Source organism: Enoplosus armatus, chromosome 13, assembly GCF_043641665.1.
Source record: "Enoplosus armatus isolate fEnoArm2 chromosome 13, fEnoArm2.hap1, whole genome shotgun sequence".
NCBI lineage: Eukaryota > Metazoa > Chordata > Actinopteri > Centrarchiformes > Enoplosidae > Enoplosus > Enoplosus armatus.
This window is the reverse complement of record NC_092192.1, coordinates 14787887-14840312: the sequence shown is the minus strand read 5'-3', so window position 1 is coordinate 14840312 and position 52426 is coordinate 14787887. Positions and strand designations below refer to the sequence as shown.

At 40.6% G+C, this 52426-nt stretch overlaps 2 protein-coding genes across 2 annotated transcripts; one reads left to right on the top strand and one right to left on the bottom strand.

Annotated features, from left to right (window-relative positions):
- Positions 1-252: 252 nt before the first annotated feature.
- Positions 253-10835, top strand: LOC139295176 (calpain-5-like). Its single transcript, XM_070917303.1, has 13 exons — positions 253-433; positions 2555-2743; positions 2984-3115; positions 4221-4429; positions 4864-5056; positions 5147-5337; positions 5922-5999; positions 6095-6290; positions 6404-6526; positions 8635-8837; positions 9353-9474; positions 9589-9725; positions 10054-10835. Exons 2-13 carry the CDS (start codon positions 2579-2581, stop codon positions 10234-10236), a joined length of 1932 nt encoding a protein of 643 aa, XP_070773404.1. The 5' UTR covers positions 253-433; positions 2555-2578; the 3' UTR covers positions 10237-10835.
- A 3538-nt stretch (positions 10836-14373) lies between these two features.
- Positions 14374-39977, bottom strand: LOC139294783 (serine/threonine-protein kinase PAK 3). Its single transcript, XM_070916703.1, has 15 exons — positions 39834-39977; positions 26324-26517; positions 26096-26196; positions 24167-24320; positions 23995-24032; positions 19654-19809; positions 19395-19566; positions 18706-18769; positions 17551-17599; positions 17316-17428; positions 16099-16216; positions 15791-15890; positions 15357-15553; positions 15095-15232; positions 14374-14508 (listed from the first exon to the last, which is right to left on the bottom strand). The coding sequence occupies exons 2-15, from the start codon at positions 26493-26495 to the stop codon at positions 14419-14421; spliced, it is 1662 nt and encodes a 553-aa protein (XP_070772804.1). The 5' UTR covers positions 26496-26517; positions 39834-39977; the 3' UTR covers positions 14374-14418.
- Positions 39978-52426: the final 12449 nt, after the last annotated feature.

Sequence of the window (52426 nt, the reverse complement as noted above, 5' to 3'; positions counted from 1 at the left end):
ACATCCAGCACATATGGTGAGACAGTGATTGCATTAAATGGGAGTTTTCTGTTGCTATTGTAACAGTCACTGAACAGGACAAGTTTTAGCTTGTTTCACCTATGAGTTTCTGTGTGGTGGGAGTTGTTCAGTTTCAGCCTACCCTTCCCTCCCTTCTTGCAATCACCATATCAGCTTTTGCATAACACCTCCTGCGGCAGAGAGGAGCTTGTCAGACCAGTTTTCAGCCAATGTTAGTGTGCAAATGAATGTATTTGGGGAAGCCCTCACAGCCAGAAGTTCCAACTCAAGAAACTGGATTTTGGACTATTGTTTTATGTAACAGATCTTGTAACAGAAATGTGGCATTGATTTAAACACATCTTACAGGAGCTTAAGAGGACATTGAATGTGTTTAAGCTCATCACTGCAAGGATAAGACAGCTCACCACAGGTGAGTGTTGCTTTTAACTTTTTGAGCGCTAAAAGTGTACATTTGTTGTAAGTTTAAACATTCTTATATGTTTTCCTTCACTATGGTTTCATGGTATTAACTATATGTTATCTATTGTGTTTTATTTGAGTAATTACCATCATGTCAATATTTTTTAAGAGAATTATTCAGTTCCTTTCTTGCCTCAAACCCTTACACTTGCGCTGACTTGTTGTTTACACTTCTCTGTGGCCATTTAATGCTTTACTAACAGGTTTTCTCAGCTACAAGTCAATACCAACTCCTCATTAATATGTGAAATATTTAAACATGAGGCCGATGATATCTGTTGTCTTGTCTGATCTGATGTGTTCATGTTCTTGCTGTGACAGTACTGAAAAAAAAACCTGTGTACCGGCACGTTTGATGGAAATGTCTGGAATGTGACCTGCCGTCACCTTCACGCACCTTATAAAGTTTCAACAGAGAATATGAGACCAAATACTGTAAATGGAGGTTCACGATGTAAGAAACAAACTTTTTACAGACCTGTACCACACTTAACCACACACATAACCAACCAAAAATAACCTGCCTGACCACATTAGCCAAGAACTCTCAAACAGATAACACTCAAGCACAAACAGACTCCCAACCTTGTCTGCCCCTTTACCCCGAACCACAGAAAGATTTATTTTCCCAGTCAAAAGATGTGGTAGCTGTGACATCTGAAGGTATTTCAGTCTTCCCAATAATATAATATATGTAGTCATATTCCAGAGTAAAGCAATAACACCGGTAGGTAATAAAATCCAGAACAAACGCAGCCTGGGTGTGGCTCTTACAATGCACGTGCATAAATAGGTTACTTGTGTGTGGGAGGACGATACAGGCAGGTACAACACCTGGAGACTTCCTTATTGTGGAGCAGGAAGGAATAAGTGTCCTACTGCTGACCAGGAGCTACGGTGGGCTTTTATTGTTTCTTTTCTCTTCTCAGGGATTATCTTTAGTATCTTTACAAATTTACATCCAAGACGTTACGGACATTATAGTTTTGAGTTGCTGCCATTCCAGTTCCAGACATTTTGTTTCTCTCTGCCTGCCGATCTGGTTTGTTGCCCTCTCTCTACACTGTTGATTTAAGTTACATTCTTAAATTGATCTTTACTTATGTTTTTACTACTAAATTATTTGACTTACACAGACATACAGTACACATATTTTCGGGGGCTTCTTGTGAAGAACAAACCTTCTCTCAGTTTAGAGCTTGTAGCTCCCAGTAAATTAAATTTGGTATGCTGTAATGTGTTATTCTTGGCAAAAAGTAAAATATCAAGACACATCCAAAATAATTATTATTGGCAAATGTTGTCCAAATGCAGCCCTGAGCGGTCAGTGAGAGGGTCGAAAAGACCAAGAGTTAAAACATCATCATTCTCCAGAGAATCCAGCTGTGTTGTTCTTCACGTCTTCTGTCATGAAAACTATGTTATAAACTAGTTATTCTCTTCGAGGCAGAATCCGGCCTTAAACACAATTCATGTTATTCCTACAATAAATTGACAGTTTAGGTCAAAATGGACCCATGAAGTGCCAATCACACACACTGGCAGCCTTTGTTGGCTGTTGTTAATGTGTGAAGGACGTGTAATTATTTTGCTTTTCTGTCAGTCTTGATGGATAAAAGAAGTCAAGTTTTAAAGACATTTGTAAATTCCCTTTGTTCACTTGGAGCACACCAGGCTATTAAAAATAAGTTCACAACACATGTTAGCTTTGGTGAGATGCCTTTAGAAATGTAGCTTTCCATCTGTGGGCCCTTATAAACCAAATAATATACTGTATTCACTGCCCAATTTTAGTGAAGATGAACATTTTAGAATGCTGTAAATAACATTTTATATCATGTCATGCAAGCATGGTATGCTCATCAGAGAACGTAGACTGTCCAGAGGGACTCTGGGTCACAGGGCAGTCTGCTGGTAATGTGGGAATGAAGTAGTGCAGAAAATTATAGAATGCACTTCTTTACCCAAAAATGCTAAGAGTCACATATTACGGGCAGATCCAGCCCTCATAAAGCACTTGTAAACACTTTATATAGTCAGAAAACGTCTGGTGTCTGTCATCAATCTGCAGCTGTGAGGCTTCAGCGTCTGGATCATGTTCTCCTCTGCTGTGCCGTACAAAAACCAGCACTACGCTGAGCTGAAGAGGGACTGTGTCAAGGACAAGACACTGTTTGAGGATCCAGAGTTCCCCACCACCAATGCATCGCTGTATTTTAGAAAACCGCTTCCCGGTATGGTGGAGTGGAAACGACCAGGGGTGAGTGGCATAGGGCGTACATCACTAACACCCATCAGGGAATGCCGGAAATTTACATATTCACATTTTACTGAAGGAGGTGGCATGTAAATGTAATTTACTTGACGTGTTTTGAAGATCAATAACAATGACACTGAGACAAGACAAACTATACTCAGAACCTACTTAAACTTTTCTATGTTCTTTTCTGTTTTTGGAATAAAGTGTGTCAAGTCCATCACGTTACCTTTTCTGTTGTAGGACATAAGCAATGATCCCCATCTGTTTGTGGAGGGCATCAGCTCCCACGACCTGAACCAGGGACTCGTGGGGAACTGCTGGTTTGTAGCTGCCTGCTCCTGTCTGGCTTTGAAGCCAAACCTCTGGAAGAAGGTGAGTTTATTTGGTAACTTTATTCTGAATGTGTGAGCTGAGGGGGCTGGCGTATCTAATGTTGGTAACCAAGTATTAGTAAGACTTAGGGTTGAAACACGTGACCAGCTGACATTGAAATCAGGACATCAGGGGGAGGGGGAGAGCAAAACCAAATTCCTTTGTCAAAATGACTTAGAACTACGATGTTTTTGTAGTCAAATTGTCTTTGCTGGTAGATGATATCATCTAAGCTACAAACATAATATATCAAACAGAATTTGGGAGAAGAGGGTTATTTGGCAATAATGGAAGAGAAACTGGAGAACAATTTTTAATGAAATGTTTGTCACTTTAATTAACAAGTGTAACTTTATGTTCAGCTTTCTGTAGAAAGTTTTGTCCGAAAAATCTCACGGGGTTTTCCCCACCTCTGTTCAGAGAACTGACAAGATGTAACAGATAGAGCCTGTGTGCGTCTTTGGAAGCCATCCAGTCTCACATATTTTGGTTTTATCTATTAATATGTTCTTTCTGGTTGAAAGTTCACAAAAAGCCTTATTCACTAGAAAACAATGAACCTAAGTGTTCAATACTTTTTTTTTTTTTTTTTTCTTTTACGATATTGAAGTATGAGCTTTAAGCTTTAAGCAAGGAGGCAATCAATACTAAGTTGTTAAAGCCAGAAATTCCTTCTGGATGATTGGATTAACTAACATTTTAATTCTGAAAAGGAAATTATTCTTCACAAAACACTGCAACAGGGAGTTTGTGAAAATAGATAATGTATATTGCACCCTTATGTAATATTACATTTTTTGTGAAATAAACATCTACATAGGTTCTGGTTGTACTTTAAAAATATATTTATTTATTGTCTAAAAAATGCAGATCTCCAGAGCTTTTCTATTTACTTCCAAATGCTGTATTTTACACTCAATGCATTGTTATGTGCAATTGATCTGACTGTTGTCAGATCTGCCATTTTGTTAAAATCTGTCAATTACATTACACATTACATGTGCCATTTTATTCAGCTGCAGAACTCCCAGCGTCAGCTGAAAATGACTCATTAGTCACACTGATGCTTATTGCATTGTGTTTATGTGTGTTTGTGTGTTTCCAGGTAATTCCTGACCATAAGGAGCAGGAGTGGGATCCAAAACACCCGGAGTACTACGCTGGAATCTTTCACTTTCAGTTCTGGGTGTTTGGAAAGTGGCTGGATGTGGTGGTGGACGACCGGCTGCCAACCATCAACGGAGAACTCATCTACTGTCACTCGAAAGACAGCAACGAATTCTGGAGTGCTCTGCTGGAGAAGGCCTACGCCAAGTCAGTAACCTCAAACCAGATTGTCCCTTTGCAGAAATAGATTTGTATTTATATATAGTTCATAAAAAATAACCATACATTGTTAATGATTATCATTATGTTAAAATATAATAAATTACTACTACTACTGCTTATTAGCATAACAAGTACTACTACTTATACTACTAATGATAACAATATATTTGCAATGCATAATATAATAGAATAACTATTGTTACTTTCTATACATTGTACAAAGCATGAAGAATTTTGAAAACAAGTGTCGTATCATGTAATATTGTGTATTGGCAATTTGTTGGTATGTATAACAAAATGCAAATATGTAGAGTCCATTCTTGTGTTCAACTGTATTCTTAAATTCTACATTTTCACATTACTGCAACACTTCCAACTTGTAACTAAATTTCAGATTCTTCTGCTCTCTCTGTGTCCAGGCTCTCTGGCTGCTACGAGTCCCTGGATGGGGGAAACACTGGAGACGCTGTGGTGGACTTCAGTGGAGCTGTGGCTGAAGCCATCAACCTGGAGACAGAAGCTTACTACAAGGACCAGAAAAAACAAGACCAGCTGTTTGAGGACTTAATAAAGGTCTATGACCGTGGAGGAATCATAAGCTGCTCCATTAAGGTCTGCGTTCTTCCTGAGTGTTTGTTTATTTGTCTCTTTACTTGAGAGAGACTGGCCATGATACACCAGTTGTTTTTATAATTCCATCAGGCACAGCCACATGAAATTGAGGCCAGGATGGCGAACGGGCTGGTGAAAGGCCATGCATACTCAGTGACCGCAGTGAAGAATGTGCGTTTGGGTCACGGGCTGCTGGCCTACTTCAAGAACGAAACCATTCCTCTGATCCGCATGAGGAACCCCTGGGGCAAGACTGAGTGGAAAGGAGCCTGGAGTGACAGGTGAGAAGTGGTTAAAGTTAGTTTCTTCTTTTTTTCCATTAAAGTTGATACTCCATGCAAGTTATTTCAAAAGGTTTCAAAATGGAACACACTCCCTGCCTGTAGATTTCAAGGGTGACTGAAGTGGGTAGTTTGCTCTTTTAATGGAGAACAGAGGCTGTGGTCAACTTGAATTCATAGTGGGTACAGTGGATTCCAATAATGACCAGAAGAAATACAAGAATGCAAAAAAAAGTATGAAAAAAGTATGGAACTGTGGTCTTATCCACTGCCATCTACTGTCCATCTGTATGCTCAGTATGCCCCCCAAAAGTCTGATCTTTACAAAAATGTGGGTCTGACCAGAGGAGGAGCAGGAAGCAGGAGCTCTAAGGTGCAAACCAACGCACACTCTGACTCACAAGCTCACCAGGGTGGTGCATAATGATAGAGGTGGAAGTATTTTGCCATAAATGGTGAGAATAATGACTATGTGGAACATGCTGAGTGAACTTGACTACTTCTTTGTGAAAAAACAAAATACAAACTGTTTGTAGGCACATTTTATGACTCAAAAGGTGGATTTTGTGTTGATTCTTCGTCAGCTCTGAAGAATGGTCGAAGGTTGGTGATATGGAGAGGACCAACCTTGGCATCACAGTAGAGGATGATGGGGAGTTCTGGTGAGTGATTAAGCTCCTCTTATAACGACAGTCCACCTGTGGAGTTTAGCTCTTCTTTCAGAGAGGAATAATGCATTTTCTGTTCACATCCACAGGATGTCATTCACAGACTGGTGCAAGTTCTTCACAGATGCAGATGTTTGCCGTCTCATCAACACTTCGCTGATCAGTATCCAGAAGACATGGCATGAGGTTGTGCACTTTGGGAGCTGGACCAAGCACTCAGAGCCACTGTTAAACCGCTGCGGTGGCTGTGCCAACCACAAGCCGACGTTCCTACAGAACCCACAGGTACTACAGGCTGTGGGCGGACTCTCTCTTCACATCGCCTATGTTCATGCACTATATATATATATATATATATATATATATACACATTCACACCTTTTCAACTTCTTTTACAGTACCTGTTTGATGTTACAAAGGAGGTTGATGAGGTCCTGATCTCCTTGCAACAGAAAGACATGAAGATCCACAGAAAAGTTGGTCAAGGAGAAAATATAACCATTGGCTTCAGTGTCTTCAAGGTAACATATAGTGTAACACTTCCACCATACTTTAACGGTTGATAATTGATCTATAAGTGTGTGTTGCATATTAAGCGGCAAAAGACTTATAAACCAAGGGTAAATAACAGTAAAAGATTTGAAGGGTTCGTGAAACATTGCACAAACATCATGGTGAGACTGGGACGAGGTCAGTTTGTTTTGGGGCAGAAACAGGGTCATTTCATCACATTTTGGCTTTTGGTTTTTAATGACAGGCAGACATTACTTGATGGGTTTATCAGAACAAAAACAAACCAGTTCAACAAAACGCTAAATTGTACATGATTAAACACAACAAATGCACATACTTTTGGTGATTGTTTCAAGCTGGAAAACAGAGTAGAACCAAACACATTTAGTGACAATTTCTTCTAAATTCCCAGACAGGTGCCAAGAGTTCAGTCGCCTGTGTTCTAATCCAGTGCTTCTGCAGACATTATAGAAATGTTGTGCATTGTGGGATCATTTGATGGTTGCTGGAAGGAAAAAAAATCCTTGCATTTATATTCCTTCTGAGTTACAATAAACTGTACACATGTGAAACCACAACCTCACTTTTGTATATAGCGTTATATAGTAGAGATGATTATGTCTAGCATAATTTATAAAGACAAGTCAGTACACCTCAGTAATGTGGTTCAGTTGGGGTCTTAACTGATTATTAAATTGCAATGTCCTCTCATGCAGCTGTAAAACTTGCCAAACTAGATTTTATCCTACTTGCTGGGATTAGATTGTCACATTCGAATGAGGCCATCTAACCTTAAGCGACAAAACTGACGTCACATTTCCCGTAATGTGATTTTCTTGTCAGAGATCTGGCTAAGTTCAAACACACACACTATACGCTCTTATCATGCCAACAGAAGTGCTGCCAAAGGGGGCAGATTCTGGACAGCAATAAAACGCTGGTGCCACAAGGAGCATGTGATTAAAACAGCAACTGTGTGCACATGGCCCGTTGAACTGCTGTGAGCCTGAACCTGGATTTAACCCTTGTCATCTATGGTCATCATGCAAGTGATGTGTCGTCCTCCTTCATCTGACGGACTCCAGACACTGTGTCCACATTCTCTGTTTTTTATGGTGCCATCCATTATACTTTGTATTGTCCTGTTTGAGAAGTAGATCAGTAGAAACTACAGTAGTATTTCTTATGTTAGTTATGAGCCTTTCAATCAAAATACACATATTAAAAACATGCAACTCAGTGAAAAGCCTATGTTATAAGACTATGATTATTATGTTAACCAAAGGCTGGCTGTTAACTGCTCAAACAAGAAGAATGTGCAGTATAACCCTGAAGCCGGTCCAACAGGATTATTTTTTCTTCTTGCTTAGCTGACAAACAGCTCATCTTACCAGTGCAAGAATTATATTACTCTGTACTTTCAATGACACTGTAATAAAATACACACTTCTTCTTCTGCCACCAGGAGGCAGAAGACTCTGTGAAGGCAGCAAACAGTAAATTATTTCTCCTCTAGATGCTGTTTTACCTTAAAATGTTTCATTATCACATTGATCTGTTTTACATTGGATTATATGTATTATAAGTTTATTTACGTATGTACATACATTTGGGGAGTGTTTATTTAGGATGCCAATGGGCTTATAAAAGTCAAAAAAGTAAGCTTTGTTTCTTGTCATAAGATACCACACGGTCCATCAAACCTAAGCTAGTCTAACCACAATGGGTGCATTTACATGTGCATTAGAGTCCTGGTTATTCATATAACTCTGTTTACATGATTCTATCCAAACTTCTGATCATCTCTGTGCTGCTGTATATTGATTTCTAAAGCCACTATGTTCTGCACCAACAGAGAATATTCAGACACCTGAATACGGTGTTTACATGCCACAGTATCCTGGTTTCTACTGGGGTACTCCAGGTAGCTTATCCAGGGATAAAATGTGCAAATACATAACAAGGATACTGCAAAAACCCAATCATAACCAGGTTACTAGAGCATACGTAAATGCACTCTTTGTTGAAATCACCTTCCAGACTTTATACCTGAAGAGTAAAGTCAGTGGTTTTTAAATGAACACTAAATGAAGCCCTCATGGTTTTCCTTTTCCAGGTGGAGCTGAACAGGAAGTATCGGATGCATGACATCCTGACCCAACAGTGTGTGGAGACGTCCACCTTCATCAACGCTCGGACAGTGTTTAGGAGATGCATGCTCCAACAGGGCCGCTACGTCATCATCCCCACCACCTTCAAGCCCCAGACGCTGGGGGACTACATGATCCGAGTTTTCACTGATATGGACTCAGGCTGCAGGTACGACTGTCATGGAGGTGTGGCGTCAAACCAGTGACAGTGCTTAGTGGAGCGAGTGCAAATCAGCAGCACGGCTGTGTTTCATGCTGTCAGACAATAACGTAATGTTCACATATCAACAATTATCAGGTCTTCAGAGACGCTGCAGGGAAAGCAAGAACACATCTGTTTCAACCACTGATGGATGGATGACGTCCAAGAAAAGCACTCAAATGTTCTGGAGAATGGAGACTATAAAATGATGTTCACTCATAAAGTGACGTCCCTCTCCTACTGCTTTTCTTGGCTAAAGATTTTGTTTTACCAGATTTTTAGTTTCTGACGTTCTTGTTGGCAGACCTAAACACAGAACCAAATCATGTTGGCTCACATACAGGTCATCCAAGCTGGCTACAGAAGTCCAACCAGTGTTGTGTCTAGGAGACATAATGTCACTTCCCAAGTCTTCCAATTTGCTGATAGACCAGAGTACAAAGATATAGAAACTCTATTTCCCTTCTCCTCTACTCTCACAGGGAGTTGACGGAGGATAAGCCAAGGGTAAGATGCTGGAGTTCATTCCTTGGATATCCACAAGCTGTGAGTCATGTCTATGTGCACGATGCTGAGGGGCTGCAGAACCAGGACAGCGCAGGAGGTGAGAGGACTTCACACAAACCAGACTTAACTCCAAATCTACTAATCAGTGTGATCAGCCTGTAGTCAACCAATGTTCTCTGCTGAGATTGGATCTTTACATGTTTTCATGCAGGTGCAGACCCCTATGTGATCATATCCTGTGAGGGCCGGTCAGTAAAATCCACCATCAAGAAGGACACCTTGCAACCAGAGTTTGCAACCAGCGGCATTTTCTACAGGAAGAAGCCCAGAAAGCCCATAACTGTGGAGGTAAGATGACATCTCTCTGGTCCTGATGACTGTAATTAATCCAAGGTGTTTTGAAATGGTTTTGGGAGCATAAGAGGGAGCCTATTGGGGAACATAATCCTTCAATTTATCTAAAAAATTGAAAATCATGAAAGTCAGAGATTACTACCAAGTCACACTGACACATGTAATTGCAGCTTGTAACTGGCTGTCTTCTTTGCCTGATGACATCATTGCTCAACATAATCAAATCAGAGTCACCAACTCTGTGAAAGCCCTGCAGATGTTATCATTTAGTGATGTGTGATAGCAGACGTCTTACATATGTCTCAAACTGACTGGTCCTCAGGTGTGGAACAGTAACGCAGTGAAGGACGAGTTCATGGGCCAAGTGGTGTTGTCTGGGTCGGTGAAGGACACCTTTGACCCTCAGAGGCTTCAGCTGAGGAAGCAAGGACAGCGGATGGCGGACGAGATGCCCGGTAGCATCGGCCTGAGGATCATCACTTCTACTCAGCTGACTGCCATGTGACCTCGTCGGTGACCTGAGAGAGGGCTGGATGTTCTTGTGAAACTTGACATGTGCTATCATCAAAGCACCAACACTAGCAGTGGTTTGACCTGTTGTCTACCGCTGGATGTCCATGTCCCGATGTGTGATTACACTGAGAATATCGGGAATTGTACACTATTAACTGCATGTTGGTGAATTATTTGCAAAGTTGAGAGGTGAGCAGGGCACTATTGGACAGACTGAATGTTAATTCCTGTTTTTTTTGTCCAACTGTTTAATACTTTTTTTTTCTTTTTCATTTTTGTGTAACTTATAAAATATTTTTATATTGACGTTTTGCAAGTTGCTTGTAAAGATTTCATTCCTTTTTACACTATAGATACTGTGAGTGATATGGCAGTAATTTGTCATTCAAGTCTTACCTTACATTCGTTGTAATTTTGTCCTCAGTCACTTTAATACAGAAAAACGTACCACATGTACAACACATAATTCACGTATCATCTATTTCTGTAATGCATCTTCTGTTCCTCTCTTCCATCATGTTTTATTCTCATGATTATTCAGAACATGCATAACCCTGAACGGCATAAAGAATTAAAAGAAATTCAACCTAAGATCGCGACAGCCTCCAAGCATTGCCACCACTATGGTTTTCTTCCTCTTTTTATTTCAGTCCAGTTCCCAAACTGCAATATTTAGTTTTTTTTACACTCAAGACACAGCCATGCACAATTCAAAGTTCAAAAAGTCTATTGCTTCAACCACAATTAAAAATAGTTTATCCAAAACCTAATTTCCCCGTCACTCATGTGTCCTTTTTCAAAGATGGGGAAAGGCCTGCTGAGGTATGCCAGATGGATCAGCAGTTTTACAAAGCTAGACAATAATAAGAGTAATAATAATAATAATGATAATAATAATTTAAAAAGTAACATTTTTTGTCTTTGTTCCATTCTCTTGATACACATTAATAGAGGAATTTTCACACCACGTGTACAGGTTTACACATTCAGAAGATAGGAATGTACAGGAGCAACCACAGAAAAGGGGCACGTCAGCGGCGTCTCTTGTCCCGAAATTCACCTTTTGTGCTCATAGTTCAGACCTGTACATGGGGCAGAGGCCAAACGTCCCAGGGCCGGTCGAAGCTTCCTGACAGGCCACCCACACCTACCGCACACACACATACATGTACTAACACCCAGCAGTGGTACTCAGGACAGACTGTGTGGGCCCGCACACAGAGTGCTGCATTCATCCGCTCTCTGTCCGGATGAAGGAGTGTCCGATAAAGCCCAAACAGGAGAGCTGGATCCAGGAGTGCAGAGACAGCATGTGTGTGTTCGTTTTTCACTTTTTTGATTTTCCAGGGTGCAAAACATTTATTGATACATACCATAGAGCAACCTGAATATTGTCATTTTAAGTTACATAATTCTGAAAAAAGGGGGGCTTTTCCCATCATATTTACATACATACATACATATCCTAACAATCTTAACCTATTTGAAGATGAGATACAGTGTATAGTTTGTTTTACATGCATGAATTCTGTTGCACCCTCCTGTCTAACATCACTCCTTCATCTTCTGTACACTTGATGTACAATGGAGGTACAATGTGACTAAGCAGCTACCCTGCACCTCAAAGTCAAGGTGGACAACACGAGTGAGGCATCTTCTAGTGCAGATTGAGGTAGCCCCCTAACACACACAAACACACACGCTCACACACAGAGGGACGCTACGTGGGAAATGCCTGACGAAGCTACCAAATACCGACACAAAGTAGAGAACTTCTATACAGGAATGAGATTAAACGCTAACCAGGTATGGAAGGAATGTTAGCAAACAATATGAACCTCTACTACAGTTTCTGTTTTCAGTGCTCATTCGGACAAGGTACAATCAAAAAATGGCACTCGGTACTTCGCTCAGTGGGTAACATCCCCCTCTCTAATCTGCCACACGTCCAACAATTCACTACAAAACGTACACATCATACGAAATAAAAAGTCACATAAGACACCATTAAAAGACAAAAGGACACTGAAGCGATAATGAGCAGCATCTTAAATACCAAAGGAGAAGGCGGGAAGGAGGGTGAAGAGGACAGTTGGTGCCCAGTGCCTCATGAGATACGACAGTTGTCGTATATTCAGTATTTTCACCTGAACAGGTAGGCCAGGTCTTTGTTGGCATTCAATCCAAACAAACACAGTCATATAATGTATTCTGCAATATAAGAAGATTTAGTAATGAAAAAAAGAAGAATTTTCCAGATTGGAGAATAATTTCTTTTATCTGCATTTCTGTTCATACTTTAACGTTTAGATGTCACAAATAACTGATTCAATTACATGATGAAGACAATGTCTTTCTCCCTCTATGTCTTGTTGCAGTTTGTTGTTCTGACTGACCATTTTGGATTAAATAAATATTTAGTTGCATTATGTTTTTTTTTGTCAAAGGGGCACCTTTCCTGCTTAAGGTTTAAGGTCACAGGGATGCGTGGGGCACTGTGGGAAACTGTGTGGCACAAGACCTCCAACTCTCTATAGGTAAATAATTACATGACCTTCTGTTTGCCACTGTCGTAGAAAAAAAAAGTTTATTTGAAAGGCTGACACGTTGGTCCACTGTGTGCCGGCATGGACAATCCATCACCAAATATAGATATTTAAATGAAAACATTGATCTGTTGAGTCTCTAATTTAGTATTTGTCTTTCCTTCTATATCAAACTCAATTGTCAGATGTAATAAAAAAGAAGGGCTTGACATTAATTTAGATAGATGTTGAATTGTCTACCCAATTCTGATTAATGTACAACATGAAGATAAAGAAAAGCCACACATTCTGAGTATCTTTGGATAATCCTGTTTGAGATGCTTGTGCACAATGAATGCTACAGTTTACGTACGCATGCATTCTAGATTGATTTGTCGAATGTGCAGACAAATTGCATGCATTAGCAACGAAGCTGACACTATTTTATAGTCATTCTAAGAGTGTTCAGTACGAAGTGTCTTTAACTACGTCACAACAATGACAAACCCAAACACTTTCCACACTTTCCTCTTGAAACTGATAATGTATAGCATATATTTAAGATTAAATATCTGCATGTGTGATCTACAGTTGAGTCACATTATAGCTGCTGCATGACAGTTCTGCTTAAGTTCAATGTTTTTTTTGCAAATTGTGCACCAACAGCGTTTTAATATTTTAAATAATCAGAACATTAAATCTGATAATATGAAGCCAATTTTAGGGAGAAAATGAAATGCAGGTAACTTGAACTCCGTGACTCTGTGACAGAGACTGTCTCAAAGAGTTGTCTCAAATGAAATACGGGACCCGTATCTTTTCATGAAGGATGAAGGATGTTTAAAGCTGGCGTAGGTCATGTGAAATTATACCTGACTGTTTCCCCTGTAGCTGAACCCCTACACACATTCACACACACACACACACACACACACACACACACACACACACACACACACACACACACACACACACACAAATATGCCACCTTGAGATGTGACAATCTGCAGAGGAGTAGCAATATTTCTCCACAGAGCCATAGTCATGCAGGCAAAGGTTGGGTCCAGAGTCACTCTCTTACATCAGCTGGTCACTGCAGGTGCAATGTGTGGCCTGATTGTGCTCCATGGAGGGACTAGAGGGAAAGGAAACCAAGCCTAAAGCTGGACAGGGAAGGAATCACGGGCTCTTTAGTTTTATCAGTTTTGCCTCTTCACTCCTGAAGGTTCTTCTTGAACATTTTCTTTTTCTCTGTATTTTCTTGGTTTGGGGAGCGAGCGACTGCTGCCAAACAAGACATATGACACAAAGAGATGTGCACAGTTGGTACACACACACACACACACACGCCCACACACGCACACACACTTGTGATGGACTGCTCTACATGTACAGAGTGCTGGAGAAGTAAACGAGGAGGCAAGGTCTTTTCAGCAGCATGGGCCGAGAGGCTGCAAGGCCAGATGTCCGTCCTGCATATGAGGCCTGGGGGTCTTTTGTCCTTGTGCTGTCACTGTAAGTCACACAAACCCCCCTCCTTGTGCTGTCACTGTCACGTCACCCACCACCCATACACCCAAGCCCCTGCCCCCATGAACGCACACATCACAGGCAGGGCTCCAGCCTCGGGTGGGGACAGAGGGCACACCCTAGCGACTGCTGTTCTTTATGGCTTCCTTCGCGGCTACAATCAGAGGCGTCAGGCTGGATAGAGGCTTCGCCAGCTTGAGGAAGGAATGCTGCGGAGGACAGACACGATAAAAATATGTAGATATGGAACCAAAGAGAGATGTATACAGATTTAGATTTATACATAATTGACATTTAGTGATTTGGTGACATCTGCAGGACATGAAGAGAGCAGGAGGCAAAGCTGGGACACTAAATCTTGATAAGCCCCCTGTATCTTTATTGTTATTAACAAGCAATTCAAGGAGCAAAGTTTATATTACATTACACACAATTAAATTATAACATTAACATACATTTATATAGGATAAAGTTTTCAGTTTTATGGACATTTGTCTTCTGCAAGATGGTTGAAACAACCTACTTTCAATACCACACTTTGAACTTTGATCCAAAAAAATGAATTAAGTAATAATATGGAATCAGAGCTACGAGTGTACAGTTTTCTTTTGATATCTACCTGCAAGCCAGCATCTAACTAAAGTGTTTGTCCATGTTTTTCAGTTCTACGTTTGGTTTTAAGTTATAATACTGCCTTGTTGTAACATATGTCTTCATTTAGATGTACATGATATTACATATTGCAAAAGCGTGTGTATGCATGTATGTTTACTGAGGATTGACTATCGATTTTACCTGGAGCAGCTCCTTGGCGGAGCCTCTGCGGTCCACGTCCATTTCCAGACAGCGGTTGAGGAAGTCTCTGAACACAGATGACAGCCTCTCTGGGTTCTGCAGCTCCGGAGTCCCGTTGGTAGCTATCAGGTACAGCGCCTGGAGAAGAGGATGAGGTCAAACAAATGAGGGCATGATAGAAAACAAATCTACGTGAATACTGTGTGGCCAGTAGGGAGCTAACAGCATGAGTCCTGTGTTGTGGCTGCACTTTGTGTCTTACCCTGAGTGGGTTCTCATTCAGGTAGGGCGGTTCTCCCTCCACCATCTCTATCGCCATGATTCCCAGAGACCAGATATCCACTTTTGGGCCGTAAGCCTTCCGAGTCACCACCTCTGGTGCCATCCAGTAGGGCGTTCCCACCATCGTGCTGCGCTTGTTCTGCTCTGGAGTGATCTGGGCACAGAAGCCAAAGTCGGCTGCAGAGGGAGACGGAGGGAGAGGGATGCAGTGGTGTGTTATGTTCTTGTTTGCGTTCTGCTTTATCACAAAAAACATACAGTTTTTACTTTGCATTCACCCAAATTTTTATATATATTTAAGTCGGCTTCCACTTAATACATTACCATCTCTCTAAATCTAAAACACTTTGTGCTTTTTGCATTAATTCTACCACACTAAAGCTGATGGCAAATGTATATGAGCTTGCAACTTACTGAGCTTGACGGATCCGTCCATACCCAAGAGGATGTTGTCACTTTTTATATCTCTATGGATCACCTGGTTGGAGTGGAGGAAGTCCAGGGCTTGAAGACACTGAAGAGAGAGAGAGAATATATATCTGATAGACACCCATACATACAAAGGGAAGCCTGTACTAAACACACATTTGGACAGTCTTTTCCTCTTGGCGGGGCGAAATGTTCAATTTTTTGTTTAAATGTTTGCATGAATGTAAAGGTCAGCTCGTCATAGCCACAGAAGTGGTGGGTGGTATTGCTGATGTCTAAACTTGGCTCCTTACCTCTCTGCAGACTGCAGCAATCTGGCCTTCGTCCATGCAGGTCTCAGTCACTACATCCGTCAACGAGCCACCGGCCAAATACTCCATCACCACCCATAGCTCGTCTCCTACCAAGTAACTAAATAAAACGAGGAAGAAGAAAAAAATGCAAAGTGTGACATGCATCTCATACTGGGGTTTCCAGTTCAGTCGCTGCTTTGACAAATCAATAATCTAGGCATACTGGTTCACACTTGCACATTTGCAGAAAATGAGAACAAAACCTCCCAAGAAGAAGAGCACAGAGAAGCATCTTTACAGTCTAAGATGTACTCTGTGCTTCATGATGCAGAGTCAATTACAACACACAGTAGGTGCTCAAGCATCTTACTGCCAGCTGTGAACATTAACACAAAGACCAATGTAATGAAATCAGCGCTGAGTGGAACAGATGCTAAAAATTTAATAGAAACTGAGTGGTTGTGCACTTAAATTCTTCTCTACGTTTTGAAACAGTAGGTGGCAGTAATGTACCTTAAGATGAATGCTGACCACCATTAAAAGGAAAACGGAGGAAGAAGGAGATGAAGAAGAAGAAAAAGGACCTGAAAACCACTCTCAGAGGATCCCTCAACGTCATTATGGTAACATGGTCAGATTGTATTGACTTTGTCCAAGTTCTGACCACAAATCAGTTGCTATTGACAAATCAGATACATTCATACTCCTGCGTGAGTTCATTTGTTTTTGAACCTTCAATCATATAACAAAAACATATTTTCATATGCTACAACAGCTACAATAACTGTGCCATATATCTGTTAATAGAGTAATAAAGTTTTTCCATATCATGTAAATACTTGCAAGGGCAAGATAATGTACGAATCTGTTAATGCTGAAACGATTTGTCAATGAACCGATTAGAAAATGAATTGAGAACAACTTTAATGTTGAATGAATTGTCCTTTATCAGTCCTTTATCAAGCAAAAAAACATTTCCACCTTCTCAAACGTGAGGAATTGCAGCTATTCTTATAACTATACATTTTTAGGTTTTGGGCTGTTAGTTGGACAAAACAAGTACCTGGAAGATGTCACCTTGAGCTCCCAGAAAATGTGATGGCCTTAAAATTCTATTTGGAGGTGATCCAAAATGTAACAATCTCTTCACAAAATTGACCATAAATAGGCCTCGATCTCAAGTTCGTACAGTGCAAATCTGAAAACTGACAACTGACCTGTCCAGGTAGTTCACTATGTTGGAGTTTTTGTTTTCCCTCATCACCAGGATCTCATTGATGATCAGCTCTTTCTTGGGCTGCTGTTGCAGGTTCATCTGCTTGATGGCCACCTGAGAAAACAGAGCAGGAATTTGTGGCTCAGAACGAGAGCAAGTCTGATGGCTTAGTAAGGAAAAAAGAAATAATATACAGGATGTGAATGTTGTACAATCAGCATTACAATCTGACTTACCTCTTGGCCTGTTGCGATGTCGATGGCAGTGTACACAGTGCCAGACGCCCTGGTGAAACACAAGATCAAAATCACATTAATGATACACAGGTGTTTTAAAATTACTCATAGGCACTGATAAACATAAGAAAAATGTATTTAATTCTGTCCAAAATCAAACAAATTCACAATTAAACAGCTGTTTTTAACCTAAACTACATGGTGTTGATATATGGTAACAGTGAGAGGTAGCGGACACAGTGGCCTACTATAAATTTGTAAATTCTTAACAAGAAAACTGCACCTCTGCAGGGATATTAGGACATAGTCAGATTGGGTGGATGAGTTAGCATGGTGGCATGGCTCAAAAGCTTTATTCAAAATATCACTAGCTAAAAGTAAGTTGTAATGATGTCATAAAATAATAACCACAGTGTAAAACAGTCTACACTTGATTCCAGAAGTGCTTTTTTGGTTCTTCAATAACAAACTGAATGTGCTAATTTTACCACAGAAACTTAACTGCTATTAAATTACCTTAGCAGTGATGAGCACAAACACTGGATCCACAAGAAATTTATGGCTCCCAAAAGTTGGTCAAAGGAATGGTATGCAGCCATTCTGTCCTTATTTGGAAGTGTAACTCATGATACTAAAAACCTTCAGCTGTGAATTTAGGCTTCTGGTCTTTCTCCCTGTCTCTCGCTGCCAGCTACACCTGTGTCCTGTCAGAAGCTATGAATAATGAAGCACAGTTACTGGTACTAATAAGTTAAAGATAACCGGGGAGTAAATAGACAGTTATCTACTGTTTAAGATAGGAGCTTCCTGATCAAATATGGGAATTGTGAGCATGAGCAGATAACAACCACACAGTGTTTTATCTGTGCAGATGTGCAGTGAACAGGGAGAGTGACAGAAAAGCAGCAGAAACTCAAGCAGAGAGAGAGAGAGAGAGAGATGGCTGAGCTAATCTGGCCCATGGCCATTTCAGGATAGAGTTCTCATTTCCTCTCTACTTACTTTTCTCCCAGTCATTCAACCTCACCCTCCCTCTGCCTCTGTCTCACTAAAGTGGTCACTACAGCTCTATCTCTCCTGCCGAGACTGACTGCTCCTGAAATTGCTCTATTTCAATAACTGTGGCGACTGGTTCATGATCACGGATGGACTCACCCTTGTCCTATTTTCTCGAAGCGTGTGTACTTCTTTTTGGGATCCCCCACGCTCACAATACTCCCTGAGTCAGAGAGAAAACAGATATTTAATGATTGAGCTTGTGTGGGCGCCGACCTTCACACAAATACACAGAAAACATCACTGCAGAAGCTTTTCTGCCTTTCTATTTCAGACATACGCTGCCTCGTAAGTGCAGATACTCTAAGTAGTTCTCTACTTCATGGTGCATGCTGGTACTTTGGAGTGGTCTAAGGAAGGCCACAATCAATGAAAAAAAGTACTTGTTTGTCTAAATTTGATTACAGCATCGCTCCCTGTTTTTTTTTTGTATAAAACACATAAGTAGTAAATGTGGAAAACAGCCACTGGAAACCAAATATCCAGCCAGTCTTCTGAATCACCATAGTCAATTAGTTGAGCCACAAACACACATTGTTTTGGTGAATGTGTGGACTTAAACCTCAGGAGGTTATTTACATTCTACAATAATTTGTCAAATTTTTAGACTGCATATCTTCAAATTTAATTGTTTTCAGGCAAATAATGATTATCAAGAGATTTAGGATTCTCCACCAAAATAGCAATGTGGAGAAGACTTTTACAATCCTTTATGAACTGAACAGTGAAAAGTGTTTTGGTGGCTTGTAAAAAATGTCTTGGGACATTCAGAGTTTCTAAAGACATACTGAGTCTCTCCAGAATCTCCTCATCTGTCATTTTGGACTTCTTCCTCTGGCGGTCAGTGTGGCGATACATTGTGTTGGACGTGTTCTCCGGCTGGACCTGTGACTCGGGTGGAGTCAACACTTCTTTCACGGGGGTGGGAGGCTTTGGGTCCATGACGGAGCGCGTGTAGATCTGCAAAGAGGAAAGAGTCAAACAAATGCAGAGGGGAGGTGCACTTGCAGCACAACAATTTCACCAATCGCGCCGCATAAAACTCACAGATTTGGTGTGCTCGGGCCGAGGTGCAATGACCGGGGGCAGTTCGTCGTCATCATCCTCCTCTTCCTCCTCCTCCTCCTCTTCCTCTTCTTCCTCGTCATCCTCCTCTGAAACCGGTGGAGCGATTGGGGGCTCTGACGATGACGTTTTGGCACCCTGGAGGGTAGGGATGTCAGTGAGTCTGGATGCATGTGCCATGTAGCACTATGGAATGAAAGGAGTGTGTGCAGATCTTCAAAATGTTCCCCAAATTAAACAAAATTATTATTTTCTCTGTGATGAGCTGTCACGACAGTAAACAGCCTGCAAACCCCAAACCAGCCATGTACTGAGGTTGAGCTGTGGCCAGTTGAGTTTCAAAAGAACTTCTACCAAACAAGCTGTAGTGATGGTGAATTAATATTTAAGAGATTAAAATCACATCATCAAACATTATTTTAAAAGTGGTGACAAAAATGAGCACAAGTTATCAACATAAACAAAACACAGTGTTGGGATACATCTGACATATTGTGTAAAAAGAAACAGAAATGAAAATGGTTATATTGTCGGGAGCATTTCTGTTAATAGTGGAGTTGGAAGTGTTATGAGTCCAGGGAGAGCTAAAGAGACAAGTGTAAAAAGAGTGAGGTGCCATTCAGTGCAGTTTATCTGAGTGTAACAAACTGTTATATTTAACTGTGCTGAAAGAGAAATCATGCCGCCACATTGCAGTAATGTGCAATATGGTGACGAACTGTAGACATCCTCTTGATATGGAAGGTATCTTTTAACAAGTGTGATTAAGGAGCCTGAGGCATATTTATTATGCCTAATGCTCAGCCTTTATTTCCCCCATCCAAAACTCTGCTAGCCTTGGATCATCTTCCTCTTTTGGAATGGAAACATTTCATCCATTTCCAGTCTCGTCATGCATAAATGAAGCAGTGCAGCTTAGTTCTAGTGATGAAAGGGAAAAGGTCTGGCTGAAGGAAAGTCCCAGTCCTTCATTCAGACATACCGAGCCTCCGACCTGCTCCAAGGAGGCCTGGGCCAAGACTGCAGTGCAGAAATGATTGTCTAGCTAACTGTAAGCAGTGCCATGTGTTTTTTTCTTTTTTCTTTTTTTTACAGAGCCATGCGGTAATGTCTACAATGGTGATGAAGTTACAGGCACATTTTTGGCAGTGTGGATCAAATTGTAAGGAATATGAGCTCATACATGCAGTTTGATAGTCATCACAACCCTCTGTGGCATGCGCCCCTGCCCTGCCATTTCAGAGACGGTCCATTTGAAAAACGATAGGAGGTGCTCTTGTGGAAGATAATAAATACATCTGTAACATCACAAACTAATAGATTCAATCACAACCCCCATGAAATTTCAATACAGAGAGTGATGATGCCTCTAAAATCAAATATTTGCACGCATTTTGCATTAGCCAGTTGGCATTATCAAAATTAGGAGCTCAAATAGTTGAATTGGGCTTCAAAGCCAATGCAGAGATACATCATGTGGAAAGTAATATGGAGGAGTTACCTTGTCAAATAATGCGCTGCAGGTTCTAAGGCTGACAGGAGGCCCAGATGACAGCAGTCGGTTCTGAATGTGAAGGTTGAAAATGGGAGGATTTACTCAAAACAAACCCACACAATATTTAAGAGTAAGGGGACTTCAGGGGAGGGGGGGGGGGCAGGGGTACGCTACTGAGGGATGGACGTTAGGTCCGTAAATTGTCCTCCTTATTTAACACCCAGCGTGAGGAGAGGACATGATTTGTTTGTGTTATTTTGAGAAGCACTTTTTGGCACTTTTTGACATTTTGTTACAAACCTGACATCACTAAGTTTGACTTGACTAACTTTCAGTTTATGTCACCTTGCACTAGCTGACAGGGACACATTGTTATTGAAAGCAATGTTGTGGTATTCACTTTGACAGCAAGGTAACAATTTAAAAAGTTGTGCTATTTATTTCTGCAGAATTCCACATGAGAAAAGTTTCTTGTTTGTTTTGGATACTTGAACATAATCGTTACTCAGATAGGAAAATGGTTTCACTGTTGATAAAAGAGATTGATGCAGCTCTCTGTAATCTGAAAGGGTAAATGCTGTTTCCTATTATACTATTAAACATTTTCCATTCATCATAATTATGAACATGTAATGAATAAACATTATAGCTTGCAGGGCAACTTTTCTTGAGTTGTAGCGTCCCTGCAATTGCGGTTGACTTCTGAACATCAACTCATTTCCAATTAATTGTCTAGATTAAATTGGGGGATGGAGATTAAACTGTTGCATTTTTGGGTGTTTTTTACCTTAAAGAGTGAAAATTACTCACAGACTGTTTTAAGACTAACACTAACAGAGCCATGGGGCTTTTAGACCTGACTGAACAACACGCAGGAGATCAAATGTCAATCGCAATGTGAGGTAAAGCTCACACTCTCTGATAAACACACTGTTAATGCTGTGAATGTAGTGAGTCCTGTGGTCTGACACTAAGGCTACACACAAAAGACAAACAACCAGGACTGGTTGGTAGTAGAACTATATTAAAATGATCAAAGATATGACTCAACTGATCATACCAAGTTGTCGATCACTTAAAGCAGCAACAAAGAGGCATCAAAATTGATCTAAAGACTGCCAGTGTATCTAAAGACTGCGTTACTACTTGGACTCTTTTCACCAGTTTCATTTTCATTTCTGTAGAAAGTGTTTGTCTGGTAGAGGCGGACACTGAGAACAATATTTAGCATGTTAAAGGGGACATCAGGCAGGAAGTAAAGTTTAGATTTTCTTGCCAAGGCCATAGAATCGAAAATTAAATCACGACTTTCTGGTCTGACCAAAGCAACACAATCCGCAGTTATATATCAGCAAAGATCAAGGTGAGTCACTTGATTGACTTGAAACATGAATGACTCAAATGGATGCTCAAAGAGGTTAAGTAAAAACCAGAGATCTTACAATATGACCTGTGGACCAGATAGACAGTTTCCATCTCACTAAACATTATGGGCAAATGGCTTAAAACTGTTTTTTTAACAGTCTATTTCTTCTTGAATCCTGGTTGGTAGAAGTTGGTGTTGAAAATAATCAGCATCAGGTAGCTCATGGTAGGTTACTGTTTTTCCTCGTAAAGAGACAGTTTGCTTCTCCAGACCAAGCATTGGCACCTCTCCTGTATTCTGCTTCCTGAGACAGTGCGGCCCAATCCTAAAGTGAAATCTGTGGCACCGAAGCCAACAGCTGAGTCACCTCTGCAGGCCGAGGCTGAGATGCTCTCAAGTACCCTCACTGGGCTCGCTCAACCTTTTAGACACACTGCCACACCCGCTTGCCCTTCACTGGCAAAGAGCTCTTTCAAGCAATAGCCCTGCATTAAGTGATCCCATTGTAGTTTGCCTTGGGCAGCGAATCCCACTGAACAGACTTGGATTCCACTTCTTCACCCGGCTGAGCGTGTACAGGCCAAGGCATTCAAAGCATAGATTACTCTGGTCAAAGCCAGGAATGAGGTCAGCACAGCGGGAGTCCTTCTAGATGCAGTTGAGCCTCCAGTGAAGCTTGTCTATGGCCATTTCAAAATCTGGTAAAGTAGATTTATTTGGAAAAATAAACGAGAAATAGCTCTGACAGCAGCCACCATTTCCGTGCAGGAGCTGCAAACTGATTGGCATGTATGCAAAATCCAGGGCATTACGTCACATAGTGAGGGCAGTAAGCCTCTAGAGGGGAACGCACACATTTTGCCCATTAGAGGCAGAAGTCTGTGTGAAGCGAACGTGCCGGGAAGTAACACAGTCTATCCCAGAAAACAGAGTGTTAGTGAGAGTAAAGTGAGAAAGATTTACTGCCGTGCAGTCGGAGAGGCATAATAGCTCTGAGGTTCAAGTCCATGAAATGAAGCCACGTAATGTTGCAACTTACCTGTTAAATTATTACACTCTTACATGTATATAAATCATGAAGAAATATATTTCCCTCCATGTATTACTTTGATTTGAGAGATTTTCCAAAGCAATGAAATATGGCAGAGATAGCGCATGGCTAGGAAGATTGATTTGTACTTGTAATGTTTTTTACTGAAATAACCAGACAGTCAAGGGAAGTCAAGATATGCAGTGCAGTAATACAATTCCTAATAAAACAGAGGAGCAACCTCCAACAAAAAGAGGCATGTTTAACTAGCAACATCATAATTCAATTAAAATAGAGCATTAAGTTGGAAATAGATATTATTAACTGAATGGTGTTTTCTATTAACACATATTCTTAATAGTCATCAAATGTCTAACTATCTAGGCTTATGGTTACACCAACCACAGTAAGTGTAGATATGCAAGAACTCACCAGAGTGTTTGCTGCTATGTACCCATGTGCCGACTTGTCTGAAACAGAGAGGGACGTTTTTATAGAGGCAGCAAAGTGAAAGTAGTTTGTGTTAGCCATAAGAATAAATATGAAATATGTTTTTATATTGGTGGTTGTTATTTTATTTGATCAGTATTTCGGTGTGGCTTACCCCCCGAGGTGAAGCTCATGTATTTCTGGTTGTTGACAGTCTCTTTGGAGTCGTAGAACTTTAAGACGTCCAGCACGGCCTGCGGGTTCTTCTTCTGCTCCAGCTTGGTGATGTTCGAGGTCTGTAGGAGCCGTGCCCACTGCTCTGGGATACCCTGCACAAATACACAGAGGGAAGTTAGCTTTTTATAATTGTATAATTGTATTTATTTTTTTTTTACTAGAATTTCTGTTTTTGAGTTACTATCTTGAAGCCATTAGAAGAACTATAAATTTAAGGGATTGTTTGATGCTTTGGGAAATACACTAATTTGCTATCTCTTCTTTAGCTTAGCATAAAGACTTGAAGCTTTTTTTGTTTCTGCATAAGTTAAACACACACGATATAATATGTTAAATAAATAGTGCTTTTGAGGTGCTGGTAGGCAGGTTTTTTACCTTTACACAGAGCCAAGCTGGCTGTTTCCCTGCTTCCAGTCTTTATGCTAAGCTAAGCTAACCAGCTGGAGGCTGTAGCTTCATATTTAACGGATATATAAGAAAGTTGTATCAAGCTTCTCATCTAACTCTCAGCAAGACAGGGAATAAGTGTATTTCCCAAAATATTATTATTAGTATTCCTTTAAAGCATCTCCACTCTTTTTTTAGCCTGTTTTGCATGTTTTAATGCCCATTGATGGACGTTAAGTCTTTCACGGGGGCTGAATGTAATTCAGCAATGGGTTTAATTCATACCATCTTTGTAAACTCGTACATATTTTTTACACTTAAAGCAATACTCAGTCTGTTGAAGACATAGTCTACTGTTGTGTGGATCAAAGAGCAAACCAACAATAATACACTGTATCCTCCCAGAAAACCATGAAAGAAGTGAAACCAAAGCGGTTTGGTTTAAAACTGTCTTAATGGGGCTCTATGTGTCACAGGCACGCAGCTTATCAAACGAACAAGGAACTATTTGTTACTGATGTCATGGACTGAGTGCTGCACATTTGGAAGTCAAATAGACCAGAAGGCATACTGTACTGAGTGTAAACGTGGTTTTAAAGGGGAATGATGACATGTCCTGGATTGCTCTCAAAGATGACTAGAAAAGAGTTTTGTGTTATCAACCAGTTCTGATATTGTCAAACCATTTCAGGTTCATGTTTTTCCATGTTACAGTATTATGGTTCAGTTATTATGCTATTATGCATGTTTTCATTTTAAATGTACAGTATATGAACATTTCTTTATGTGTTTTCATTCCTTATAGGGAGATGTTAATGTTTTTCCCACAACAGAGGATCATCTCAAGGATTAATGATTACCATTTACAATGTGTGGAAAATAATATCACAAAAACTAACCATCACCACTGACTAGGGCCTTGAAAACGACCTGAAGCTGAATAAACAACTCTGTTTTGGGGCTACTGTATTAAACCACTCACTAGATCGTGTCAGACAGACGAGTCTATAATGTTGAGATTGTTGTATTTCTTACTAATATACCATATCAGCTTAGAGTTCCTATTTGTTGGTGTTTGGTATGAAGTATAAAAAGAAGACACATCTCTATGAACAACTGAAAAAAAAGAACATTAAACAGAGAAAATGAAATAAAAAATATAATACTGTGTATGGTATTATATATCTAGGCTTGTGTAAGAATAAACGGCAAACTGAAACTGCAGCTAAAATGTAATTTACCAAGAAACACTAAAGGATCGCAGTGCAGGTTTCACCTGACAGGGGAGGTAGAGTGATTGTCATTCAAGTCACTTGTATTACCAACTTTACGTGGAGGGAAATATATAATTAGTTGACTGTATCACCTCAGGGATTGTGATTTTGGAAATGCGTGCCAGGGACTCTGCTTTCCGATGGGATTTTAAAGGCACATCAGTCCCTGTTTGTATGCCTGATTGTCAGGTGAAAGAGATACTCACTGTGAATTCTCCTGTTACAGCATCAAAGCCAACATGAATGGTGTGTTCAAAGTCTGAGGGTAGGGATATCTCAGGACGCTCCTTCTCCTTCTTCTTGTTTGCTACGAGAGACGAACAAAAACGGATTACAGGCTGATTTCTTGTATTTTTATACACAGGAAACTAGTAAATTACGTGCATCATTGTTGGGGCTGAGCTTGACGGCAACACGTGGAGAGGGATACTCACTCTTGTCTCCCCCGGGGAAGATGGAGCGCAGGCGGACTTTCTTGTTTTTCTCTTCGGGAGCCATTGGAAGCGGTTTAGAGGCGTGATTCAATGATGAAGAGTCTCGGGAACTACTGTTCATTCTCAAGGGGGGGGCTGGTGGTTTCTCTTCAATATCAACACTATCAGACATCTTTAGTAGCACTCACAATGTCCTATGTGAGAGAGAAAGAGAGAGAAGTTCAGCGTTAAAAAGTGTAAGATGTGTGAAAGATCAGTAGGGACTCCGACAGGAGGCAGGTGAAGAAGGTTACAAAATCTCTCTGCATGCACCAAACATAACAACCTTGAAATTTGATAAGTACTCCCTAGTAAGTGAACAAAAATACAAAATTTTGGTTGATTTTTAAATGTTTCTGTCAAGATCAAACTTGGCTGCAAGCAGGAACCTTGTTAAGACAGCTTGTTGGATGCAGCGGAGAACATACAGTATATTATACAGTTGCCTTTCTTTGGCGAAATGCGTATTCTATAACTATAAAATGTCAGAAAATAGTGGTAAATTGGCCATCTGGATTTCCCAGAACCCGATGTAATGTTTTCAGATCACTTCTTTTGCTCGACTAACAGTGTAAATCCCAAATCTTTTCTCTGTGGCTGGTTTCTGGAGCAGCAGAATGAATGAGACAAAGTCATATCAAGACTTGATAGCTGCATTCAGACAGATCTAACATCTTACAGAAGACTCCTACAGTTTCAAAATATTGTATTTTCAGAGCCTTAGCCTATTTTTCAAACTGCTGCATGAGGAATCCTGTTACAGCAACACTGGCTGCAGGTCAGCAGATTTAGGTTTTATCTAGAGTTAGTCCAAGACACAACTCCTGAAATTCTGATGTAAAAAAAGAATAAAATCAATATATGAATCGTGTTTCCTCTTGCTATTTGAACAGAGGCTATTTGGACCCGAGGTGGAGTCTGAAGTCCAGTGGGTCTGTTCAGCTGTGAAAACGGTAACCAGGAGTTGATTCTAAGACAAACTGGCAAGAGTAAACATTCCCATCACTCATCCTCTCGTCCTCCATCTACCCACTTCCCACTACCATCTTAAACTCCTTCACTGCCTCACCCTGAGGCCAAGCCCATCATGTGGTGTGCAGTACGACCGTCCCGGAAAGAGGGCCATCCAGGCCGCCCCCTTTAGTGGAGACCTACATTAGCAAACAAAGACCTCTCCTTGGCTCTTACACAGCGCTCACTGCCTCTGACAAATTACACATGTGCCTTCACACTGCCTTTACAATTTTATGTAACCATGTCCTGCACAGGACTAAATCTGGTCGGTTACACCCTACTCTTTGTTAACTTCCCACAAGACCTGGTTTTGAATGAAGGAAAATGTAACATATAAGATGATAAGAAGCTATGATTTAACCACATATGTCTACAGTGATGAAATTATTACACAAGACCTCTTTACCTTCCCCTCTGCTGCCTACAATCTTGAAAAAGATACTTGTCTTCTTGTGAAACGACCAGATCCAATAGAATCTCAGAGTGTGTTCACTGTCTTCATAACTCTGCAGTGACTCTTTGACTGTTATGTAGATTTTGTCTGATAAAAACTGATTAGCCAACCCTACCACAAAGCAGCACAATTATTAACTGACGGGTGTTTAATTTAGCAATTTCACCTAGATTCCTTCATGTCCTTCCTACCTACTGGATAAGTACAGCTTTATGTACACGCTGAACTTGATTAAGACAGCGTATTTCAATCTTATCTCCACAAGAGCAGTCAGTTTCTCATCCAATCTAACAGTTTTTCTTCCCTTGGATATCATTAACCAATACGCATTCATGTGTAATTACGCTGATTCTAATGTTTTATTCATATAAACTAGACTACAAAATATTTGCCAATACTTATTATGTGGAAAAAGTCTTGAAGATTAAACATTGGTCCATGATAAAAGACTACCAACACAATCTTGATGTTTCCTAATGAACTGGACAGTGTTTTTTGATCCCTTCTGCTGGTGGAATAATAATTTTGTTTCACATGGCAAGATAATGTAACACAGAAACTGCACTGTGATCCTTTCAATTAGACCAACTGCAGCAGGAAATTATTTGGTAGACTGCAGCCCATACCTTGCTGGCCTTCAACAGCTCGCTGTGCATTCATGTTCATGTCTTATCTGAGTGGAGATGCAACAAATGGTGGACACAAGTTTTACACTGAACAACGAGAGGGTGGCATCAACAGCGAAATTAAGAAAATAAAGATTAAAAAACCCTGCAGCTCTTTTTCAGATTAACATTACATCACTTGTATCCATGAGAAACTGAAGCTGAATTACGTCTTCCCAAAACAGGTTATTCCTGACAGATTGGTTAACTACACAAATAAAAGTTACATGTTGATTCAGCTTAGCTGAAGGGCACCCACCATTTGTGAATAACCAGTCAGCTACTGAGAGACACGTCTTAATGTACTAGAACATTTTAACATTATTTTCTTGGCGCATTTCCAGGATCTTATGAGAGAGATATACTGGTGGTGGTGGTGGTGACTCTGCTGGCACGTTCTACCATGCTGGGTGAGTTCCCGGTGAGAGTCCAGACAACAGCAGCAAACAGGTTCTCTTAGGTTGAAGGTTAGGCGTGTCACTAACAACAAAGCCTGGTAAAACTCTGCTGTTTACAAAGGAATGTCACAACGTTGACATGCTGAAGCAACAGGGAGTCGCTGACAACGTGGCTATCTCAACACCTGAGAGGAAAAAAAGCAACAGGAAGTTGCCAAGACAATGGGGAAGACATGGTGGTACGTCACGGCCACCTTGCAGTATGTGCCACTTGACAAAATTAGCCTGAATTTAGTTAAAGGGCCATAGGGGCTAAATATTTTACCAACAGGGCTATATGAGGAAATACTGTATACAACTGACCATTTAAGCACAATTTGAGATTTAGCTTCAAAGTGCTTTATAAGATTTCATTTAAAATGCCTGTTGTGGATCGATACTAAATGATCAACAGAATGAACTGCACAGAACCAAATACACAATGAAACCTTTATTAGCTTTGCCACTAAGACCAGCTAGCTCACATCTGCTGGTCTGCTACTCACAGCATATCACAGCTCCAAAACTATGAGAACGTTTACAATTACTGTTACTGTTACAGCTTTTCAACTTCATCAGATAGCATTCAAATCTTACATAATGTGGTGCGTAATCCCTTACATACATTGTTTTCCATTACACAGACACATACAAGTGGCGATGCCCTGTTGAAGCTAATGCAGCTGTGACCGATGCTTCTGTTAATCCATTAACATAATCTTGTGAACACATTCTTGCCACCTACAGTATGTCATACAGCTTTTATAGTCATGCACAGTAGTGGACTCACATGTGTACACAAGCAAGACCTGACAACAGCAACTGGGATCTAATCAATCAGGTCACTATCTGGTCAACAAATACAGAGGGGAAAAAATCAATGGCTGCAACATCAAATAATGACGAGGTGACAAGAGGTTTTACCCTTTAGACAATAAATTGATATTTTCTTGAGTGGGTGAATCATACTGTGTGCCTTTGCTTCATCGATAACCATGTCCTCCTTGAAAGCATGCAATACACTTAGATAAAACAGTGAAGGTATGGCGCATGCTTATAAATATGATAATTTCAGTAAACAACTGCCATTGGAGAGCAGTGTGGATGAATTATGTAGCCGAAAAACTCTTTGGCGTCTGACATGGTGGTCATTTCTACACCAGGCAGAAAGAATCTGTGCCACCAGCTGAAGAATACACCACAAGCAACCGAATTATTTTATATATTACAAATCTCTAGCTCCGGTCCTCACCTCCGGTCCTTCGGCTAATCACCTGATCACTGGCCGGCTGCTGCAGCGGCTCTGCTCAGCGGTCAGACGGCTAAAGATGGCAGATTCATGGACACCCAGACATTACTGATTCTTCACTCACATAAAACACTGACCTATTTACTGTGCAGACTGACAGGCAGGCAAGCAGTCAGTGAGCGCACTGTCCCTGAAACAAGCAGCTCCTATTTCTGAAACACACATAGGCCAGTCTCTCGACATTATAAATCAACTCCACGTCTGCGTTTTGCCTGATACTGAATCTATTATTTTATGAGGCTGAACTACTTCAGCAGACACGGGGAAAAAAAGATCATTAAGAGACCAATTTCTGTCCAAATGTAAAACAGCAAAAATGCAGCTGCAACACTGATCCACAATATGCTAATTTGTCAGAAATTACACAACCAAACTTCACTATGTGCGGCTTGCTTTGGTGGAACGTTTTGACAGTGAGATAGGAACGTATATATGAGTGTCTAAAAAAGCCACCACAGACACACCACCTCAACTCAGATATTACTGGGGATGTTTTCACATTTCTTTCCCATAAAATATTAATCTATCCATGAAGAGCAGGCATTTTCTCTGCTCTTTCAAACATTAATGCTGAATTTGAATGGCTAACACAGGAAGAGGCTCTAATCTTGAGCCCATGGCAGCCCAGTAATGGCCCCGCAGTGGGGGGAGGGCTCCATAAGCCTGGCTCTTCATGCCCCTGATTAGGACACGCTCTCTGTTTGACTTGGCTTTCGCTTTGGCTGTACTTCTTTGAAGGATGCTGATTACTTGGATGGGATGGACAGCTAGGGGACATTCAAAGGATAAGGAGGAAGGGGGGAAACTCCAGAGCCGCAGTTTACCATTGTTATCTCCTTTATCTTGGTGCTGTCCATACAGTACTTTTATGGGCCACAGTAGAGTGTTTTTATAAACACACAGAAAAGTTGTCCTATTATCCACTGTTAGTATGAGCAAAGACAAGACAAGACCAGTCCCAGTTGACAACCTTCATATAACACAGACACACACACATCAACACAAAGAAAACCTGAAAAACACAACAAAACACAGACACTTCACTCAGACATTAAAGCAGTGGAGGCTGGCGACACACAGATGTCAACATGTTACTGCACTAACGCTCCTCTCTCACATGGCTGGCCTCTCAAGGTCAGAATTAAACACACAAAGTCACAGAGCAGGCAATGCCTCCCCCTGTTATTTCAAATGAAGGTTGGGGGAGGAGGAGGATGAGGAGGAGGAGGAGTTTGGTGCTGTAGTTTGATTCTGTTAAAACTCCCTTTGAAAGGGACACGAGTAGAATTACTGGTCACAAGATCAAAACCTCATGTGGTCAAACATGCCACAGCATGTTCAAGGAGATCGTGTTATCTCATTTTAGTTTTATTATAAAATTGAACAACATCAACAGGCAACATGATTTTTTTGACTTAAGAACATAATGTAATGTGATTAAGCAATGAAACCTGATGGTTATTATGTTATTAACTGGATATTTTGTAACATTTTCCCGAAGATTCATTACTTGCACAGGCTTTTGAGTCTCCCTGAGACTGGGTTCACATGGGCGTGTACCAGAGTTCACGTCCATCAGTATGATAACTGTGTGATAAATGTGAAACTACAGCCAGCAGTCAGCTAGCTTAGCTTTGGATAAGGACTGGAAACAGGTGGAAACAGTGGCCCTGTCCAAAGAAAAATCTGTTAACACGTTATATCTTCGTTGAGTTTTGCACGTATGAAGTCAATAGTAGAACTCCAGGTGATTGTATCTGTGAGTAACGACACAGTTTAATGATTATCTAGTAAATTAGTGACAAAAAGAGCTTCAATTTGATATTGTGAAGCCAACACACAAAACATACATTGAACCTGGCATTTCCAGCTGGCTGCTGTTGCCTACAATTGATGACTGTGACTTGGTTACTGTGCTATAACAAAATGACACATCAGCTTTTGTCTGATGAGGCTCCACCTCTCTGGTTTGGTCCCCCTCCTGTAAAACTCAATAACTCTACTTTGCATACAGCTGACAACGTTTGGTTCATGGAAGGGACAAGTCACAGCTCCTCCATCAGTTTGCTTATAGCAGGAGGCAGGTGAGACAGGGGTGTGTAACTTTTTTCGTAACTCAAGGGCTAAGCATAAATCTTGTTAAGTTCATTGTAAGTGCAAAAGTTCACTTTTCATATTTCATGGGGAAAATGTGAGTGTAGAAGGATCTATATACAGTAATAAATAAACTCAATAACATATTAATGATGCTTTAGCAGGAGCTTGATAAAAGCTTCATTACATATTCATAAATATTGATTCACTTCTTGTCACCTTTCATAATGTGTGAAACTGTTTCTTTCATCGTCTGTTAATTGCTTCACAGCAGTAGGATCATGTGTTTCATTACTCAACAAAAACGTCAAAATCAAACCTTTTCTTCCACCTTCTATTTTTAGCTGATACAGTACACATGCTTTGGGAGAAAGCCATGAAAATGTTGAACATGAACATCTTTTAATCGTGTTGGTATAAAAGGCTTATGCCCATTCATAACATGCTAACTAGAACATGATTGCACAATATCAAAGGCCAAATCTAAATAGATGCAGTAGCTCTTTGAATGACTGGTCACACTGACCTATTACATCCCTCGGAGATGTGAAAAACTGTTGATTCACCTAGAATATTACCCAATCAAGATTATTTTCAATAAGACAGAACCTGACAACAAACACTCACATACACACATTCAAGCAATCCTATTTTACACACAGCAAAGTGCGTAAATCTCTAATTAATAACCAGTGATCTATTATTAGCCACCAGCCAGATGTCTGTGTCTGATCTTGTTTCACGTGATCATTTTTTCATGATCCAGACAAACCACTGTTATTATAGCTTATGCATTTTGGTGACTTTTTATCCCACATGGTTATCAGATATTACTGTTCTATTTCCATGCAAATGGCACAAAAAATGACACAGCAATGAAACTGGGTCACACACCAGTTACAAAACTAGATTTTTCTACTGTGGATAAAAAGATGACAAACAAACTGAGGTCCTAAACTCTCAGATGTAAATCCACCACATACCTCAGGTTGAGCAGTCTGTGTTGAGATGTTGTTTTTCCAGCAATCTCCATCAAGATTACACATTCTTTTCTGATTTAATCCTCCTATTTAATCTTAATTAGATTACTGCAATGCACCTTTTGTTTGGCTGTTAAAATTCTACATTGACCTTGTCCAATGCTAATCAGCAACAACTATAATGAGATTGAAAAAGCACGATGATAAAAACCTCACAGTAATTACTCTCTCTCTCTCTCTAGCTTCAAAATATTCAGTGGTCTTACCACACAATATCTCCCTGGTTGATTTACTTACTATTAACTAACCCTCTGCTCACATGTTGTGGGATAACGTTCCTCATATTCAAAACAAAGCAGAAAAAACAGGTTAGTCTACACTCAAGACCCATTTATTCACCACAGCCTACAATCCACCATGACTCTCATTTTAACAGGCATCATCCTTTCCCAAACTCCCCCTAAGAACTCGCTCTGTCATGTAATATTTAGTTTGGGTGAACCCATCCCCCCCTAACCCCCCCTGTGCTCCTCCCTCACACACGTGTATGCACAGCTACACACACACACACACACACACACTGTGGCTTAAACCTGTCATGTTCTTTTTCTCATTTTCAACAGAATTTTGTCTCAAAATGATAGTTTTGTAGGTGTTTTCTGAGGTAATTCAATATTTTTTTTGATAACAACAGCAGAAGTAAACAACATTAAATTAAAAGCATGAAATAAAACTATTGAAGAGTCACAGCTGACAAAACTGTGGCGCACCGTGACAGTTTGAGCTGCTCTCTCTGGAAGAGTTACCAGTAGAATAAAAGTGCGTTAAAGCGAAGCCATTTATTCTGTCAGGTGGGACATTTCTATCAAAATGGACTACCAGAAGTATTAATATGGTAGCTCAGTCTGTCAAGTGAACAAAAGCTATTAAAAACGTGATAAAAGTAGCTACCTTATTTTTAAGCTTATTTACACTGGTTGTCTGTTTTGAGAGATTATTCCTTCCTGGCAGAAAGGCCTAATTCTATTCAAAGCACATTTATATGTACTGTTATTCTGAAAGGCATTTCCTGCCTGACAGAGCCAATTTATTATACTAGTACATTATGATTGCTCTCCTTTTCTCCCTGACAGAATGAACTACAGTACCTCACCTGTCAGAATGAGCTGCCTTGTTGATTTGATAGTCCATCTTAAAATATGAAATATTGGTTAGTATTTTTGCATAAATGTTCTACTCGTAACCGTGTATTCATTCATTTCAGAAACTGTAATTATGAATTGGCATGTATTCAGGTCCAACATAAAGATGCATGCAGACGTTTGTGGCTGCTGTTGACTTGGTCCTTATGTCTCCAACTCAACCTCTTGAATACCTTTTTTATGGCATTTTGCCTTATTTTGAAAGTTGGTTGTGGAGACTTACAGGAAACAGCAGGAGAATCAAACAGAAGAAACTGCAGTCATAAATTATGCGTCTTGGGACCACTAGGCCACAGGGACGCCCAAAACCTTGAATATTTCATCCAATTTTTACATTAAAAAGTAACCAATGTCGAAATTGAACCAAATACCTTCACAGTTATGCCGCATGTTGGTGGCTGCAACTCATGAATACATGAATGGAATGAATACCCCAAAAGTAAAGAGCCAATATATCAGTTTTCAAGATGAGACGCCAATGGTTCCCTGTAGGCGCTTCGACCGCCCTTCACACTGACACATTCTCGACCAACCCTCACTGTAAGCATCTCTGACTTTCAAATATCAGACTGTAGAATTTTTATTTCATACCTTACCTTGAACTTGAAAAAGCATTGCATGGCGACATGTCAGGCAGGCCTACTGGGTTTGATTTCGTATAAACAAAAACCAAGCAAACCTACTGCGACTAACGGGCTACTTTGCTCTTTTACTGGTCACTCTCTTGAATCAAACTTTGGCTTCTTACTCCAAAAGAGATACTTTGAGTCATATTAAGTTTGTGAGCACCACGCACAGGTAAGGCCGCTCATCTTGTACTGTCCGCTTTAATGTACCAAAGTGAGTTTTTTTTTTTCCATTAGTATGGCATGGGTGGGCATGTTTGGGTGCCAGCTGGAGGCTGGATTCCCTCCTGCAATGCCAGCTGGTGCACCTGCTCTGAGTCCAGCTGAAAGGGTTAAAACGTACCCATTGTAAGGGAACATGGGGAGAGTGAAAACAGCTTGCATGTATGCACGGTCAGTTAATACATTATTTTGAGACCATGTGAAGTGTAAAATCCTTCATGTACAGGAAAAAAATGTATTATCTGTGTCTAAAATGTGTCTCTATGTCTACAAAGTGCCATTACTACAACTAGTCATGCATTTAATTTTGATAACCTCACCCCTGCCAAACGCCTATAGCTGCGTTATGGTTTTGCATCGACAAATTCTACCATGGGACTAATATTTGTGTCAACAAGTGAATAAACTGAGAGGCATTGTGTTGCAACACGCAGTAGTTGCACCTCCATGCAGCTGAGAAAAGAAAGTGAATTCCTTGTAGTTTATTTGGAGGCGAAGAAACAGTGTGACAACACTGCTCTGGATCCTTCAGTTCAACTGTGTTATTAATTTGTGACAGATGAGTAATTCCCTTCTACCTGGAGTCTTGGATCACGTAGTCATGGCTACAGCTTTTTTAGAGGTTTTTTTATTCTCAGTAATTTAACTTAATTTTGTGAGCATAATTGTTTAGTGTCAATGACAAAACTGAATCAGACATGAGGCTTGTTCAAATTGAAGTGTCCCTAATCGTTTAATATAGATATTGTAGATGGAACATATGTGAAGGCCTCACTTCGGAAAATACAGCACATACAAAACAGAATGGAAATCCACAAGAGGGTCATCGGAGCAATACTTCTGTGTCTTCTTATGGAATAGAAGAAACAGTCACCTTTTTTTCACCCCAACATTTTCTGCAGCCTGTTCATCTTCAAACAAACTCAAGTTCAGACACCCCTCTGCAACTCTCTGCAACTCTCTGCAAACTCTTGACCCAGTGAAACTTGTTAATCTCTTAAACCCACTGAACCCTTTTCCTCCTCTGCAACATTTCATCCTTTTATTCTCTGCAGTTCCTATCCATCTGGGCCGTCTTCGGCCATTGTGTCATCTTACTGTAAAGGCTTTAACACCTCTTAGTTTCTGGAATCTTGAATCCCCCCAAGACACTTCTCTGACTATCTCGAAGCCATATTTGCAATTTGTGTTTGATACATCATAAACAGTAGAAGTCACAGAAGGACTATCTTTGTCACAAACAGACAAGTCCACAGAGAGACACATAAACACACACAGGCACCAACACACAGGCAAGAAACCTTATTCTAAGTAGCAACAGACATCAAGTGGGGAGATTATGGAGGGAGCTGTGTCAATGTGTCAGTGTGTGAGCGTTTCCTCTGTCTCTCTCTCTCTCTCTCTCTCTCTCCCTGTCTCTCTCCATCCATCTCTCTCACTTACTCCCCCTCCCCTGTCTGAAACAAAATGGCCAGATGGCTTCCAATCCTACATGCTAATCCACAACACACAGACTGTAGCTCTGACACACCTACCACAAGACTACTGCTCCGCTTTAGACAGCTATGCCCCTAAACACACACAAACACCCCACATGAGGCCACTGCACATTTATTAACTGTCAACAAGAGTCCGAAACGATAACTACGCTGAACAACAGCAGCATAACTCATCCAGACTAAGTCCTCAACAGATGGAGGCCTACTTGTATGTGTTGTGTGTGTGTCCTGCTATCATATTTCAGGCAGCCCAGTTAGCAGGCTACAAGCCAAGATGAGGTTCTGTGTCTACTGCTTTTGTTAGCTGAGGTGAGGTAAGACAAGCTGTGTGTGTTGGGTTACACTGGCCAGTGGAAAACACGGGGAAGCCCAGAACTGCACACTAAGCCATGGAGACATACAGGCAGACATGCTGAAAAAAGAAATATTTCACATTGCTTCAGTGCACAAATAAAGTTCTGCTTTTATCATTTGTCGTCTGTGACTATGTTAAATAAGGGTGCAGGACAATTTATGCTTATATGTGGTGGCAGATTGGATATCAACAATTTCATTGAGGTCACACAGGTCTTGACAGATGCTCATTTTAAAAACATGAATAAAAAAAGGAAAATGACACATCTACTAATATATTTAGGTCGTATTTAAGTTATGGCTATGAGATAAGGCCTGGCCGGCTCCTCAGCAATACCTTTTCGAGTACTGCACAAAATACTTGCATGACAAACCAAGCTAGAACAAAATCATTTATTTTTTTACGCAAAATGTCTTTGGTGAAGTAGGAAAAGTCATACCCTTACGCATGCAAAAAATACTGTAAATAACAATCTAAATGTGGCCTTTGTATCTCTTTACTGTGATGATTTAGTAAATGGTTTTCTCTCTGTTTCCCTCCCTTCAGTCTTGCAACGTAATCATATCTAATGCTAGGTGTTCACATACATTATATGATTACTAAAAATAAAAGTAATAGTAGTTTTGGTTATGCTAGTTGATGACAAGGGTCAGTTGTGAAAACATCTGCATAAAAAGCCACAAGCATAATTTTGCCTGCACAATTCATGTTTACACTATAAACATTACCCCTTAGGGTGCAGTTTTACTTTTATTTTTGGAAAAACAGAACGTACACGCACAGTATATCAGGCCAGACACATTACCACCTTTTCACTGGCAACGGCTTGTGTCTGTGAGCTTTCTTTGCAAACATAAAATTTTCATGAGGTGCACGTAACCTACACAGAGACAAAGGCCTATAAGAATGCTTTCAACTGATGGTAAGCAGCTCTACCCAGACCCATATAGACACAGAAAAATACAGCGCTATTAATTGTCCATTTGCCTGTAACAGACCTGTGTAGATAAAGGTGTGATGAATATATAATGATTCTGGCATGTGGAGCACAGTGTCTAAGACCCAGAGCAGAGGCCACAAATAACGGTCTCACATATCCGTTGAACAGCAGGGTGTATCAAAAACCAAACACTTCTACTCTAATGGTTTATCACAGCATCTCTGTCTGATTGTCTCTCTGCCTTCTGATTGAGACACTGCATTAGATTACTACTGTAGGCCTGGTGTCTTTTCTGCCAAGCCCAATGCTGGGTAATGTGCTGTACTGGCACAAACTATTTTATGCACTGACAAAATGAATTTAGGATAGAAACTACACACTATATCATCATATTATGTTATTGAACTGAAAAAGTTGGTGACAGTTTATGTTTCAGCCTATTTCCATGCAAAAAGAGAGTGCAGTCATGGTGTTGCCTGGACAGATAGATTAGTGCTGAATGGAAGTGCATGTACCACATCTATATCAATATAACAGGCCAATGTTCGGAGGAGCAGCACCTTCAGTATCCCATCCCCCAATTCCCCTCTACAATCATCTCACCCTCCCTCGATCACTGACATGACTCCCTTACATCCCTCCTTCACACGACAGCCAGACAACAGGTCTCCCATCAGGCCCTGCTTCTCACAAACCCCAGGATGACTGCGCTTCCCGGGAGAGGAATCTCTGCCTCCCTCTGCATTAGCTCTGACACCACAATCTAACTGGGCAGAAGTGATGGGGAGACACACATTCAGCTCGTACCGTGGCCAATCCTTCCATCCTCCTCCTCCACCAGCGATGGCTGTGGGAGAATCCGAGGCAGAATAGCTCAGCTTTCACAGGACCGGCCCCCACCCCCACTCCGATCCCCAATGAAGTCAGGTGACCAGATGTTGTATATCTCCCTGTCACTACAGCCGCCATGAAACTGCTACACACATCCATGTTAAAGCCAGGAGACAGCGGCACATCTCTGCTCTGTGTGTGTGTGTGTGTGTGTGTGGTGTTTGAAAAACAGAAATGGAAATAAAAGCCATTTCTTCATGAAATCCTCCCTAGAAAGGCAATAAGTGAGGCAGTGCAGAGATAACAAAAGAGCATCCATCAGCATATTAAGCATCCATCACCCCCCCATCCACAGCATACACAGCTCTGATCCATCCGTCAGCCTCGGGTCTACAGACCCAAAATAGCTTTGCTTATTTTTTGTTCCAGTGTTGCCACTGCAGCTGCTGCATTTCTCCAGAACTGACACACACACACATACATGCAAAGGCCCGTACAAACGCCACCATTGATTCTCACACCTCCCCATCAATAAAGATGCTATTTGTGAGGCACAAGGGAGAGCATACAGAGATGATGTGATGCAGAGGGGGGTATATGATCACACAAAACATGTCCAGCCCATCCGATGCAGGCATCCATTTCCATCTCACCCTCACGGACAGACTGCTGATGAAACAGCTGCCTCCTTAGCAGGGCAGAATGCAGAGTGGAAGGAGGAAAAAAAAAAAAGGCTACAAAGCACCCCTACATACACAGCCTCCCCCTCCTCCTCCTCTCCTCCCTCCTCTGCCCCCCCCACCCCCTCCACATCCCATATTGCATACACAGAGAGGGAATTACCTGAAATATGTCTTCACATTCTCTTGCTCAGTGTTTCGCCTTTGAGCCAGGAGCTCTGGTAGATTCATCGTCAACCGTACAGTCCTACTGACAGTTTAAAGGCAGGATTGCCATTCTCTTGTCAGACCAGTTCCTGACCCTAAAAGCAAGCTTGTTCGGCAGGCTGGATGCTTCACTGGCTGCTCACTGTTCCCTAGCCCATGATGTCATCCACCCAGCTTTGCCGATTGGCTGAGAGGCTGAATATTAATGCAGGCAGCAGGTCTGGGGGAGGAGGCAGCCAACGGGCACACAGAGTTGGTTTTCTGTTTGACAGACCAAACCTGCTGAGTGAGGAGGCCAGGAGGGAGGGACTATATGTCCAGCTCAAGGGCTTTTCTTTTGCAAACTTGTAAGGCAGTGGTCTAACCTCTTAATACTACAAGAGGCTGGTAAAACTTGAGACAACAACTGCAAATGTAACAAGAACAGGCCTTGCAAAGGTGGGTTCCTTATGTGCATAATTTGGACTGACAAAGCCTGTAAAGAGCTGTATTTGATGCACTGGTTCCTCTAAAAAGTTATAGTTTCACAATGAATAGACCACATGAAAGACTACAGCAAATGAGTAAGTAAATAGTAAACATATCATCAAATGTAATAATAATTTGCTACAAAAGTATTGACTACAAAAAGCAGTACACAAGTAATCACAAGCTGAAATCTCTGCATTTTGAATATTTCTCAAATTTATTACAAGCACCACCCAGACTTTCATATTTATCTGTGGTAAATGGAATAGTACACTTTTGTTTTGTGTAGGAAGGGGGATTCTTTCGTTCAGAATGATCGTATAAATGAAGTGTCTGATGTGTATGGACCCTACAGCTTTCATAACAGGAGTTTTTTTTTCTTTTCTTTTTTTTTAATTTTGTCAGGGCCGGTTTCTGCATCTGGAAAAGACATTTCACAATACATCTTTTCCTGAATATTAAGAGTCATCTGCCAAACATCTACAGATTTCTTTTTTCAGAGTATAAAAGTGGCTCCGAGTTCATAAGCAGGCGGAGACGACAACCAAAATACTCACTGCATTTGCCCTAATTTGCCTATGATGTCATCTTTTTCCTCTATCTCACCTGTGATTGGCTGACTGGCACAGCATCTGCTCAGTCTCATGGCTAGTGCTTCTAACCCAAGGTGGAGGCCTATCTGAGGCTCTGTGAATCATGGCTGGTTGTCCTGACAACCCCTGTAATGTCGATTCCTTGTCGGAGAGTAATATGGCTGTTCTGTGACAGTGTTTGCTCAAATGGAGAACCTGATGATTATGTCCCTTATAATCCTTTATTCACATCAGAAGGTGGCCCATGTGATTTTTTGGATAAATTGCAACTATATTTTCTGAGAAACTGGAAGCGTTGTCATAATTCAGGTTATAGAATACAGTAAATGTTGCCAAATGTCTGAAACTTGTAGTTTAACAATCATACGAGACTTTCTGAAGTCTTCAGGATTTTAAATATATTAAAAATAAGGAATAATCCAATGCACATGTTTTTTTGACAGTATGTTTTTTTCCAGCTTTACAGTGCATTGCAAAGGCAAAAGCTGATTAAACCATGCCAACATAGACAGGAAAGAGAAATGCAAATGTGAATGTAGTTCAGCAGTGCCACACAAACATTTGAAAGCAGAGAAGAGGTTTCACTCTGACTCCTGACAGCAGACACTAAAAATCACTGTACACTTTCACAGAGACAGCGAGGCTCAGTTAATACAGAAAAGTGTCACAATGCTTCTGGATCTGAGACAACACAACTAGCCTGACAAAGCATGACAAATAACATTTGAAGAACATCACAAGTTACAATTTCTTTTCATGTATATGTATTCAGATCTCTTTTTGTTGTTTTTGTTTTTTCAATCTAATCCTCCAATGAGACAGAAGCAACCACTAATTCATAAATTTTCCATGCTTATGACCTTCGTTCATGTGACTGTAATTATGAATAGTCAGTGTCACAGTGGGACTGCCCCAGCAGGCATTTGGAGAGGAAATACCATGGACAGGTCAGCTGTCTAACCCAGGTCCAAAACATGGACAAACACTCTCAAACATACGACCATCTCAGGGTCACCATTAACCTCATCCACAGGTCTTTGGATTCAAGAGAGACCATTGCAAACAGAAACATGTAAAATCCAGCAAGAGGAACTTACCCCTGTGAGGTGACAGTACTAACCACTGAGCCACCATGCTGCCACAACAGGAACCAGGGACGATCAATTCATGTCTTTTGTATTCTGAAATATCCAAGTCTTTTTTGTCTCTTTGACCAAAGCAACCACAGCTTTGTATTCATGACATCCACTGCAGAGTGAATGTCATGGTATGATGAGCTTTCTTAAAGGGCTGTTAGTTCACTAACTGTAACCCATCTGTTGCTGTGTGTACTTCATGTCAGCCTCCTCCAGCCAATCAACAGGGTCGACCTTAATATTTATGGGGCCCTGGCCAGAATCTGAACAAAGAAATGACACACACACACACACACACACACACACACACACACACACACACACACACACACACACTGCACTGATGTAGGCTCCAAATGATGCTTCAGTCATTCTTTAACCTTTCTTTTTGCCTTAATTTTGTAGGTTGAAGTAGATTTAACAGGTGAAATGAACAAAGGATTATATGTTTCACCTGGATTAACGCGCTTCGTCTGCTCCGTGACAAGAGCAGGTGTTTTGTACTCTAAAAGAAACAAACTGGGATGACAACAATGATTAGAAAGGTCAGACGTTCGACTACAGCCAGCGTGTGTCCTTTCACAACCACGTGTGTTGTCGTGGTGTCCTTTAGATATACCTGCTCCCTCATTGTAAGTCACCATAGATAAGAATGCATAAAATGTTTTAATTAAAGACCAGCACACCAGGCAGTCAAATGAAAGAAAGCATTCTCTCATTTACATACAGTATGCCTCTCTGCTTTTATCTGTTCCAGCAGCTGTATATTGACTCATGCCATATTTTCTCCACTCCACATTCTGCTAAATATGTGATATTTACTCATAAACTTAGCCGAGTAATACTCAAGGCAGATCATTTCCTAAAGCTTGGCGGTGAAAGCTCAGATCAGGAGCTGACAGAACAACCTGCAGCTGCTGTGAGGAGGAGCACGATTTACTAGTATCCATAGGCTGCTGTCAGTGATCAGGTTTATATAATGAATACTATAAATATCCTCTGAGGCAGAGCACATCTCTGTGGTGACATTTGGTAATAAGCCCTGTCTGGAATTTACAAGTGTTGTGAGTAGAGTCGGAAAGATTGCTTTATAAATAGCATTTTTATGAGCTACATATGTGTATGACGTTCATATATCCTGACCAATACTCTAATCAGTAACATAATCACTTCAATTCCTAGAAAACAGTGGTGTAATCTTATTACATGCATCTGACTTTACTGTTACCTGCCTGGAATTTAAAGCATGCTCCAGCCTTGTTATTTCACTGCAACCCATAATTAACACTGAAATGTTACTTCTTTATACAATGTGAAAAATATTGTCTCAATCTGGCATTTTGATTTTTGCAGCAAATGACAAACAAGTGTATATTAAATCTATTATCACAACATGAGGATTATGGGGAAAGTAGGGAAAATACTAATCTAGCCATGCCAGAGGCTTTATAGATGGCAATGTTGGCCTGTTAGTCCACCACTTTGGTCCAGATTGAAATATCACAACTACTGAATGGATTGCCATTGCCGTGATTGACACTCATTGTCCCAAGAGGATGAATTCTACTGACTTTGGTGATCTCCAAGACTTTTCCTCTAGCGCCACCAACAGGCCAGTGAAATACCTCCACATGTACTAGATGGAATTTAGTACAGCCATTTATGGTTCCTGGATAATGGTTTTAAGTGAAATGTGGTTCCAACACCCTAGCTTAGATTGTGGTAAACATTATAGTGCAAACATCAGCCTGTTAACATTGTCATTCTGAGCATGTTAGCATGCTGATATTACCATTTAGCACAAAGCACCACTGTGCCTAAGTACAGCCCCACAGAGCTGCTAGCATGGCTGTGGACTCTTAGTCTTGTTTGTAACTATTTTGTACCTTATGTATATAACTAGAATAACGGATTCAAAGATTTGTGCACCTCGTATTGGTTCTTTGGGTCTTAGAACATTTTTGCCTTCAGGGGAAAAGGAAATATCATGCATTGCTGCAGTGTGTTCAACACATTTTCTCATTTTAGGGCACTGATGTTTTACAATCCAGTTCAATCTTTCATCTGCTAGAAAATCCCTTTGGTTTACCAACTCGGCAAGGCCATCCATAAATTCCATCAACAGAAACATACAATTTTAGTTTACAATGTGTGTAGCAGCATTTCCTAAAGATCCTTCATCATCATTCCAAGAAAAATGTTTCATTCTGCAAAATGGAAGAAAGAAATTTGAGATGATAGGTTCTTTGGTCTAGAATCAAATAATCACAGCGCTGGCAAATCACTACTGTATAAACCATATCAAATTATGGTTTAGATTATCATATTATGGTAGAGCTCACTGTGCCTTGGGAGCAGAGGCAGAGGGAAGCTTCAGAGAGACATGCAAGCCTCGCAGGAAATGATGATACATGAGAAGAGATGAAGTGCGTAGGTGAATCCCACTGAACTAAACTTCACTTTCTGCAGAAATCAATACAATCTCTCACCTCTCACCTGTGCCTGAAAATATATCTTGTAATGACAACTGTGCCATTTTCTTTTAGTCAATGCTGACATCAGGTAGTGCGATTTAAGAAATTTTCTGTTGATTTCATGCATCTGAGTCACAGGTACTCCTGTTTCTTTGATTTAAGACTGTGATTTGAAGTGTGAAAGTTATATTGTTTTATAAGAGTAGATATTTACAATGATAATAGCAGTAATATTCACAAAATCAAGTACATTTAAATCAAGTACGTGTTCAACATAAACAAAAACCTAAACTAAAGGGTTTTAGATTTTAAAACACTTTCGTCCACATTACTTTTGACAATCAAAATGTTGTGTTTAAAAGCTGTTTTGATTGAAATGATTTGACAATATACTGTACAAATACTCCACCCACAAAAAGCATATGCGGCATTATACAGTATTTGTCTAAGTGTGCTGATGTCAGTGGATAAAAGAGAAGAGAGAGGGCTGGTATGGACAGTGTATTAAATGCTCTTCATTTTACCACATCAGATTAACTTCTGTAAGCCCTCCACTGGTAACTTGGCATGTAAAAGATAATGGGTCACGCTCATCCATGTCACAGCTACATTCACATACAGGAAAACTTTTTTGATTACGCCCAAAGGATATAATTGAGGTTAGTAGGTCTCTATCCTGCTGGTTATGGGTAGCCTATTGATAAGTTACCGCACAAGAGCTTATTAAGTCTATTCCCCATTTTTCACCGTGAAAAATGCTCAACAGAAATGTAAAACGCTGACAGCTGAGCGCAGTAATTACAGATTACAGCATGGTTTAATGTTGTGCACTTAACACCTTGGCTGTTTTGCCAAGATTTTAAATGTAGGCTACGTTACATGTTTCACCCTGCTTTCTCAAAGAGGATGCTAAAATGCTAACAGGGAGCCTTTCATCTAATGCTACCATTTGTTTTGGATCATGAATGCTAGTTTGTGCCATCAAACACAATTCATTTATCCTCACACTGTTAATATGTGGTTACCCACCATGGTTACCCACAATGGGGGTGGTGTGTGCGGGTGTGTGCAGAGGGGGGTCTTATTGACATTTTTGCATCATCATAGTCTGCTGTAACTGATGGCCGAGTATTTGTGTCCCTGTAACACGTCAGCCATTGATGCTAAACCAATTTGAGAGTTTTTTGCTGATTAAAATACGATGATATCAAAACTATTTTATTTGCAAATATCTCTGTGTAGTATAACATCCTAGAAGCAACTCATCAACTCCTCCCAGTGAAATATATCTATCCACACAGCTGTTTGGGGGAATTATTCAATCTAAACTGCAACAATGTAGAAATGTGTATGAAACCTGGACGCAGTATGGTGATGGTAACTGCTGTACTACAACTACATGTCATAAGTGCTTCTTTTGTTTTTATTCTTCTAAAGTGATGTACAGTCTCATGCTGTTGTTAAACATTTGGCTATCATTTTGACCATTACAATGCAACTTTTCCCATTCAACATGCTCTAACCTCTGGGATTGTAACACAGTAAATCCGTTCTTAAAAGGGATTTAGGGATTTTTATTATGACATTTGTGTGACAGTGGAATCTACAATATACAAATCCACCTTACACTTAAACGATCTTGTACTTAAAAATGAGGCAACTCCAGACTGTTTGATGTTATTGTGGCATGAAATAAAGCTGATGGGGGTTGGCAATTTACATTCAAGACGGTAAATATGTCAGGTATGCTGAGTAAATATTAATCTCTTATTTCATCTAAAATGGTGTTTACCAAACAGCTGAGTGTAACAATCAGGGAGGTTAACTACATTTCTTGAAACTAACATATTTATTCTATATTCTATATTACAGGTACATCATTCAGTGTAGCAGTGCGAAATCACAGTTAAGTAATTTGAAACACACGCAAGGACATCAGCTCTGGTGCTGCTAAGAAGATGCTTAGGGACACATCTTTGAATGTAAAACAGGTGTGGGGGAGGCGAATGAGTGGCCTCTGGGGATTAGAGAGACAGGTTTGGGTGAGTGCTTATAAAAGGTCAGTTATTATTCAATTGTTACACACAGGTTGTTACAGTATTCTAAAAAGGATATGCAGCAGTGGTCAGAGGTAACAATTCAACATCTTCTGACACATTTTTTTAAGCACAATGTCTCAAACAATCCAGTATTTTCTAATCCAGATTGTGGAAAATGAGGTCAGCCTGGTTTTCTTCATTTTTATGAACCTTAACATCACATCAATATGCAACAGCGTTGGTTGCACAAACACACATTTTGCACTATAGACTGTGTATAATGCTTTGCACATTGCCCTCCCTCACAGTTATTCACAAATCACACAGTATCCATATTCACTTCACCTTTGCTGACATTTCTGTGATGAATACACCCTGCTTTAACTCTGCTCTTGCCTGTCCTCAATCAAGCCTTGTGTCAATATTAATCAGGGCATGGCGGCCTCGCACAGGAGCGCCCATCAGCTCTCAGAGGGCAACAACCACACAAAAGTCCTATCCATGACAACCCTGGTCTGAACGAGCCCATCCCACTGACAGCTGGCTTATTGTGCGCTGTGCCTCTGAAGCGGCCTTGTTTCCCTTTGCTCGGTCAGTTCAATAACTAATCTCAATGCAGCCAGCAGCATGTAGCTTTGAAAATGAGGAGGGCAGGCACGATGGAAAGTCATAATCTGCTTGTCAGTGTTGTGTCGGGTAACTGGGAGGTTACCTTGTTGGTTCACATGAGGATTCATACATCAGGTCAGAAACGGTGCACACACCTTGGCTGCACGATATGATAGAGTTAGAGTATACTGATAATTTCATATTTGCTTTGCAGTTAGTCTGTATGTTTGTCTCTTGGGTCCTCAAGACAATCTTTTCATGAATTTTTAACAAGGAGGCATTTTCACCAAAAATGTCCTGAGGGCAATTCTTTCTTTTTAGTCATTCAAATTCTAAACCACAGTGTTTTATTCAGCCAGGATCTCTGCACAGGTCTTACCAAGCACATTTGTAACCCATTTTGCCTACTTTAACTTTGAATATTTGCCATGTTGATTTAATCAGTAACTTTTCTTTTGGTTCCTGCTGAATAATTTGCTTTGTAATCAAATTACTTATATCAAAGGTTATCGTGGCACGTTTGCAGTCATTCTTCCCAAGATTGCGAATGACATTTCGATCTGTCATTCTATCACCCCCCGACAATAATGAAATTGAGAAAGGGCAACTATAGTTTGGTCTCCATCCTTCAGTCCATTCATCCATCTGTCACATCTCAGACACCCAATTTTGACTAAGCTCAGTGGGCATGATGCATGTCAACAATGCTAAACTAATTAGCTCGTGGAAGGCACCGTATCCACTCTTTCGGTTCAGTGTATGAAGGATATATTGTGGCATCTGTGACCCTGAAAACCATTTAGGTGGTAGTAGGTATTAACAGAACTTCTCTGTCTTATTAAACTAATAGAAATCTTGTTTTTTATTGTTTAATTTGAGTCATCACCGTCTAAAGTCCATTCATTTGTTTGTCCACCACACATTATCATTAAATTTTGACAAAACCCAACCGAATTATGCAGTATACTTTCAGAGCACAACAGATCAGTTGAAAGATAATCTGTAATCTGTGATATAATGTATATGCATGGTGATCCCCAGCCAACGGTTACTCACAGCAGAACAAACAGTGGACGTCCCTGATGTTACTGCACACAGGGCACGCGAGCGGCCCCCTCCCTCTGTCACATGAAGGCTAATGAACAGCAGGCTCGTGCTGTTGATGGAGGAGCCTTTTGGGCCACAAGAATCGTGTCTACTCACCACTTTCTGCTTGGACACACACAAACAATGGGACACGTCTGGAGTGCTTGGGGCCCAAACCCTGAGGAAGGGCAGATGGTCCTCGGGATCGAGGACCGCACCCCTATTAACATGAGAAAAGAGAGAGACAGAGGCGGGGGAACAGGTACCCTCTCTCCTATTTTCCCCTTCTATAGAGATTAGAGAGGGGGTGACTCATTTACCCAACAGAGTCTGCGGCACTGATTTGGAACCCAATTAGGAGCCTGCTGTCAACTGAACAGCAGAGAATATCAAGTGCGAGGATCCTGTTAGATTAAAAAAAAGTCCCATCTATGGTTGCATAAAAAATGCGTTTTTTTCTTATCCATATTTAAGAGTTCCAGTTCATCACTTATTTAGGAAATTTCATTTTGCTTGTGCCATGTTAGCTTCCAAGAGTAACTGACTCAAGATAATATTTCTATTACAACATTATGGGTGAAAAGATAATATTTGAGGTTTTTTTTTATCATAAACTGTATTTTTGTATGTGTGGCACAGTTCCTACAATGTTTTAAGATGTAAGCAGGATTGCTGTACTTGTTGAGTGAATAACAGGCCGTATGATGGCTCTTTTTTATTCAATTATACCCTTAAGTGTAAATGCCAGCAGGTGGTTAAATCAGTAAAATGTTTTTTAATCTGCATAAATCTCAGATTTAACTGGGTTTTCATGTTGCTAAAATAAAACTGCAGCTGGCCATGGCAACTCTAGTAAAAGCTAAGTAAAAAAGCACATATTAATTGTTATTTGGGAATATATAGACTATCTAGCACCAACTATAAAGTAACTCCTTAACATTTAACAACACTTAACGTAACATTTTCCTGAATGTTTCTGGACCTGGTAAAGTAACCATGAACCTTCTGATAATTTGGAGAAAGCTGGTGTGCCAAAGATTCCTGCCTACGGTATCAATAAAGACACAGCATAAACTACATTCGCTTTTCCAAACAAAAGCTTGCCAGATTCCTTGAGGGCTGGTGGTGTTTTCCTTTCTTTCCACTGGAGGCATCTTTTACCTAAAAACACAAACAGTCCTGTTGCCACAGCTGCAGCCTCTAATGCTGGAGCCTCTCTCTGGGTGGAATGAGGCCGCTCTGGTGTTTTGACTCATTAATCATAACCAACCACAATGTGAGAATTTCTCATTTCCATAACAGTACTTTATAAAAACAAAAAGAAATGTCTCCCCTCTCTTTTATTCCAAAAGAAACTGGTGAAGCTGGACTGCAACATTTCAAGTTTCAATTTGCAGCAAAACAATAATGAAATCAGAATTACCATCACACAGTATGTTTAAATGAAGAGACAAGAATAAAATAGGGAGAGAGAGATTGAAATACTGCTACGGTGCATTTCTGTAGGTGTATGTGCAGCCTATGGTGTACAGCATATTGATAAACTCATATTTTGTCTCCCCCTAGTGGCTACTAGGACAGCTAGCATCTCCAGTAACTTCAGATGTCCTTGTGGTACTGACCACCTTCAGCACAGTATCTCTTTACATAATTTCTGTGTCCCACATTGACTAAACATTAAGAAAAACGTAAAACAAACTTAAAACAAATGTCATGTAATCACTTAATTGCAAAGAGTCAGGGATATGTCTGTCCATGCCCTCTTCGCCCGAGCTCCACTTTAAGGAATAAGTGCGCTAAACAATGGAGCGAGTGCTGTGCATGTTCCTTTCATGGACAATTAAGGTATAGCCATGCAACTTCATATTTTGAGCTGGAGTGAATTGGTCACATTTTCTCAATGAGGGGGAATTTAGAAGACTTCAAACTTATCAGATGTGTACTTTTGTAAATAAAATGCTTTAAACCTTCAGTGTATAAATCCTTATATATTAAGCTGTATCCATTTAAGAAGGAGAAGTTGTATTGCTGACATAACTGAACTAGTTCATCAAAATTAAACATGTCGCACAACTCGTCTCCACCATAACATGTTTTATTCCCCAAAAATTTTCACTTATTTTGCATTCATCACAGTGAACCACCCCGATTTTATACTTTATAGGCAAAAATCCCAGAGTGGCAGCTAGTGTATAAAGCATGGTGTGTTGCATGAGTCTTAATGAACTTATATTGAATGTCATACTAGTCTGCACCTCGTTGTGTTTGTGTTCTCAAAAAAAGAAAGTGACATAACTAAACTAAACATCACTAAATAACACATACCAAGCTGAACTATAAACCCAGACCTTGAGTATACTAATATCTATGTAACTTATGTGTATAAAACAAAGATATTTATCCATATCATTAAGGTGTAAACCACCAGGAGGTTAAGATTCAGATCACACAGGCGATTCAGATGCCAGGTGGGTCAAATACAAGCTCTAAGTCATCAGGATAATTTGTTTGGCTTCAGCAGCACTCACCAATTTACTGCCCCAAACCACACACAACCACTGCGTATCTTCAACGTAAGGGCTAAACTTTGGCCTTTATCACACCGTGTCATCGGCCGCAATGTTGTGGCAAACAACCACAATTATGTGGAGATGGAAGTGACAAGAAGCCGCCCTGCTACCTCAGCAAAATTTCCTCTTAGTTCACACCCAGAGCTGTAATTTCAGGCTTACTCTAGACACTGGTCAGGGGAGCAATGATAGGGTGAACAAGCCTACCTTGTAGACTGTGGCCTTGAAGTTGACCGTGAAGGTGTCATCAAAACCAATGCACCAACAGCTGGTGTGTGGATTGTAGCCATGGCTGCGATGCTGTTAAACAAAATAACCGAGAAGTCTTTGAGTTTAAAACTGACATACAGCAACATCCAAAACTATGTGCACTCTGAAACATACAATTATAGTCCTAGTCATTTCTGCATATTGCATTTTTCAATAAACACTAGAACCGTAAATGTTCTTGTTTGCTGAATAATTTAAAATCAATATAATGAAAAATGTATATTTGTAAAGGTCTGAGAGGGATTTGGCTGCACACAGGAAGATTTTCCAATATGGCAACAAGAATATTCAGAGAGTAAATGTTCCTGCTTGTCAGTAATGCGTTACCCTGTAATGAAAACAAAAATTGTATGTTGAAACCCAATGATGTGTACAGTAATAACTAGCTACATTTTATGAATTAGTCGTTGGTCACTGCTAAGCATGCTAAACATTGACAGTTTCCAACGTTTCGAGGATTTGCAGCTTTTAGGTTTTAGATTGTTGTTCAGCCATTTTCCACTATCCTCAGACCAATCAGTCGATTAAACAAACAACTGACTTATTAATCGATAAGGAAAAGAATCGGTAGTTGGAGGCCTGGCGTAAACCAGCATGAGGATCAGTGAGGCTCATTATAATATTCTGGAGACGGAGTTCTCCTCCCAGTCAGAGATCTCCGCCCCAGTCATCTTGGGCTGCAGCTCGGAGCCCGGATGCGCCGCCATGCCGACTATATCAGCGAATGGAATAATTTATTCACCAACCTGCCTCTCAGTGGGCGACTAGGAGTTGACTGAAGAAGTCGAGAAGACAGTTTGGAGGGCAGAGGAGCCTTTATCGCGGACAGACTAGCACGGGATATCCGCGCTGTGTTTACCTGCGTGCTCGCGTTGCTTGCCACCGTTGTATGGATGTAGGGACACTTGTGTGCTAGCTAAGCTAACGTTAGCTCGAGTCGAGAGAGTGCGCGGTAGTGACAGTCCGGCCGGAGGCGGGGAGAACTGTGAGGTGAGACTGTTACTTTGATGGTGACTACACTGTTGACTGTACGCGAATAGGTGGCCATCTGGTAGATAGTATCACTTTCATAAATGTGACTCACGGTTTTAGGGGGGTTCGGGCAGCAGCGTATCGAGGTGGGTACTTCACTGTATGTCTATTAACGCTTTTTGGCCGGAGTGAAGCTGAACGTTTAGTCGACGTTTCAGTCTTCTGGCCCGCGATAGAGAAGCTAGGAGCTAGCTTGCTAACTAGATAACTATCCAACGCAGGGAGTCCTGAAGTTTTCAGGTCAGTAACCCCTGAGTAGACAAGCCTCAGAT

Coding starts and splice junctions, on each gene's coding strand:
- LOC139295176 (XM_070917303.1), top strand. CDS start 2,579: ATGTTCTCCTCTGCTGTGCCGTACAAAAACCAGCACTACGCTGAGCTG. Junction 6,000..6,094: donor GAGGATGATGGGGAGTTCTG/GTGAGTGATTAA, acceptor TCACATCCACAG/GATGTCATTCACAGACTGGT. Junction 6,527..8,634: donor TTGGCTTCAGTGTCTTCAAG/GTAACATATAGT, acceptor TTCCTTTTCCAG/GTGGAGCTGAACAGGAAGTA.
- LOC139294783 (XM_070916703.1), bottom strand. CDS start 26,495: ATGTCTGATAGTGTTGATATTGAAGAGAAACCACCAGCCCCCCCCTTG. Junction 24,033..24,166: donor CATGAGCTTCACCTCGGGGG/GTAAGCCACACC, acceptor TCTCTGTTTCAG/ACAAGTCGGCACATGGGTAC. Junction 17,600..18,705: donor TTCGAGAAAATAGGACAAGG/GTGAGTCCATCC, acceptor GTGTTTCACCAG/GGCGTCTGGCACTGTGTACA.